Below are 57,284 nucleotides of genomic sequence, written 5' to 3'. Positions count from 1 at the left end.
TTGTAAAGTACGAATTATTTTCATTTAAAAGTCGAAAATCTTTTTTTTCTAATATTCTTCTAAGTACGAGATCAAGACAATTCACATTAAACACTCAAAATGTTGAGAGAATGATTTTATACAACACATAAAAATATGATTTTTATTTACTTACGATATACGCATATACACGTCTCTGTACAGCTTTTATTTACTGTTTTTATTTTTTCATTTTTTAAATGCCTTGTTCCCTTTACAGTTATAGATTTATTAATTTTTTTTTAAATTTTATTTACAACTCATTTGCTACTTTTTACGTATATAAAATAGAACACGTTTTTTTAATTTACAATATTTTTTTTCGCTGGAAACAGAGATTCTTTATTAATTGGATCACATACATACATTGATAATTATATTATTAAAATCAATAAAAATAAATTTATTAAAACAAATAAAATTATATACTTTCAATTAATCATAATAAATTAACATAATTATGTTAAAATAAAAAAAAAATTGCGTAATAATTAAAAAAAACAATATTTTGAAGATTAATTCATTGATAGACTATAACTAAAAATAATAGTAAAAATATATTATGATTAATTATAATAAATTAATCGTTTAATAAAAATTTATACTAATCTTTCAATTTTTTAAAATTCCTATTAGCGTAAAACTTACATTCTATATATTTATGCAAATATTTTTTAATTTTTCATTTTTATCTTAAATTTAATGTAACAAAAATAAACTAAAAATTACATTATTCTTTTTACGGAAAATATAAATATTAGAGTTTCATTTAATTTATCATCACTCTTTTTTTTTTGTACGTGGGAAGACGAAATTGATCTTTAAAAATTAATAAAAATAACTGAATATAGAAAAGAAAAGATTGAATTAAAAAAGTATTAAATAATTATGTACAAAAGATTATATTATATAATTTTTTTTTCACTATAATCTTATATAATGCAAATGAGTTGTAAATTTTTTTTCTCAAGAATATTCTTATATCTATACGAATAAAATATTCGATCTTAATATGATCATTTAGCTATTTTACTAATTATTTCTTTAAAAGATCAATTACATCAGTATGTACACATAATTCTTTCGTCTATAAAAAAAGATTTCGATGATTGCTTCTTTTCCGCAAATCACATTATATTTTGATAATTCTATTTTTTTTAATCTTTTAATCTAGAAAGCATTGTTTTTAAAGATCATTTGCATATATATTTTTTATTTAAAAAAGACGAGCCACATTAAAGAAAAAGAAATTTAAAATAGACTTTTAGTAGCTGAGAATTTGAATTTTGATTATTTTATCTAAATTGGATCTTAATATTATCGTCGAAATGAGTTTCATTTAAAAAAGAATTAGAAATTTCAATTAAAATCTATTTTTATAAAAGAAAAAAGTTCCAAATATATCATTTTTTTTTTTTTTTTTTTTGAAAATTTGTGTGACTTGTTTGTTTTTAGAAGAGAAGAAAATGTAGACGAAATTTGCAAGGCAATTTCTGATTAATTTATAACGTTCCTGTTAAGCAGTATTTCTATATATTTAAAAAAATAAAATACAAGTCTCAGAGTTCTTCTTACCCAAATATAGCCATAGTTAAACCAGTTTCTTTTTTGGTAAAAACATTTCTTTTTAAAAGCTCCTTTGGGCTTCGGTACGTATCTAAAAATTTATTTGAAAATAAATTTTTTAGGACGATCACGTACTCGTCGATGGTTGACTGTGAATATTCACATTAATTTGTGGTATCAGTGGCGATGGTATCGGTTTCAATGGAACAGGTTCAGGAATTTGTACAGCGACTGGTGGTGGTGCAGGAGAATGTTTTTTACTTCTTTCCTGCTGCCAAGGTTTTGCATGATCCTTACTCAATCTTTCGCTCAAAGCTTTTAAAGCTATTTGTCTAAAATTAGAAATAAAACAATTCTTATCGTGAATTAGAATTCCTTACACACTAGAGATAAATATTGATAGAGTAAATAATTTTTAGAATTTTTCTAATATTACCTTCGTCTTTCACTGTCCTGCGGATCAATTCCAGGTAAATTTATAACCAAACCTGGAGGCGCATTCGACATGTCAAACCTACGAACAACTTTTCTACACAAACCAATACGAACAAAAAAACTGTGTATCGTATTGCTGACGACAGCAATCGGAGGTTGTAGAACATTTGGGAAAAAACTAGAAATATAAAGAAGTTTATTTAAAAAGTATAGAAAGATAATCGTATTCTAGGTAGAACTAGAGAAATGAAAGTAGATTACAAAGGTAAAAGAAATTACCTAGCGAATGTAAAATTATCTGTCATATCGCCCCGAGTCCCATTATTATGTCTCTGATAAAATCTCAAGTACGTCCAAGAAATGAATAGTCCACTAAGAAACATTGTCGGATGTGTTCCTTCCAATAGACCCAAGACCCACATCAATAGAGACACTATATAGACCATTAGAGGAATATTTCTGTTCATTATTTTTCCAATTGGTGTCTTTATTATAATATGATCAGGCATTATTTGTTTTACAGCAACACTGACTCCTGTAAGAAAAAAATACTTTCTTATTCAACCATTTCCAATTATGTGGTAGATTAAATTAGTTTCAAGATTGTAAAAAGTAAATATCATAAATCACTCATAATATAATCTAAATTACCTCCGATATAACCAGTAAGACCATGAATGTGAATATCAAAAAGTAAATCCGTATTACTTGTTAACATGTACAAAAATAAGTAAAACAAAGTAGAAAGTACAGCTACTCCAAAATTAACGACAGCAAAAAATGTCATCATTTCCATAGCACCCCATAAAGGTTCTATTAATTTACCACACAAGCCCACTGTAACAATATCAACACAAACTTCCCAAAAATGTATTTCAAGAAAACAAAATGTAAATGCTGTCCATATCCAAAATGCAGGAGGCAGCAAATAACCTGGAGTGACACTTAATGCCTTCACAGCTTCTTGTGAATATGATAAACAATAGGAAAACAAAACTACAATGCATATAAATTTGACACTAGTACTGGTATTTCCTAAAAGTGCTGCAAATTGTTGTCTTAAATAAGGAATATTCCTTCCCAAGCCCTTGGTTGTTGCCATCGTCCAGGTGTTATTTAACCTCTTTCAACAAAAACACTTTTTCCTGCTTTCGTGTTCTTCTCTCTTTACAAATAAGATATGGAGTGTTACACTTTTAGTCACGTGGCAGATATAAAATCAAAAACATCTTTTAAATAGCATCCTCAGATGCATATATCACATTGAAAATTGAATACGAATAAATAAGCTCACAAATAATCAACTGTATAAAAGAAATTCCCATGGAAATCGTGGATATTCCAAATAAATACAATGACATTCCTAGGAATGAAATATTTCCTTGAAATTTTTGTCATTAAATAATTCCCGTAATGATGGGTAATATTTCCAAACTTACAGGGGGGAAAATTCAAAGTTTTTTTATATGAATTTGATATAAATATGAATAATTTTAATAGTTCATAAGAGAAAGATTAAAATTTAACTAAAATATAAAAAATATTAATTATTTTCATTATTTATCAAATTTTTTTAATTTGAAGAAATATTTCAAATCACGTCTGCGCAGAATGCCAAAAACAAAAGGCGCGAAATATTCAAAAATATCAAAAATTTAAAAATTCCCGGTGTTATTTGATTGGTGGACAAAAGTACGACATATACGCATGCGCGACGAACAGTAGTGACATCTATGGCGCCTTTTCCGGTTTATGATGATGAAAATTTTATAATTTGTTTACAGTGTATAAATAATGTAATTAATTATTATTAATAATCTTTAACAATCTTCAAAATAGTATTTATTAAAGTAAGCATTCTCTATTACTTTACACTTCTGTTAAATTATACCAAAGTAAATTTACTGCAAAATGGCAAAATATTTTCTAACAATATTTTTCTTTTTAGGATTTCAACAATACAATGACATTAAATATTCGGATTCTGATGGTCAAAAATATGCTGTAATTATTGTTTCAATTCAAAAAAAACTGCGATTAGTAAGTACTTTTTACATTTTTAATGACATAGTGTCAGTATAATCCCAATTAGTAGAAAATATTTTTCGTTGTTATTCGCCTAATATTTTCCTGATTATTAGTAATATTTGATATTTATTTAACATTTATGCTATAAAGAATTTTACATAAATTTAAAAAAAAATTGAAATATTTAACTAATTAGTACGTTGAAATTTATAAAATTCTTTTCCTTTTATATACAAAAAATTAAAAATTGGAAACATTTAATAAAAAGTAATTAAGAAACGGGAAACGAGTGACAAAACCGTTGAGTAGATTCAAATTAAATCTTTATTTTCGTAATCATATTAATGATATTAATAGGTGAACGGAGAAACAATTATAATCACGTCGTATTAAAATATAAATGCGATATTTTTTTTTTACCTCACAGAGTCGCCTCTCCTCAGTAAGCAAATTAAAAATTATTACAAGAAAGCGTACTTTTTTCTAATCTATACAAACATGCTTCGATTTAAAATTAAATAAACAAAATTTGCAAAATTTTATCCTGCGACAGAATTATATTTGATAGTAAAATTCTGAGAAACTGGTTTCAAATTCAATCACAAATAATCATTTCAAGATGTCCTTGTAAAAGTTATCTTGTTAATCAAGTAAATTACTTTTCTTTAGAATAATAAGGGCTTGTAAAAGCACCGTTTCGTATAATTAATATTCATACGAATCAAAAATTAAGACGGAAAGTCTAATAATTAAACAAATTTCTTTTTTTCACATAAACGACCAACATTACACGCGTTTAAAAAACTAAAACGCGATTTAATTAATGCATGAGAAATACATTGGAAAAAAATTGATATTTTTCATTGAAAAGAAATGTCAAAAATGAAAATTATTTAGAAACATTTTTAACAATTAGAAATTGGAAAATATTTGCCAAAAAAAATATAAACGACAACGCGATTAAATTCTAGATACTAGAAATAGCAATTTAAAAAGAGGAATTAAATAAGACATTTAAACGTTGACTAAGAATCGATCCAAATACAATATTTCTATAAAAATAATTTAAAAAAAAACACATCAACATTTCTGGTCATGCAGAGTTAAATTGCTAAATTCTTTCTTCAAAAAATTAATTCATTACTTTTAAATTGATTGTAATTTAAAATTGTCATGAAAGCTTTGAAAAGCCTTGTGTCTAATTTCAATTAGTCTTTTCTTTCGGAAGCACTTTTAATCGAACAATCTTTCAACTATTTTCAAATATAAAGATCTTATCATTAAATTGATATTTTCTTTCTTTCTTTTTTTGTAAAATCACTTTTTAAATGTGCTAAATTTGAAATGAATACTTAAAAAGGTACATTTAAAATGTGAGAGAGATTTGAATGATAAATTTATCAAATTGGGCAATTTCACTCTGAGTACCGTATTATCCAAATCAAGATTTTGCTTATGATCGAGAACTAACGATATCACAATATAAAGGCACCAATGGGTACCAATGGGAATAACAGATTTTTTTTTGCGCGCATAACTTTCTTTTCATCATTTTTAGAATATATGATACTTAGAAAATTGTGCTATGGCTTCGATTGACTTTTTTACCTATCACACGTGATGACAATCTTGTTGGCGTTGGTCTCAATTGGTAACCACAGAAATTTTTACTAATTGCACCATTCATTTCAACATCGTTTGGTGCATTCTTTCCACCCTCGTCCTTATGTTTTTCCGCATCAGTCTCTCGACGTAATTGAACTTTAGTTTTTGCTGACAGTAATTTATTCTGAATGAGACATGATGCCGAGGGCCTCACTTCCGCATTAGGATGAATCATTAACTGGAAATAATAATTCATGTATTTAATTGTAAATTAGAACAGGGTTGCTACAAAAAATATAATTTTGTTTTTCCCAGATTTCCAGATAAAATTTTTGACTTTTAATATTTTTTGAGATAGTTCTTTGAGAATTTTCAAATTCATTTGGTTACTATTCGATAGGATAATATGAAAAATTCAGATTTTCAAAGATTTTACTTTGAAACCTTTTCAAAATTGAATTATTATCTAAAACTTTAACTAAAATTCATTTTTAAATTGATTTTTATTCAGGGTTGCCACAAAAATTTTATTTTATTTTTCCCTGACTTTTCCCTGATTTCCAGAGAGAATTTTGACATTTTCCCTGACCCTAAAGAATATTCTGATTATTATTTTTTCTTGGGAACTAAGATTTTCAAAAATATCAAATTTAAACCTTTTTGAAATAACTTATAAGAATATTAATATAAAACATGAAGAAGTCAATCACTCTGAGTGATAAAATTATTATTTTACATAAAAATATTATTACTCTAACTTCTTCGAAATTATTTTCATCATTTAAATTCAATTAACATTTTCTAGAATTTTTAACTACAATTTTTCTTTAAATTAATTATTAGTTAAAAGTACGAAAAATTTATAATTCCAAAGATTTGAATTTGAAACCTTTTCAAAAATCAATTATTTCTAAAAATTCATGCTTTAATGCTTTTAATATTAAAATTATTATCCAAAATTTTAACCGAAATTCATTTTGAAATAAATTTTTATTAGAAAATTCTACGAGAATTCAATTATTTAAATACAAAACTAAATAATTTATTGAATAGTTGAATGTCTTATAAAATTGAATTTTTATGAAGAATTTTATTAACAACTTTTCAAAATAATTAATTTCCTTTAAGGAATTTAATTAAAATTTTACAGAAATTTATTGAATTAAAGAATTTTATTACAATTTTTTAAAATAATTGGAAACTTTTGAAGAATTTTATTAAAATTTTAAAAAATAATTGAATTCATGAGAAGAATTTAATTAATAATTTATGATAATAATTGAATTCATGCCAAGAATTATATTAAAACTTTTGAAAATAATTGACTTCTTGAGAAGAATTTCGGAACCTATCTATAAAAATAACTTAATTCTTGACGAGAATTTTCCAAAAATGTTGAAAATAATTTAATTTCTGCAAAGTATTTTATTATTTTTCAAAAGAATTAAATTCCCGTGATGAATTTTGTTACATATTTATCAAAATAATTGAATTTTGGAAAAGAATTTTATTAAAATTCCTTAAAATAATTAATTTTCTGTAAACAATTTCGTTATTTATCGAGATAATTGCATTAAAACTTTTGAAATAATTGAACAGTATTTAAAAATCCATTGTGGTCAGAAATAGAAAAAAAATTTTCCAGTACTTTTAATAAAAATTCCTGACTTTTCCCAGATTTCCCTGACCAATTCTACTTTCCCTGACTTTTCCCTGAATTCCCTGATCTCCCTGACCTGTGGCAACCCTGTTATTAGAAAATTCTACAAGAATTCAATTATTTATATAGAAAAAAAAATAAATTTATTCAATAATTGAATGCTTCTAGAAATTGAATTTATTATTTATTTATTTATTTATTATTATTTATAAAAATAATTGAATCTCTGAAAAGAATATTAATATGTATGAAAATAATATTGTATGAAGGTGATGGATTTTGTAAAAAAATTTTAAATAATTGAATTCCAATGAAATTTTTATTATTTATGAAAATAATTGAATGTTTACGTAGGATTTTATCGAAAATTTTTTTTTAATTATGAATTTATTTGGGAAATTTTATTAAAATAGTAGATATTGAAAATTATTAAATTATTAAATTTTAATAACATTTTTAAAAATAATTATTGAATTTTGACGAAAAATTTTGCTATTTATAAAGATAATTTAAATATGGACGAGAATGCTTTTAAAATTTTTGAAAATAATTGAATTAGGGGCTGTCCATAAATTACGTAAGACATTTTTTTGGAAAATTTGACCCCCCCCCCTCCCCCCCCGTAAGATTTTTTACATACATTAGCGCCATTTTTTCTATTGTTCGTAAGATCTTGCTGACCCCCCCTCCCCCCTAAATGTCTTACGTAATTTATGGACGGCCCCTTAGGTAGTGCGAAGAATTTTATTACTTTTGAAAATAATTAAATTTCTGCTAAGAACTTTGTTACTTCTGAAAATAATTGAATATCTGCGAAGAATTTTGATATTTATCAAGATAATTGAATTCTTTCCAAGAATTATGTTAAAATAATAGAATATAAAATAATAATACAAAATATATATTAAAAAATTCTACTAATTTTAACAGAATTGAAACTAAATTTTTTAAAAAATATTAATTTTAAAGAATTATTAATTAAAAGTATGAAAAATTCAGATTTTCCAAAGATTTCAATTTAAAACCTTTCAAAAATTCATATATTTCTAAAAATTGTTATTATTTGATTTTATTTGAAATTGAATCATTACCTTTAGTAAATCATTGAGATCTTTACTGTAACGAGGTAGTTCTTTTAGTTCTCCATTACGAATTTTGTGCCACTCGGGACCATTTTTCGGCAAAGCACCACCACCGGCCGCTTCATAGACTGTTAAACCAAGAGCAAAAATATCCGCCTTTGTTAAATGAGTAAAATCTTCGTGAAGAATTTCCGTTGGTAAATAACGGCAATCACCCTCTTCAACCTGAGGATTATTTATTGACGTCACATGACCAAAATCACCGATCTTGTAGGTAATTTCCTCCTCAACGGTTTCCTCCTCGTCAAAACCATCATCTGCCGAATCATCATTCATAGCACCCAATTTTTTCTCCCTCGAAATAAATATATTTCCTGGTTTAATGTCCATATGAACGAGATGCATACTATGAATATATCGAAGTCCCTTCGCTACATGTAATAATAATTGTCGTATTTCCAATTCAGAGAAAAATCTCTTCTCCTTCTCTTGTTTTATTATCTCATCAGCGAGACTTCCACCATTACAGTATTCATTTTGAATTATCATATGATTATCCTCCGCCCAGGCAGAATAATATCGAACGACATTCTCATGCTTTCCAAGAACTGCATGTGCGTAAACTTCATTTAGCGCATTTTTTTCGTTAATGTTGCCCGCGACAGGTTTTAAACTCTTTTTCACTGCATACGTACAGCCGTCCAATCGATTAATACATTTGTAAACTGATCCAAATTCACCTGAACCAATTATTCCAAGTTCCAAAAATTCTTGTCGATATCGAGGAATATTCGAGTCTTGAAGTGCTACACGCTTTGTCGGTTGTTCCATTTCACTTTCCGAATCCTCAGAATCAAGTTCGAATTTTGGGACTTCTATGTCTGATGTTCTGGGAAAAATACAAATTTTATTAGTAAATAAAAATATCCCAATAATATCTAAAAATATTTGGATGGTGACTACTTACTCGAGAAGATTTCGTTTAGACCTCGTCCTCTTTTTGGCATTTAACAGCATTCCATTTGGTGTAAATGGATTTACATTAGCTGCCGGTTTATCGGTTTTCACTGGAAAACCAACGGGTTTTGGTCGTGGTTTATCGATGGAAAAAAGTCTCGAACATTTATACGGTACTGGTGTGTGAAATACACTTTTTTCTATTAGAGTCCTAGGAGTTGCTGGTGAATCAAAAAGTCTCAGTGCTCGAACTCTTTTGTATGGAGGGCTACAAGCCATTGACATTTTCTTTGGTGATCCACTTTCCCGAAGTGGAATTCTTATTTCACTAGAGGCTAGAAAATGTAAGCAAATTTTTAATTAGTTGAATTAAATTAGAAATTCAATTGATTTAAATCAATTCCTTTGATTTAAGTTTCAAAAATTTAAAACAATTATTTAACAATTTTACATGAAATATTTAATTTTCTGTTTGAAACTTTTCATGCATGCAAGTTTATTTTTATATTCTTCAATGAGAAATTTACTTCTTTATTTTTTTTATCTTAAAAAAAATAAATACTTGCATCGAGTTCAGAATTGATATTTATCATTTAATCTGACACTGCAAAAAATTAAGTTGCACAAAAAAGAAATGTTCCACATTCTTCAACGATAATAATAAAAATTTATAAAATTGTTGACAACGCACCACCGGATAAATCACTTTTTAAATTTAATTTCAATTCTTCAGATAATTTCGATGCATGCAGGTTATTTTTCATTGCAATTAAATATAAAAAAGACCTCCAATTAAAAAATTGAATATTTAGAATTTATGTTTATAGAAATTATATAAAATACGGCTATTTTCCACAATATAAAACCGAAAAATTCTGCTACAAAAATAAGGAAATAATTTAACATATTGTGTTATTTGGCAAACCACGAATATCAAATATACACAAAAATATTATTTAAAAAACAAAAATAATTGCAATTATTTTTTTTATTATTGGTAATAAATAAAATAAAACATTTAATACAGAGCAACGATACAAATAAAATAATTTTCTTTTAAGTGGATAATAGATAACCTAATTGGTTAATTAATAATAAATTATTTAATTTAAAAATATTGTGACAATTACTCCAAGTAATCTAAAAAACAATTTAATATGTTTGAAAAAAAGAAGATTAAGTTCCTAAAATATATTTTTTGAAAATAGACAGAAATAAATAATCTCTGAAACAGAATTCTTGATGATTCTTTGTTACAAAGGTTATTGAATGGAAAGAAAGGAAATTCTAACCTGTCATTGATGTGGTGGCAGGAAAATGATTATTCCTCGAAAAGGATTGAATTGTTTCGTAATCACTGCAATCCATTAGATTATTAATAGCCGATTTCGATGGGTTTGACAATGGTGATATATAAAAATCATCGATAGAAGAATCAGAAATATCATCACCGCATCCCGAACTATTAATGTTGTGATCGTCCTCGTCACATGCTTCAAAATTTAATTTTTGAGCGACTCTCATTGTTTCGAAATTTTCCGCATAAGTTAGCGTTAGAAACGCACAACTTCTGTTCACTAAAGTTTCCTCTAAAATAAATTTGTCACCGATAAACACTATCTAAATGAAAAACGTTAATTAAACACACAATTTGTATTGTATTCAACCGAATAGTGTGGCCTCCATTAAAAAACTGTTTTTTTTAATTTCGCGCATGTGCAGAAATAAATTTCTAAACTTTAAATGAAATTGTGTACCAAGCTTTAAGGTAAGAATTATTTCTGGAAATGGCCACTGATGATTAGCGCTATGCTCGAAGAGTGCCATTTACTTAAAAATCTAATTATTTATAAACTAAACAATTCTAATCGTAATATTTAATTAACAGATACATAATTCTTTAACATCTTTCTTTGAAAATGTCTTAGTAATATTTTAGATTGATTTAATTATAAACATACATGTATACAAGTAATAAAACAATAATAAACAACAATCCTAATAGTAAAAATAAATCGAAAAGGTAAAATAAACAAAATTTATTGTCAAATAAAGTTAATAAATTTTTTTATACAAAATAATTTTTGTTAACTTGTGTAAAATTTACTTTTTATATGTCTTATTTTGAATTGGATGGTTATTCCCGCTTATTTGAACTGACCAATAGAAATGCAATCTGTAGTCGGTAAAGAAGTTTTGCTATAGGTGGCTTTTAACTGTCATGGCGTCGTTGGAAGCAGAAAGAGTGGCTCCGTTAGGAAAACTGGGAAAACTTAATCTAATAATACCGTTGAAATCGTAAAGCTAATTATAAGTATTTTATGGTAATTAAGTTTTATTAAGCATGAATAATTATTATTTCATGAAAGTTTGGTTAGTATTGATAAGAAATAGTAATTATTTTGGAGAAAAATTGCATGTCAAACACAGGATGGCATATTTCTTCAAAATTATATTTACTGCAATCATGCGTATAAAGTAATGTTAACTACCAAAATTGTTGAGTAATTGTTCTTAGTTTGGCATAAATAGTTGATATTTTGCAAAATAACTATGAAAATTAAAAAAAATTTTTTGATAAAATTTGCAACAAGCAGACCTAACCTCAAATTTTTGCACAAGAGCCATCTGACAATAATAATGAAAATTTTTCCGACTTTATACGTCAGTTAGCTTTGTTTACTTATTGTCATTAAAACAATCATTAAAAGTTTGTTAATGTAACACCCAGATAAATATTTTTGTGTTTAAATATTTGTAGAAAAGAATAAATATCAAGTTAAAGTGTGTATTTAATATCAATAGCAAAATTACAGTTAATAGATATTATCTATAAATTGTAAGGAAACTTTTGTTGCAATATTAGCAGTGAACAAAGGTATTAACAGTAACATTGGAATTATTTTTCAGTACATTTTTGGAGATCATGGCATTCTGTGAGATGATGGAGGAAAATAATAGTCTTGAGGGAGGAACAGTTTTAATTACAATTGGCGAGTTCAAAAATATTTATTGGGACAAACAGGAAAATACCGAAAATCAACCTGGGAAAATAATACGACTGTGTGCAATGATGATTCAGATTTGTAAGTCGCAAAATAATTAAAATTTTTATTTAAAAAAAAATAAAATTTTGAAGTGAAATTGAATAACAAAAAAATATATTATTTTACTTGTTTTTAAGTAAATTATTGTAATTGATAATAATTTGGTCCTTTTTTAGCTCCTTCTCTTGAAAAATTTTTGACTCTACACTCCGACATAAAGTGAAACTATTCAATGAATAAACCTGATGATATCTTCACTTTCATTGCTTGTCTCTTTGAATCACAGGGGAATCACTACAATGAAGGTATATTGCACAAGGTAAATTTATCAATTATTTTAGTAATTATTTTTTAACAAAATATTCATTATAATGCATTTTAATTATCATACAGCAACTTTCTTTTGTTCCTTTTTACTTTTAGTAACAAAAGTTAGTGTATTAATTCAATTAATTAATTTTTACACTATTAATTGATATATTTACAAAATTGGGTATTGCAATGTTTATTTATTTTTTCCATATTTTATGCCAAAGTAAAATAATAATTTAAATTTAAATTATCAAAATAAAATAATTGACTTAGTATTATTTACTAATCTTCGTAAATTTTATAGTAGAAAATTTATTTTCAATTTGGATTTTAATAGTAAAATAATAAAAGAGGATAAGAATTTTCAGCAAAATTAAAAATTACTAATTATCAGATGTTTTTTAAGTATGTAAAATTTTTACAATTTATTAATCATTATAATCATCTTTATTTTCTACTTAGGTAAATATTAAATCTCCATTTTTTTAATTTAGAATTTTAAAAACAATGTTTTACAATATGCTTTAATATTGCTTAAAAGTAGAAATATTTACAATACAAATTGATATTTACTAAATATTAATTAAATATTAACAAATAATATTTATCTAATGATAGTTTAAGTAATTAATTAATAGTTCATTAATATGCTATTGTAACAACGTAAGCTATTAATTTTTTAATTTATCTTTATTTTAGTTTGAAATTTAAATGGTATTTGCATTTTATAATTTTATAAAATATTTATTTTTATTATTATTAAATAATTGATATTAATAATTAATTAATTAAATAATAGGTATATATATATTTATTTTTTATTCTGTATTTTCCTTATTATTTTTAAATAATTAACATTTATAATTATTAATTAATTAATTAATAATTATTATTTTATTAAATATTTTTTTTATTATTTATTTTTATTATTAAATAATTAACATTAATAATTATTAACTAAATAATAATTTTTTTATTAAATATTTATTTTTTATTATTTAGTTTCATTATTATTTATTTATTTAATTATTTTAAAATAAAAAGTATTTTGAATTCAAAGAATATTCCCGCTTATTTGAACTGACCAATAGCAATGCAATCTGTAGTCGGTAAAGAAGTTCTGCTACTATGTAGGTGGGCGTGGCACTTTACTGTCATGGCGTCGCTGGAAGCAGAAAGAGTAGCTCCGTTTGTAACACTTCTAATCTAATAATACTGATTAAATCGTAAAGCTAATTCTAAATATTCATGGTAATTAAGATGTATTATGCATAAATGAATAATATTTTAATAAGAGTTCGATGAGAAATGATAATAAATAATAGTTAAATGGGAAAATTGTGACAATCGTTTTCTGAATGGCATCTTTCTTGAATTTTCGTATTTACAAGAATCGCGTATATAGTGAGTATTATTACCACCATCCATTCATAATTATCATTACTTTTCCTCCAGTAACTAATTTTTTTGAGAAATAACAATTGTAATTACAAAAATATTTTGTAAAATGTAAAATACACAATCGTACCTAACCTGAAAGTTCTGATATATGCCATGGCACCGACCGCGGTCGGTAAGTAGGATTGGCGTTAGTAGTTTCAAATGATCCCTATAGGCAGCGCTTTACTTTGGCGCCGCTGTCAGTAGTTCGTTATATTGCTAATGTTTACGCATTTCTTTACTAAAATTGGTGAATATTTCAATATTATAAATAGTGTTTTGAGTACCTAATCTTTACTTACACTCAGAATTATCGTATTTGAGAAAAGTTTAATATTTCGGTTGTAATAATGATGAAATATACGATATATCTATATTGGGATTGTGTGTTTTGTTGAAGAAAGCATAATTTTGTTAAAATTGATAAAGTTTCAAGAGTTTTTTCCAAATTTTATGCCATATATTTATTGTTCAGTGAGTGTTTACACAGTATAATAATAATTTTTTAAAAATTTTTTAAAAGTGTTTTACATAACCAAAAAATACTGATTATTTTCAACAATGTTTTTTAAAATGACGACAGCAAAGTATCTTTGTTTCCTACAAAAATATGAGATTTTATTGATCTCATTAGTTTATTTATAATTTAATAATCAAATAATTAGAGAATTCAACCTTTTTTTAACACTTCTTTCTTTCATCAGATTGGTATGATTGTACGACTTTAACTTTCTTTTTAAATCCCTTTTTCTGTCACTATTGATGATTTTAATTTTTCTTTCGCCCTTTTCAGATTTCTTATCCATCACCAAATTAATGATTATTTTTTTTACTATTCTTCTATCACTAGGATGGTAGAGACTTCATTTTAATCACTCTCGTATTTTTTAAATCATTTTTCATTTAAAATTGACTCTAGTTTTTCGTTTTCTAATTAAACTTTTTTTTCAGGTCAAACTCATCACCAGGAAAATTTCATCGCCTGACGAGCATCAAATGGAAATCTTTAACTGGAGAATTCTGGGAATACATCACAATCTATTCTCTGGAAAAGGTGTAAATGTTTATTTACATAGTTTTGTTAAACTGGAGAATGATGGAAATCCATCACAATCTATTCTAAAGAAAAGCTGTAAGTTTTTATTTACATATTTCTGATAAAATTCCATTTTAGTATTTTAGTTCGATAATATTTTAGTTCATAAATCTTTGAGTTGCGAAATACGACTGCAATATTATATAGTCTTTAAAAATTTACAAATTACATTGCTTTTTAAATTGTCCCCCAATACTTGTCACTTTGTGGCAACCCAACCCTTTGCCCAAAACACGTTGACCACGTTTTTACTTCTTCATTGGCTATAAAATTTCGCGGACAATTTCAAATACGTAGAGTATTGAAAAATGAAAGTACGAATAATTTTCTGAAATTATATTGAATTTATTACTATATTTATTTTACTTACGTTTTATTATTATATTTATTATTATTTATTTATTTATTTATTTATTTATTATATTATATTAGAATTATAATCTAAAATAATAAAAATTAAGTTTTACTTTTCTATTTTCAAGTGATAATTAAAATGAAGGAAATAAATAATTAAGACACATTTTTAAATATAAAAAATTGTTGTATTTGGAAAACAGATGAAATAATTAGATAATCAATTTTTATATTACTTTAGAGATTTGTTATTAAATATATATTGAAAAATTTACTAGCTAGTATAATACTGTTTCTCCACTTCTAACTTTTTCACCGCCTCTTCGAGTGAATACAAATGCTCATCATTTATTGTTGGAGCAATAAGTCGCATCGCAGCTGCTAATTTGTACAAATATTCTATATTTGGTCCACTTGGACCACAGCATTCTAATATATGATTTGCAATTGTATTTAAATCTTCTGTCCCCGTAAATAGGGGACTATCTTCTCTGCTTATGTAAACTGTAACATGGAAAGGCAATTCATCTGTCTCCGATAAAGTAACAGTCGATGAATTTTTTGTTATTAATATATTTGTCGTAATATTGCTATTTAATAAATCCCCATCCATTGTCGATACTGTTTTACATGGATTAAATAAAACAGTCCTTCTCTCGTATCCACTTTCACGTGAATTCAAATGTTTACCAACATGCTCGATATTGTCTTTCGAAATTTTGTAAGCTACACCCCACACTTCGTCTTCCGGATCTCTTGATGCCATTAGTGTCACCACTCGACCAGGCTAAAATTAGGTATTGTTTTTATTAGTCTATATATAATATATATAGAAAAAAATGTATTTCTTAAGCAATTAATTTAGATCAATTTTTAATTTTCTTTTATTTTTCCAAATTATCGATTAGTATGAAAGAAAACAGATTTATCAACTGAAATAATTTTGCTATTCTCGTAAAAAATTTGTTTTTGTTTGAATTATAATTATTTTTGCAGTATGTTAATTTATAAATTGTTTACGAACCTTATTCGGCACTCCTCTGTGATCGACACTCTTTTGATAAAATCTACGAACATATCCTTTTATGTATCCGACAATTTTCTTTTCATAAGGAAAATCAGCCTTCCATATTAAGGATCCATAGCCAAAAACCCACATTCTTGAATCTGAAAATTGAATTATTCTTTATTCTATTGTTTGAGGAATTATTTTTTTTGTCTTAATTCTTTGACGACTATTTTAAAAATGACAGGAAAGGTCATAAAGTTCAAATATATACTAAAGAGATAATGAAAATTATTGAACAATCAACATGAATAATAGTTACATTTGTATAATTTAATGTCATAAATTTGTAATGTAAATTAGTTTGTTTTTTCAAATTAGACGTAATAACACAATAAAATGGAAATTTATGAATCTCCTATTAAAATCTACTTTAGAAAAAATGCAATTTTGTATTTAAAGGAAAAAAGGTGAAAACTTGAAAAAAATTTCAGAAAAAAAATAAATAATAAATATAATAAATAAATAAATAAATAAATGTAATAAATAAATAATAAATATAATAAATCAATAAAATACTTAATATTAATGTAAATTAAACACAGTTGATGGAGGAATGAACTGAAGTAAACAAAATTATTCAGAAGCGAATGAAAGGAACAAAAGCGTATAAATAAATGTGGAATGAATCAAAAGATAAAAATATAAAGTTTGAAATTGAAATAAATTTTCACGTACCTCTTTTGTTAATTTGCTAAAATAAAGTTATTCCGGAACTTTTCTGACGTTGTGTCAACGAAAGCTTCAAAGAATCTGACAGTCTGATGCAACCGTAAATTTATTAACAGCTTCGATGCTTGTTGATTTTCACTCCACATTAATAGGAAACAAAAAGGAAATTCCCGCACATGCTTCATTCTAATGATTTAAAATGTTTAAATGACACCAAATACCGGTGGAAAATATTTATAAATTTATCGTATTTATAAAAACGAATACCTATTTTATTAATCACAAATTATAAATAGTCTAAAATTACAAGCACCATAATAATTTAAGGAACATGAGTAAATAATAATTAGTCAAAATTTAATAACTAAAAAAATTTCAATTAGACAAATTTTTTATTTTTATAATAATTTCTATTTTTCGTAAAACACAATGTTTTTTGCAATATTTAGAAATATGGGAATTAAAAATTTTTTTTCATATTTTAAATTTTTTCCAAAATTTTAAATTACTTGATAAATTTTACAAATTGTTAAAATTTACATTTTTCAGATTTTATTTCCAAAAGAACAAGGGATTTTGTTGATACTTAAAGGTTATATAAATTGAAAGTAGTAAATTTTGGGAAGTTGGAAGAATGAGTGAAACAAAAAAATAATAGAATATGGTAAAAGTAAGAAAGTATGTAAATATTGTTAAACATAGGTATAGCAAATGCACAATAGCGTAAAAATAATTTTTAGAAATATTTCTTTGAAAATTCTCACAATTTTTAACGATATAACCCTTTTCACCAATTGCTTTTCGTTTAGTGTAAATATCAAATAAATGAATCAAACATAGTCTTAAAAAATTCTTTAACAATTTTTCGATAGTTTTTGCACACTTGATGATGTGTCATTGTCAGCTATAACTATTGACTGCCATGTCATTACATCATCTCAGGACATCTCGAATGTCATTTGTTTTGGTAGTTTTGTTATGTTGAAAAATTACATTTCTAATGTTGGTAGCTGAAATTTTAGACAGAGACGTAGGAATAATTTTGTTAATTGATAGAATATTGTATGTTCCAAATGCTTTTTTAAAAGTATTTTAATAAATTAATTAAATTTAATTAAAGTTCGTAAATTAGCATTTTTTATATAAATTAAAATTTATACCAAAAATTCAGTTTTCGTAGAATTTCTTTTTGGACTAAAATTTTATCCGATTGGTTGTAGTTTCCCGCCAGATTTTAACTCCGCTTCCTGCAGTTTATTTTTTAATTAAAAATTTTTTAAAAATAAAAATTATGAGAATTATTTACAAAATGTGGGAATTTATTAGAAAATAGTAAATCCGAGTAATATTGTGAATAATTTTTCTAATTTTTATTCGTAGAAATATGTAGAAATTTGCTAACCATAAGGTGGTGCTATCTAGGTTCGTGAGACGATTTTATGAACTATTTTCTTTAAATTCAACTCTGTTGGTAAGGGAATATTTAAAATAATAAAATTCTTAATAATAATTTCAAAATTATTTTTAAAAAACAGATCTTACGTTTTATAAAAATTTTTTTTCTCTTTCATTTTTAAAATTGAAAACAACATTTATCATCAGAATTGAATTTTTGGAAACATTTTTAACGAGAATGTCACTGTTTAAAAAAAATGTTTTTTAAATTGTTGAGAAGTGACAAAAATCATTAAATAATTATTTAGCAAATAAAATAGAGAATAAAGAATAACAATTTTTATTATTAAATGACTAATTTTCGTTTTGTTCATACAGATTTTTATATATAAAACTCTGGTAATATTTTTTTAATTATAAAAATTAAGATTTATAATTATAAAGAATTAAATTAAATTATAGAAATAATTTTATCAATAAAAAATTTTTTAAATATACTATACGTTTACATAAAAAATTGTAGTTTATAAATGTCTAGTCTGATGAAAAATAATATTTTTTTCATTTATAAAAAAATTAAGGTTCATAATTATAAAGAATTTAAATTAAAATGTTTGAAATAATTTCATCAATATTTTTAGCAAAAATTTCTAATTTAGTTTCATCTCATAGAATTAAGAGAGTAAAGTATAATTTTGTGTGGGCCTGAATCCCCCAGTCGAATTTCCAGCAATATAAAACCGGTTCAAATTGAACCGGTTCTTTAGTATGAATAGCGTGCCATGATCGGCAAACGAAGCATCAGACTAGGCATTAATAAACTACAATTTTTCATATAAACGTATAGTATATTTAAGATTTTTTTTCATTTTAGTTGAAGAATTGTAATATTTTCTTACTAAAAAAATTTTAAGCCTTAAAATTAAAAAAAAAAGAACAATTATAGTCTCATTTTTTTTAATTCTGTAAATTGAATTTAAAATAAGAAAGAACTCTTTCTCTTTAAATTGGAATTTGTAAAAATGTTTTCTAATTTGAATTAGTGACTGATTTTTGCTTCTGAATTAGTAAATTTTACTAATTGATTAGTAGAAATTGCTATTTATTTGTAAAATTTATTAATTCAAAAGCAAACAGTCAGTCACTTAAATTCAATTTAGAAATATTTTCACTAATTTAAATTCGGAGAGTTTGGTAGTTTTTTTATAAATAAATTGAAACGATTATAATTAAGTTAGTAATTAACTGGTAATAAATAGGATTAATAAATTTTTATTTCCGTTTTATTGTAGTCTTTAAATATGATTTAGTTTAAAATGAGTATTTGGTTGCAAACAGTTACTAATTCAAATATTAATACTTAAATATAAAAAATTAAATTTAATAAATTATTTATTACAAACGTTTTGTTAAAAAAAATATACGAAAAAAAGTTTTACCTGAAACAGCTAAAAACTTTACTAGAATCGCCAAATTTTTAGTTATTTCTGTTAAAACTTTGGCTATTCGAGAATTTGTTTGCTGTTCCAAGTAAAGCTTTTATTTTGTGAGCTCAAATTAATGAGTTACTTAATAATTAGAAATGATTATAAAATATTAACTCAGGTGAAGGTAAAAAATTAAAATATTTCCATTTTTTAACTTTTTTTTTTTCTTTTGCTTAGGGACTTTTGGGAAATCTGCTTACAGATACCTTGGATTCCGCACTCCAAGGTTATGTGGGGTTGGTGTGATAAAACAAAGGGAAATAAAAAATGAAAAATAAATATATAAAATAGTAAATTTAATAAACTGGCGACCTACTGCCAGCCCGACCCACTAAAACCCGTAACCCTTCTTCTGGAGCCCTTTACCCTCCCTCGGAACTGTCGTAAGACTTTAGCCTTCGAGGGAGACTTTAGCCTTCGAGGGTCCATTTTTTAACTTTACGTTTTAAGTTAATATTTTATAATAATATAACTATTTTTAAGAAAAACAATAAAATTATTATAATAATAATAATTACCACGGGGAATATATTACAAATAAATAAATAAAATAATAGAAGTAATAATAAAATTGTTTTATTTTGAGTCAGGAGATACGTGGGTAATTTTTAATGTATTTCATGTAAAATATTTTTTTCTTTTCCAGGTGTTCAATTCATGAAGAATGGATGATTGCTGCGGTGTAACTCTTGGAGGAGATCGGAGAATTTTATAGTTATATCTAAAAATAACTAATTATGACTAACAAAAGTTAATTATTATTTTTTATAAAATTTATAACTTACACTATAATATAGTCAAGTTTTGAATTTAAAATTAGATTTTTATTTATCATTTTTTTAATTTAAATAATCCAATGAAAAATTTAATTAGATTAATAACTAATTAATTTACGAATTGGTTTATTAATAAAGAATATAGAACGTTTAGCATTTTAGTTTTTTTTACTTAATAATATAATTTCTTTTTTTTAGTCTTAGGCATAACTCATCTACGACATGGAAGTTTCGTTGGTTAAAAAGAGGGATGTGCTGTCATCGTATTTTTTCCGCAACACGAAAATCCGTTATTGGTAAGACTTTTCTAAACAATTAATTTTATACAAATTTAAAAATTTCATTAAGATTAGCATTTTTCTTTTACTTTACAACTACTTTTTTATTTTTAGGTACCTGATCTTTGACAAAGAAAATGTCCCTGAAATTAGCGTCGACTCTCGGCGACGAAAACAATTATTTGAGTCTTTTAGAGATGATTACTAATTTCATCTCTTCTATTCACCTAGGGAGTTAAAAACTTTTCTAGAATACCTTTTTAATACATAAATTTTGAAAAAATTGTCTTATTCTTTTCGGTTTCGTGAAAAAAGATCTTTTCGACGCTCAGCGTCGACGCTAAATTTAGAGAACTCAAACAAGTTTCGCCGGTTTGAAGGAGGGATACGCTGTAATCGTATTTCTTTCGCAACGTAAAAATCCACTATAAGTAAGTCTTTTTAAACAATTTTCTACTTTAAAAATTCAATTCAATATTGTTTTTATTTTTAATTTTTTTAACTGCATATATATTGAATTAAATTAAATTAAAATAAATTTATATATAAGTAAATTTATAACTGTTGTTTGGTTAATTAAGTAATTAAATAATTAATTAATTTAATATTATATTTATAAATATTTATATAATTTTAATCAATATAATTTATATTTATATTTATATAAATGTGTAGAATTAATACAAAACTGTTTTTTCCAGCATTTGTTAAAAGTAGTAAGTGACAGTAATAGTAGCAAATAATGATAAAATAATGTTTTCAAAAAGTAATAAATTTTACGCACTATTATCAAATTGTGAATTTGGAAAGGGGCTTACCGCAAAAGTCATTTTCACATAACAATTGATTGTGAAAATGACTATTGCGGTTTTTAGAGTCGAGCCCTTTTCGGAATTCATGACTCAATTCGATTAACGAATTTTCCCTCTTTCAGTGGATGAAGACCTGAAGAATATGGAGAAGAAAAGTGGTCCCTGCACACTGCCGTTCTTTTTTTTTCTTTTTTTTTTAAGGAAATTTTACACGGAGAGTTTGTTATTTAATATTCAAATTTGATATTTTTATTTAATATTTTTCTTACTATTTAATTTAATTTTTTTCAAGTAATATCCTAGTAAATTACAGTATTGTAGTATAAATGATTTCTAGTAATTGATACAATTTGTTTAGCAAGTCAAAATTGACGATTGAATCTAGTAGATTCTCTAAAGTAGAATCTACTAGGTTTTTAGGTCTCTCTCGTTTTTTGTAATAATTTCCGAACGGTTCCGTGTGGCCCTCGATCTGACGCAGAAGTGCAAGGAAGAGTCAGGGATCTTCGAGGGTGGCCCAAGAAGGGATGATGTAGTGGAGGATCCCATCATCACAACGTGGGAATCATCAGATCAATTAATTGATCTCATCAAATAATGAGTCAATTGTTAGTTGATTATTTCATAAATTTTATTGCATTTCCATCCTTCCTTGTTTACCAGTTTTTGCACTTTAATTTACTTTAATTTAAAACAACAAATTTTTGTCATGAATGAAAAATCAATTTTGAAAATATTTAAAATTGTGAAATTTGTTTTTATTCGTTAGTTTTTTTTCTTTAATAATGAAACTTAATTTATTTGCAATTATATTTTTTTTTTGGAAAACAAGGAAGGAACCCCAACAACATAGTGACACCATTGATAAAATGAATTATTTTCCATTATAGATTTTATATTACTATTCGAATATTATTATACGAATATTATTATATTACTATACGAAAATTAATTTTTTTTATCAATGTTATTTTTTTCTATTGTGTATTTGTTTTCAATTTGTCTCAAGATGGAAGTAATTATCTTTTGAAAATAATTAAAACAAAATTTTTTCTCTTTTTAAGAATTAAAACAAATTTTTTGAAATTAAGTGATAATAATTAATAATAATAATAATAATAATAATAATAATAATTAAAACATCTTTTCAAAATTATGTTTCAAAATTTTACAAAATTAAAAATTCTTAACAATAAATTCCAATTTTTTGCTAACTTAAATTTTTAAACTAGAATATAAATTTAAAAAATAAATTCTGGACAATATTTTTAAATTTTTCGCTAATTTTGAGACAGATTGAAAGTTATGTATTATTGTTTATTTTATATTTCGTTTGTTTTGAGTGTGAAATTGAGAGTCAGGATAATATAAACAACGCTGTGCTTATGAAGATACGCAGCTTTGGTTGTGCCTTCCGTGACCTTAATTTTGAGCTCGGGTGTCGGATGCGTCCCGGGACGTAGGGGCCTAAAGGCCCACGTAGGAGATTCCACGTGCTCTAAATCTGCATGTGGTTTCTTCTTATCCCTAGGAGTAGGATTTTTTGCACCTGGGCGGAATGTCTGGAAAACGTAGAGTGCTGAGTGTGATTAAAATTAGGTTTGCACTTAAATAGTTCGTTGCGTGATAAAATCGGAAAGGCAGGCTTAGTTATCTTTTTGATTGAATGGAGAATAATTTTTTTTTTTCGCCTTAAATATAGATTTAGGTAGGGAAATCGGTTTTTTTTGGAATGTAAGCAATCGGGATTGAAAACGCATCACCTAATTGTGGATTAATGTCACTGGAGGTGATATCACAGCCAGTGGAGTATCACTGAAAGTACTCCTTTTAACCCCTGGAGTACAACCGAAAGTACTCATTTAATCCCTGAAGTACCACTGAATGTACTCTTTTAAACCCCTAGAGTACCAATGAAAGTATTCTTTTAATCCCTGAAGTAAAAATGGAAGTACTCTTTACAACCCCTGGAGTACAAACTGAATGTACTCTTTTGTCACTGGAGTACAACTATGAGAGTACTCTTCAGTCACTGGAGTACCACCGAAAATATATTATTTTTCTTGCAATTTCTATATTTTTCTGTCACTATGTTGTTCAATTTTGTATTTTATTGTTTTTGTATTTGTGAATTGAAACCGCGTGTCGAAGAGGAATCTAGAAATTAAATGTCAATTTTGAAAAGCAACTAAAAAATAAATAACTTTAGTCCTAGTTCTTTTGAACTATAAATAAATATATTCAATCTTTTCCAAAATTTCTATACTTTTGAAATAAAATCCGCAAAAGCAAATCTCTGAAAATTATTTTTAATGTATTTACATAATTTACACAATTTTTGTTGGCTAATTTTAAAGATTATTTCTATTTTCTTAATAATAATAGAAATTAAAGAGTAATGGTTTTAGTGTTAACATAATAAAATAGAAAATAATGGAAAATAAAAGAATAATAAAAATTTATTCCTTTCAAATTTAATAAAAAAGGAATAAGATTCGTCTTCTACGCGCGGCTTCGTAATTATTGTTTTTTTATACTTGTTGACCAATATTATTTTTGCAACAAAGTCGTGATGGTAAGCGACGATTGCATCAATTTTTGGTTCTTGATTTTGTACTTGTTTCAGCAGGAAAAAAGTAATCTTATATTTAGAGGAGAAATTTCAAATATTCCCTTAATTTTCCCTCTCTAAACAAAAGTATATTCAACTTCAATGGAAAATATTTTTATTCCTTGCGTTAATTAATTACAAAAGAATTGTTTTGAGATTTTGATTGGCAAAAATATTTAATTCAAGGGGAAAAAGTAAATAATAAACAAAAATATGTAATAAAATTAAATTGTTTTCTTAATGAAATTTATTAGAGAAGTAGGAAATAAATGCTTACAAAAAGAAATTACAATAAAGAGAGTTTGATAAAGGGCAATTTTGTTAATCTTGGATTTAATCTTGATAGAATAAAAAATGTATAGGTATATGTGATTTTTTTCTGTTGATAGGATAATTAGAAAGAGGTGTATATATATAAACATAGTTGGTAGATTTGAAAGAAATGCTTAAACACATCCTCTCTAGGTTTCTTATTGACGTGCTCTTTACTTTAGGCTCCTTGCTAGAGTAAAGTTTTCCCAAGTAAACCAATGGAAACATTTCACCCTTGTTGGCATGTATATGCATATGTATATAGTTAGTAAATATCTGAGAGACTCCTTTATTGTGGGAACTATTGTCGTCACGCATCATGCCCGTGCCTAAAAAGTGACTCTTTCCTTGATACTGTCTTTAAATGAGAGAACAATGAACCACGATACCGTGTAGAAACACCTAGAAATTCTGTGTGGGTTTTTCAAGAAAATGATATAATTTGATGGAATTCGTTTTTATTCAAATGAAAAAGTATTATATGTGTGCAGTACTTTGTCTTCTAAAGCATGTAATTAAAACATTATGTATCACATAAATGTTTATAATATTATGTATGTATTCTTAATGAAACATTATTTCGCTATTAATATCTAGGTTTTTAATAATTAGAAACAGACTAACCTTTGTTTAGTACTTTGAATTTTAATTTAATAAGCATTGTTTCTTAAAACATTTTTTTTCAGAAATTAATACTGAATAGGAATTAATAAATCTTGAATTTAATTTGAGACTGACTTTTGGCTGTGAATGATTTTTTAAAAATAGTTATAGTTGAAATTCACAAACGAATTAGTGAATATTTTGTTCCTGAGTAAAATTTTAGTTTAGTTAAAATTTAATTAATTCAGAAGAAAATGTCTGTTACTAATTCAAATTAGTTGGGAATTTTTCGTAATTCAGATTTATAATGTTTATAATCATAAATTTTCTTCGTTCTTTATTCAATTTTTTTTCTTGATTTTTTACTTATATAAAAATTTCGCAATCAGATTTAATCTATAGGAAATCTTAAAATTTGACCCTTCTTTGAAATTGTCATTCTTTTTTTTTTTTATAAAATAACGATAATTGGAATTATATGAAATAAATTATTACTTAACTACACTGAAAAAATCTTCACCTGAAACAGATGTCAATTTGTTACACTATATTATCGAAATTTTTAGTTGTTTCAATTAAGAGTTTCTTTATTCTAGACAGACTTATTGCTGTTGCAGGTAAATTTTTTTTCTGTGTTTATATATATATTTAAAAAATTGTATATAAATTAAATTAAATTAATTATTTAATTATTTTTAACTATTTTTTTTAACATATTTCATTCTTGTTAACATTTTCAAAATTTGTTTACTTACGAGAAATTTGTAAATTATTTTTCAAACAAAATTTGTTCTTGTAAACATTTTTGAAATTTATTTACTAGAAATTTTTTAACTGTCTTTTTTCGTAAACAAACTTTATTCTTTGAAATAATTTTGAAATTAATTTACAATTTGCGAAAATGAATTGTTAAAATTTATTTAATCTGAAATATTTTTAAACTTATTGAAAACTACATAGGGGAGACTGGGGCGAAAAGTTAAACTACCAAAACCGTTAAAATTCATTATCTTTCGAACGAAAATAGTTAGAGCATTGCAATTTTAATTATAGAAGGGTGTTATCACCCTAAATAAATGTCCGGAGTTGTGTGCAATTCTGTTTATTTTTGTGGTGTCAATATTAAAAGTTTTTTTTCAACCTACTTTTCAAAAATTTTTTCGAAAAAGAAAATATCAACTTTTAAGTATATTTTTTGCAGTTTTTCTCACCGCGATTTTTTTACTTCATTATTTGGGTCCCCTGAAGAGATACCTAAAGGTATTTGCTAAATATCTTTAGTCAGATTTTTTATATTTGTTGTTAAAGCCAAAAACGCACCCTGGGGCGAAAAGTTAAATGTATTTTTATATGTTGTTAAAAAATTTTTTTTTATTTTTCGTTTTTTTGGGTTTATTTGTTTAAACATTATTTATTTGACATTTGGCAAGTACTCTGTCAAAAAATAAGCCGGTTCACGTGAAATAAACCAAAAAAATTTTTTTTTTTTTAAACTTCAATTTTTTAACTTTACAACTATTCTAATGCTTTGTCAAATAAACAAAGATCTTTTATTTACTAAATTACTTGTTTACGTATACTTTAACTTATCTACTATTTATCACCTATCAGAAAATAGTTTTAGTAGGCTAAAAATAGAATTTAACTTTTCGCCCCAGCATGGGGCGAAAAGTTAAAAAAAACAAAATTTTCAAAAAAGGACAAAACATATATTTTTTGCTAAAATATCAGGAACTTTTTTATTGAAAGTTGTAGAGGACAAGTTGCCTTACAATATTGATATACAAATATATGCATCTAAGCGGCTTATATTGCCAAAAAAAAATCATTTATGCAAAATTTAACTTTTCGCCCCAGTCTCCCCTATTTTAAAGTAAATTTGGGATTTTGTTAGAAATAAGAAACAACTTTGGATTATTTAGAATAAATATTTATTAGTACGATCTTTATTAAATAAAATATTAATGATAATTTTTATTGCAACTCACAAGATATTTATTTTTAAACAAATAACAATTGAGTGTAAAATATTATATAATTTATAATTATAGTTGGAAGATTAGAGGATTTTAGGATCAGGCATATTTTATATAAATACATTTAAAACTAAAATGTAAGGGAAATTTTTATTACATAATATCGATTTTTTTTTCGTTAAAAATATTATGTAGCTATATAAAAGTCGCATTATTGGAATCTCTATAACAGAGTTTCTATACACATTTTCTCTTGTAAAATTCCACGAGTATTATTTATTTATTATACACATAGTTCATATAGCTTTTGCAGCTTTGGACGTAAATTCCACGTGTAATTATAAAATAATAATTTTTATATAATATACTTTTTGTTATATACATAAAAATTCTGTTATACAACATTTTATAGTTAATGAGAAATTAAATTAAACTACTTAAATTAAAATTCGTAACATTCAAATTTTATTGTTATTATTTTTTTTAACTTTTATTTGTTTTATTATTATTTTTCTTTAACCAATTACTTGTCTATTATCAAATAAATATCTACTTGAATCAAATAATTTTTATTCAAATCAATTAAATGGCATTTTCTGCTAATACAGAATTTATTGGTTTAAATACAATTTATTTGATTTAAATAAAAATTATTTGATTCAAGTAAATATTTATTTGATATTAAACAAGTAATCGGTTATTTTAGAAAAATAATATTTTTTCAGTGTTTAATTTTAATTTCCGTTTTAATCCTTTAATTTAAATTAAAAAATATCAATTCAATAAATATTTAAAAATTGAATTAAAATTTTAAAAAATTAATAAATGTGACCCGCTTCAAAGAAAGGTACCAAGAGGCAAATCATTTTATGGTTAATATATTTGTGTTATTTTTACCTTAATTAAAAGTCTCTGTTTAATTGTGTAAATCTAAAATCAGTTTTTATTAATTATTTTAGATGTAATAAAGACTTAGAAAATAGTTGTTTATATTGAGAGCAGATCTTTGTGTATTTTTATTACAAAAATTACAAACATAAGGAAAAAATTTTTGCTTCTTGGGAACCTTTCTTCAGAGCACATCGCAAATAATTATTTGAATAAAACTTTGTTCTAGAAAAAATATAAATTATAAATTTAAATTATTATATTTAAAATATTATAATTTACTGTTGAATACATTTTTATTTATTTATTATTATTAACTAATATTATTTATTTTGATCAAATTAAAGTTTTATCAGACATTATACAATTTCAACTGAAATTCAGCCATATATTTCACTAAAAATCAGTAGAATTATTATTGATTTAATCAGTAAAATCTGTTTTATTATAAGTAATTATAATTATTATTTGTGTAGAGAATTCCACCGATTTTTAATGAAGTACATGACTAAATTTTAGTGTAAATTTAACTGAAAAAGGTTAAATATTAAATATAATGAAAAATTAGTAATCAAAAAGTGTCAAATATTTCATTGGTAAAACATCACTGATTGAAATTTAGTTTTGTTTTCTTATAATCAGAATTATTTATAGTTTTATATTACACATTCGATGGTACTGTCCGCCTCAGTTAACCTGAGACAAGATTATGAATTTATATTGTCCCTAGGGGAGAAAAGGCTTCTTCTTCCCCTCATGGGACAGAATCGATGATCATCCGTCCAAATATGTAGTATGCATGCGCATGTAAAGGTAAACATGCGACCGTGTAATTGGCTACATTGAAGATTGAAGATAAAGGGTTGATACGGCGAGGAGCTTAACTCCGGTAACCTAGCTTTATGATGTACATAAAACTCATACAGCTAGATAACCAAAGAAAATGTCCGCGCCATCATCTTCTTTTTTTAAAGCACTTCTTCCAAAAATTCTTCATTATTTTCAAAATCTCCTTTATTTCTTCTCAGTCTCTTCTTTTTTTTCTTCTTCTCAGTTCCATTTCTTGAAAGCTGCTAGATGATAGATGATGTTGTTGATAGATTATTTAAAAAAATATATACTCTTCTTAGTTCCATTTCTTGAAAGCTGATGATAGATCTTGATGATAGTGGATAGATTCTGCAAAAAGATAAAATAAATTATAATATTTGTAAAACTGAGATAAGGTGAAAAAAATAATTTAACGTTTTGTCGGTTTTCTTTTAAAAATGTTAACTACTTATAAAGACAATGAAGAAATTTTTCCTTTTTGATTTTATCCGAAACTGTGTGTAATTAATTTGCGAGATTTAAGATTCGATTGTTTAGATAACATTATAAAATGAACATGACACATTTTATTCTATAATGAAAAAAAAGTATATACGCGAACTTAGAAATGTGAAACAAGTGAAAGAGCTGACATTTTAAAGAGAAAGCTGCTCGATACGAAATGAGAATCAATTGTCCCACTCAAGGATTTATTACCAAACGTATCTTGCTCAAATCAATGTCAATTATACCCCTTGCTTTTGAAATTTATTCTGAATATTTTCCTTTACAATGACCGCTTCACGTTATACCAACGAGAATCAACTATTTTCAAATAATTAATAGTATTCCAATTATTTAAAACAATCTCCTTTTCCAATTAAGGATTTAATGCAAAATGTTGAAGTTTTTATAGAGATCTAATTTAATTTTATAACTTAATTATTTTCACATTTACGTATTTTGTTACTAGTAACTTATTCTCATTTATTATTATTTATTGTTTTATTTTTCTAGTATTTTTATTTCTATAGGAATTTTTAAAAATTTGATTTGAAGTTAAATTAATTTTTCGTGCGAGTTAAATTTAATTTTCTTAATTCTTCGTATTTGAGTATTTTGCTCAATATTTATATTGTGAAAGGGAAACAGTTATTTTTGTTATGATAGGAATAACCTTTATCGTTATTGTAATAGAAGAAGAAAATATTGAATAATTTTGAAAAATTTAGAAGTAAATTAAAATTGAGTTTGAAAATTTATATAATCTATTTATACTATTTGTAAAGAGGGACAAAATTCTTTTTAAATGTTCGAAAGAGAATGAGATTGATTTTTATTTCATTTGGTGTATAATTATATATACTATGGGGTTGATTGTGTGGCATTTGTCAGTTTATTGTATCAAATATATATATACCAGTCTTGAAATGTCACTTTCGCAATAGAGATCAATTTAGAGAAAGTTATAATCTTGTCATATCGTACGCGTGCCTGAAATCGCTTTTATGAATTCGCTCTCACCAAGTTCAATTTACTTCCTGTTTCTTAATAAGGTTAAAAAATAGAATTTGGATTTTAGTTTGTAAATAGTAAAATTTACTTTATATTTTTTTCCGCATAAAATTAATCTTAATTTTTTTTTATACTTCCAGACATAAGTTGTGATTAGTTTCAGATTTTTGTTAGTTTTATTTAATTAATTAGAGAAATATTACTAAAAATTAGTAAATCTTTTTTACTATTGTAAATTAGTGTCTCAATTTGAATTATGTAGTGAACTACATATTTAAAATTTAGAGAGTAACGTAACTTCAATTATTGTTAGTTAACTCTTTCATAATTTCGATCATAGCCTTTTTCGATCTACAATAATTTAATTATTGGAAGCTTCAGTCAATGATAATTGTACATAGGTAATTTCAATCGCTAATAGCTTCAATTAGTCCTGATGATGGTTGGGAAAAAAGCTCTTCCTGCTACTTTCAATACATATAATGACTCAAATTTTTCGTAATATGTAACTTCAGTTATTTTGTAAAACTAAAATTTATAAATTGAATAATAATTAATGCCACTATCAGATCTAAAATTGCTGTTAAAATTGTATAATTTCCGTTTAATAAGTTAAAAAGCAAAGGAAGAAAATTATCAATTATGTTATGGACTATTTTTAAAATTTCCAACAACAAAATTTGATGATAATTTTTGATAGTCTAAAGTTAGAATTATTTCTTCAATTGCATCCTCGTCGTCTTTCGTCTGCATATGCGCAATCTAATTCAACATGTGTCAGCAATGATACATGACCTAATCGTATAGACTTTGTTGTTGCATGTGAACTTGTTATTTTTCTATTCCACGTTTTAAACTTTCTCTCACGGTTCGATATTCAAGTGCGATATCCGCATTGAAAGGGAAAACTGAATATAAAACATATTTTCTCATTTAATATGTAAGAATACGGTTACGTGTAGTGTATATGGTGATGCACACAAGTAATATGCATCACACTTGAATACATATTACGAAATTCTTCTATATCTTTTTAATTTTAGATCTAACAGTAAGATTTTGTCAATTTGATTTACTTGAAACAAAAAGAAAATTGTCCCTTTTTGAATAATTTAAAAATTTCGGGAAACTAAACAATACTTCAACGATTTTTGACAATAAGAAACATGGTTTGCACATTTTTAAATTACATAATCATTTGAATTCTGAAAAACTACTTTATGTTGAATTATTTCTAAATAGAGAAGTTAAATAATTCTGAACTTGCAGGACAAAAAATATCTTCTTCCAAAGCAAAAAATATTTTTTGCATTTTTTATATATAAAAATAGATATATAAAGCAGATAGTATTAAAATTAATGTCTTTAGATAAAATTTTATACTCGTGAATATTAATTAACAGTTTAATAGTAGTTATTATAGTTTGAAAAATCGTATTTTATGCAAAATAAAATAAGGAATAAAAAAGAAGAAAACTAAAGAATAAAGATTCAAGTTTGTCTCATGTTTAAAATATGTATTAACGGTCAATGACTATAAAGATGCTGTATAATTTTAACTCTCAACCGGTGTGGTGGGTTCCAGTTTAACCTCGAGTCTCGGGTAAATAATTGCTAACTTATTTTCATTATACAGTCAAAGACAACGGTACAAAGAAGACGTGTTAAACCTTATAAACAAGCTCATTCTTGCCGATGTTCTCACTACTTCAGTCACCCACTCAACAAAAGAGGAAAAAAAAATTTTTGTGAAGTTAAAATAATTCTCGATTTAAATCCAAATCAACTGATAATAATAATATTAAAAGTAATAAAAATTAGTATATTATTATTAATCATAATGATATAATAATAAAATAATAGTTAGGACCCTGAAGTTGGCGTCGACGCTGACCTAAAATGATAGTTTTCGACGCTAACATCAGGGTTCTTAATAATTGATTATAATAATAATTATTAATTATTATTTAATTTATGTTTTTATTTCATTATTATAATTATTATATTTTACTGTCTTATTTGTGACGCTCTATGGTGGAAGATCCCTAACTTCTAAAAAATTTTAGGTTAAGTTTATGATCGCTCTACCTTCATTAGTGGAGCTTTTTTTAATTTTATAACATAAAAAATAATTTTTAATGAATATTTTGGATGTAATAAGAATTTAAATATCATTTGTTTGCACTGAGAGTTAATCCTTTTTATGTATTATCGCTTCAAAATTAACAACCTAACCTAGAATTTTTCGGCTTTTACCGCTTTTACCGTTGAGCGTCACATTTTTTTTATGTTATATTTTTAATGTTAATAATTCAAATAAAAATAATAATTTTTATAACAGAAAGATAAATATATATCAATATTATACAACATCTTTTTAGTCATTAACAAATACTTTAAATTTTTAAACATCAGACAAACTTGAATCTTTATTTTTTATAATAATAATAATTATTGTTATTAATATTATTATTATATTATAATAATTATTATACAATAATAATAATAATGAAAACAGTAATTATTATAAATAGAATAAAATAACTTGTTCAATGAGAAATTTAATTTGAGTAAAAAACTTTGTAATTTTGCAAATGAGACATAAAAGAAGAATAAAAAAAAGAATTTAAAAAGAAAGTACCCCGAAAAATTGAGGTCTAATGAAGTTCAGTGAATATCCTTGACCGAACTGGTGACCAGTGTTATAGGTATACGCGCATGTATATAATATGTGGGGCGAGAATAAAATCGGTATGTAAAAGATTTAGGTTGATGGACATGATTGTGCGCAAAAAATTTCACAACCACAACATAATAATGGTAAACGCACACGTGTCAGAGATAAATGAGATTTGTGTTTATTTAAGACCTGCACAAATGGAATACCAGTCACATTTATTATATGTTTCTTAACTTTTCTTCGACTTGTACTTTATAAGGAATTATAAGAACTTTATAAAGACCATCGAGAGAATAATAATAATAAAAGAAAAAAAAGGAATTCTTTTCCCACCGACATGCCTGAATTTTATCAACATTACAATCAAGAGTGAATAATTTTAATGGAACGCAATAATTTAAAATCATTTGGTTTCCATCTTAATTAAACAAAAAAAAAGTAAAATATAATTTAATTGTATAAAATATCTAATTCTTTATATAAAAGTTTAGATTTTGTATAAAATATGAAAATATTTAATTAAATTAAAGGTTTATAATTAATTGCAGTAGATAAATATTACGAGAAAGTAAAATGAAAGTGAAGAAATAAATTTCTTAATAATAATTAATTAAATGTTAAATGAGAATAAATTGGGAATATTTTAGACACGTACGCACTAATTGAACATAACCTAATTAAAAATAGTAACAAATTTGAATTAGTCTCATGCCCTGATCAATTGTAATTTTGTTTGGCCTAATTATACACACGCCAATTCAATTGTTTCGTTCGGATAAGTGTTCGCAATTGGTCAATCTATTCTTTACCAAATAATCACGCCGATTATTTTCTATTTGGGAATGAAAACGTCCTGTGTTTTGTAATTACGCATAGTAAATAGTGAACCTTATTTGTCGATGAGAAACAAAATATATTTTGTAACCTGCTCTAATCGTTTAATGAATCAGAAATTAGTTTTCAAATTGACACAATTAGAATTTGAAAAAAAGAAGGGAAAAAAAGTCTTTTTGAATATAATAATGTGTAGAGAATTTTTCTTTTAAAAATAAATTATCGTATATGAATAACAGATGTTTTCCGATGATATTCACGTTATGAAAATTTAATTAGCACAAATGATCACGTCAGGGTCTTTGGACGATAAGAGACATGTCGTTCGTGTCAATTATCATCTATTCGCCGATATTTTTCTATTTTTTTTTTTTTTTTTTTTTTTTTTGAAATGTTTCGTAATAAGTCACCGATTATTCGGATTACTGAAGGTGGTCTTTACAAAGTAAATTCATATATATAATGCTTATCGAAACAGTAAATGAAACTGATAACAAGTGTGACTTACTCTAGTCAAAAAGGAGTGTTTCATCAAAATAAAGATGTTACAATGTACACTCTGTAAATTTTGACTTTGACCTTCAGAATAAATTTTATCTGTCCTCAAAAAAAAGGTCTTTTGTATTCACGAGGAGAAGTAAATTTACAGGTATACTCTGGAGGATTAAAGAGTATTCTCACATAGATAAAATAACACGTTTAAAATTATTTAAATTAAAGTTTAAATTATTCAAAAATAAATATTAGGTGGAAATTAAATATTAACCGAAAATTAAATATTTAGTAAAATAATAATTTGATTGAAGATAAATTTAAAAACCGGTTTTTGTTTGAGTCAAAAAATAAAGTAAGACATTTACAGCAAAATTGCAAAAAAAGATTGAAATGAAGTAATTTTCCAGTTGAAGAATGCGATTTTGATTTAATTAAGGAAACCCCTTTGAATCTTATTCTTTTTCTATATATATATAAGAGCGTTGAGAAAAATTAAATGAAGTTTCGATTAAAAAGCAAATGCAAGGTAATTACAGGATGTGACATACAATCGAGAATAATCAAATTTGTATCCCTACTTTTCGTTTAGGTTCGTTGAATTGGCGTAGGAAGTTCACCTTGTGGTGAATATATGAAGGTTTTCATAGATTTATCTCACGCTGTGGCTCGCAGTCTAGCGTGAAACATTTTAAATGTGCCTTGTCGGCATGATACAAAGATTTTTCAAGATGGAGGTTTCCTTTACTGCATTGTCAGTTTTTATCGATAAATATGTAACGCACAGATATGGCCTTAAATAAATTCCGATAAAATTCAGCTGTCCACGTGTCTTTCCCTCCCTACCCACTACAGAAAATAGAAAATTAAAATAAAAAATTTAGGTCAATTTACTACGTGTGTAGAAAAATTTTGTTCTTTTCCAAAAAGTTAATATTTTTTATTATCGGTTCTTTAATTTTTCAAAAAGAAATAGGTGGATTTTTCTTCATGAAAAGTAGTTTGAAAGTTGTGGCAGATTTTCTATTGGTTATATCTCCTGTGGCTCTTCCCCCCACCCTTTTTTCTTTGCCGCAGGGACAAAATGTATTAAAAAGCATTTTCTTTTTTTTTCTTCCATTTTTTTCGACGATTATTTTTTTATTAAATGTGTAGAAAATTAAAAAGAGCATTATTGTTTATAACGTTAAAATGTGAAGCATCTGGAAAAAGGATAGAAAAAAAAATAAATGAATTCTGTGATTCAGGTTGTGCGGCATGTCATTACGCAACGTTAATAACAAATACGGTTGCCTGAATCTCGATTATTTTTTCACGGTACAAGTATTTTGACATTTCGTTTATTATTGACACAATTTGCTAACGCACATAATGAGTTTGTTATGAGAACGCGTACAGTTTTACATAAGCGATATTATTTTATAAAATAAAAAAATTATTACTTAAAGGTTATAAATTTTGTTCTATAAACGGGAATTAATTCGAAAAAAAAGTTGTTTAATTAGGATAAACTTTTTGTAAAAATGTAGCAGTTTTTCATAATTTTTTTCGTTACTGAATTTTTGAAATTTAATTTCTTAATTTCTGTTTTATTAATTAATAACTATTTTTAATAATAATTCTTTAAATATACTTCTTTAATTAGTAATATTGAAGTGTGAATTTCGAAAAAGGGGCTAAACCGTAAGAATCATTTTCACATAACAGTAGCTAGTGAAAATGACTCTTACGGTTTTTAGAGTTGAGTCCTTTTGGAAATTCAGAATTTTACTTTTTTTTATAGATTTTTTTGATAAATTGCAATAAAGAAAAAATGTTCTTAAGGCAGGGGGGAAATTTTGTTTTTGGGAGTAAATGAACAATTAGAAAAATAAGAGTATGGGGTTAGAGTGATTTCCGGATATTAGAGCAGGAGAAGCTAACCTGTTGCTATGGGGAGTAAATTCTTGTTTCAACTCTTGGAAATTCGCACGCGAAACTTTAACGAGTCGAACGTGTATATACGGTAAATGAGACGGCGATGGTGCGGCTCTTGGTCGAGAGCCAGAACCAGAACCAGGATTTCCCGGCAGTTCTATATATTGCATGTGTTTGTGCTTTCTTGCATTGATGAAAGAAGAAAGAGGAAAGACATAAGTCGGAGGCCGTCGTGGGTTGATTCACCTGACGGATATCATTATCATTTTTCTCGCTTTATCTCTCAACTATGCAAGAAGGCAATACGAGAAACATTACAAGTCGTTCTCATAATAAACTCTTTTTGTCCAGATAGCTTCCTTTTTATATTACTTATAAAAAAAAGATTTTAATTATATTCCCAAAGACTTCTCTTCGCGCAAAATGCCCAAAAAACAATCCTCATTGGAAATTCTTCTCTGGAATTGAGTTATGAATAAATTATGAATTTAACAATAAATTAATTTGGTTTTGATTAATAAATTTTTTTTTAATTTGATAAATTTTTACATTTTGAAATTAAATATATTTTTGTTCTTTTAAATTTAATGCAGTTTGTTAATTTAATTTAATATTTTGTTTCTTTTAATTTAATAATTTTTTTCTTTGTTTTACTAGATTTATTATTTTGATTTCTTTAATTTAATTAATTTTTTTTTATTTAATGAATTAAAAATAAATTATTACATGCTATACAGATTTATTTCTTTTTAAATTTCTACTCCAATTTTTACAAAATGTAGAAAAAGAAAATTTTTATTTATAACAAAATTTAAAGTTAAAAATTTCCAATTTTCAAATTCGTAGGAAAAGAGCAAATATTTTAAAATTCGTAATTCAATTTCAAAAATTAGATCTTATGATAGATTTTATAAACTGAAAATCCTCTTGTATTTAAACTTGCTCTTCAAAAAGCCTTGAATTTACATGGTAATTATAATATATTTATTCAGTGAATATACAAGTTGAAAAATAAATAAATCGAATTTACTTTATATTGAAATAAATAAATGAAATGTACCTAATATATAATAAAAATATTACATGATAATTATTTATTTCAATTTTGTCGAAATTTAAGAAACTTGCTGAGTTAATAAAATTAACAATTAAAAATTAAATACATACCCTTGCATATTCAATTTTTTCAACAAGCCTTTAATTAAAAAAAAATAAAACCTTTTTTTGTCGTAAAATTCCAAATAACTTCTGAAAAAACAAAATTGCTTTACAAAATATTAAGGTAAAACATTGTAAAAATTTAATAAAATTTTGTAAAAAAAATTTACAATTGAAAAGAAAAAAAATGCCCCTTGCGACAAATAATTAAAAAAAATTTTTTTCGCAAAAAGAAAAAAAATAGAAATATAAAATTCCATAATGGAAACTTACGAAACGAGAAATAAGTCGTATGAATAAGACGATCAACGACTGCTGATGACTCACTTAAGATTTTCATCGCGTAGTGACGATATTTGCTGAATACTGAATATAATTTTTTTCTTGAATAAATTGTCTACGCAGAAACTTAGGAGAAAAAAAATTAAGAGAAAAAAATTATGGAAATTAATAGAATTTCTCTTAAGAAAATTAAAAAATAAATTAATAAATAAAAAAATTAATTGAAAAAAAAATGAAATTATTTAAAGAAAAGAAATTAAAATTTAAGACACATACCTGAACGAAATTGAAAAATGAGATGAAAATTTCGTGTATTTTCACTTTGTCGAAGGATTATTTCGAAGTGGGAATAATACACTTACACCTGGCGCGGTCCGAGATGAGATCACTACCGCACTCACTGAGAAACTGGCCCCGCTCCCCACATCAGGGGTCGCACACACCTTTCTCGTAAGCCCCCCTCCCCTCTCACTTCCCCCTTTTGTCCCACCATTTTCGAAATTCTACTTTCTGATTGGTCAGTTTAAATCGTCGATTCGAAATGAACGAATCTACCGCACTTATAGGTATGAGAGTCTCGATTAAAATGATGTAGCTTTTGCTTCAAATTTCCATCTCACCTCCTTAAATAGTCATTTTTTTCTGTTGTAATCCCCCATATAAGAGATTTCCTTGCGGCAAAAAAAAACGAAATAAAAATTGATGTAAAATTAAATTTTGACGATTTGAAATATGTAATTTTTGAGAGGATAGATGTTTTATAGATTCAGCGACACTGTTTAGAAGTTATGCAAAAAGTTTATTGGAGACAGTGTTGAGAATTTTATGGTAGTTTTATGTTATGGGAAAGGAGAGATTACTGTGGTATTATGTAATAGATACTTGTCTATTAGGCGGCTTGTTCTTTCTTTCTTTTTAAACTTGACCTTTGAACCGCGGAGTTTTTTTTACGATAAAAAATTACTTTGGATGTAAAAATAGCAGGGAAAAAATTATATACAGAAAAAATATTTGTTTAGATCAAATATTTTATTTTACTTGAGATAAATTATTTCTTTGATTTAAAATAAATAATTTCTTGGTGGATCAAAAATTATTTTATTGATTCGGGCTGAATTATTTTTCTTGGATCAAGAAATATTTCATTGATTCAGTATAAATAGTTTCTTCAATCAAAAATTATTTCTTTAATTCAGGCCTAATCATTTTTCTTGGATCAAAAATTATTATTTCTTTGATCAGGATAAATAGTTTCCTGAATTAAAAATTATTTCTTTATTGATTCAGAAAAATTGTTTCTTGAATCAAAAATTATTTCTTTGATTGAAGATAAATAATTTCTTGGATTAAAAATACAATCTTTGCTAGATAATTACCTATGTTCTTGAGAAAAACATTATTTATTATAATTAGTATTTTCATATAATTAACACTCTTTGGAGTCATGCAAATTTTTTTTAATTCTATGCTGAAAATAATTAATTAATTAAAATAAATGTTTGACTATTATCATGTAAATATTTATTTTGAATAGAATAATTTTTATTTAAATCAAATAAATTGCATGGGAAATAATAATTTTTGTATTTAAGGTCGAAATATCATTTAATTGACTCAATTATATAAATTATTTGATTCGAATAAATATTTATTTAATATAAATATGTATTCAATAATAGTTAAATATTTATTTAATAATGAATGTGACTGTTTTAAATTAAATAATACAATTTTTACACTGTAAGATATTTTTGAAAATAAAAAAAGATAGCCAAATTAAAATTAATTCCTATTTTTATTAATTTTTTAAATTAAAACTTGAATCTCAAAATTAAGTTCTTTTAATGTTAATATTAACATTACATAAAAATAATTAAAAAATACTTTTTTTAAATGCGATTTATTTTTTGCAAATGTTTCTTGGAATAAGTTAATTAATAAATTGATAATTCTAATAAAATTTAATAAGACAATAATTTTAAAGAAGTATTTTTGTAATTTTATATAATTAATTTCTGTAAAATTGGAAAAATTGTTTTCAAAATATTTTTTTAAGTCAAGAAGAAATATTATATCTCTTAACTCTTATCACAGACTTGCGTAATCTGATTTATTAATAATAATAGCTCAACTAAATTTAGGTTACAATTTAATTTATTTGTTAATCTTTCTGGAATTTTTTGAATGGGTTACCTTTGCTCAAATGTTTAAATAAATTATAAAAATGAATGTATTTTTCCAATATGATTTCCGAACGCATTTTTTAGAATTAAAATTTACACAATTGTTTAAATATAAAAATTAAATATTATAAAAGTATTTTCTTTGCATCAAAGAATATTACACCCAGAAAAAAAAATATTTGACACGGAGCATACTTAACTTTTTGTTTGATTTAAACAAAAATTTTCTCTGGATGTACAATCTCATCACATGAGAAAGTATTATTTTCCTAACCACAAATATTAAAACAAACACAAATTGTTGTTAACAATTAAAAAATGTTTTTTTAAAATACACCAAAAATTGTTGTTTAATGAAAGATTCATTTTCTATGTTAATTTTCTATGTCAAGTATAAGAATAATCAATCAAAAAGAAAAATGATTCTTTAAATTGATGAATCACATCCTTGATTATCTTTTAAATTTTCTTTGACTTAGAAAAATCTTTTTTGATCGATTATGAATGTTATAGTATTCTCTTAATTACAAATACAAGAAAAATTTTTCCATTTTAAGGAAACTGTATTCTTTTCTTTTATCATATCTTGTGTATATGATATAGAAAAATTTTAACTGATGGTTTCATTAACAAAAAAATGTTTCAAATTCATTTATTTAGAATTGCTTTTAGTCTAGTTGTAAAAATAATTCAACTCTTATGTTCGGGAAGTCATAAAAAATCATTAACAGGGAATTTCATTAGTTTCAGTTTAACGGCTTTTGAACTTGGTTGAAACAGTTTCTGTATAATGGCAATTTGTAATTCTCTGTAAAAGTTATACAATAGTAGAAAAAAATGTTCTCCAAATTTTTTTTTGTCTCAAAAATAAGTATTTGTTAGGGAATATTTAAAAATTGGTTTTCATTTCGAATCGATAGAAATTTAAAGGTATGTAATAAGTTTAGTTAATCTGATCCTCTTCAATTTGTGCATTGAATTACTACATTTAATTTAGAAATAAAAAAAGAAATCTAAAGAAAGGGAAAAATTAATGTCTTTAAAAAATAGGAATGGCGATTAACAATCAGAAAAAAAATTATGTTTGAATTAAATACTCTTATTATATTGTATAAACCTTATTTTTAAGCTATTTTACAAATCCAATGAAAAATTTTATTTAAAATTTTAAACCAAATTTAATTTATTTCAGTCAAGTAAAATTACATTTGCCTCAGAGCCTAATAAATTATTTATTCGTTTTCAATAAATATTTTGTTTTAAACTTTTATTTGATCCAAATAAATTTGAAGCAAATAAAATGTTCAGTAGGCTCCTATAGTTAAATATATATTTTTTCTGAGTGAAGAAACGTTTATTTGATTTAAATAAACATTTGGTTCAGTTTAGTAAATTTGGTCATTTGAAGCAAATTTTTAGTTGAACTAAACAAATGTTTACTTGACATTGGAATGCAAAATGCATTGCCATACAGTTAATTTTGGTTTATCCAGAAAAGAGGTATTTTCAATTCAAAGCCAACCAAACTTTTTATTAGGTTTAAATAAATTTTGTTTGGTTGAAATAAAATTTGTTTAGTTCAAATAATTTTGTTTGATTCAAATTCAATTTATTTGATTCAAAAAGAATTTTATTTCGTTTAAATAAGTTTTGTTTGATTCATATTCAATTTATTTGGTTCGAAAAGAATTTAATTTGGTTCAAATAAAATTTCATTTGTTTGGTTGAAATAAAATTTCATTTGGTTGAAATAAATTTTGTTTAGTTCAAAAAAATTTTGTTTGGTTGAAATATAAAATTTCATTTGGTTCAAATAAATTTTGTTCGTTTCAAATGCAATTTATTTGGTTCGAAAAGAATTTTATTTGGTTCAAGTAAAATTTCATTTGGTTGAAATAAAATTTGTTCAGTTGAAAAAAATTTTGTTTGGTTGAAATATAAAATTTCATTTGCTTCAAATAAAAATTTTATTTGGTTCAATTTGGTTTAAATAAAATTTTTCTCCGTGTATTGGTTCAAAAAAAATTTGCTTGCTTCAAACAAATTTTTTCGAGTGAATTTAAAAATATTTCTTCTTAAAATTATTTTTAAAGTGATTATTTTGAGAAAACGTTTTCAAGATATTTAATTATATCATAAAAGGCCGTTAAAAAAAATGTAATAATCTCAAAAGCAGCTTGAAAGCATCAATAATTGTAATCTGGACCATAGAGATTTTTGCGATAAAAAAAAATTCTTGCCAGCGCAAATCTCGAAAATCTCCGAGAAACTTTGGGCTGTTAGATTCGGTTGAAAGTTTCTTTTATAATAAATGTCCGAAAGTCGCCCATCACTACATAACAAGAGATCGTCTCGTTTCTTTCGGTTCTCTCTTCTCTCCCTTCTTTCACGTTCCTCTTCTTCTTCTTTCTTCTTCATCTCCTTCTTCTTCTTTCTGTCTAACTTTTATCCCGCCTGCTGAGTTTCATCTCACTCTCTCCATACAGCATCCGCCTTTATACGTTCCTCTCTTTCTTTCTCTGCATATATCTCTCTTTCCCCCTTGTTCATTCCATCTCTCTTTCTCTCAACCTCTACCAGTCCTCCGAGTAGGGATTACCTGTGGAGGTTGAACTGATGCTGTGCGGACCGCCAGGTATATAGAGAGACACAAAAAGAAAAAAAGAACACATTCCAACGACTATAGTCGGCCATAACGATTCCCATACGTTGAACGCAACGAACAACCAATGACCCAAACCCCCTCTGTCTTTCTCTCTCCTTTCAGGGCCGGCCTTGAGAGATAGGCTCAAGGGGTCCATATAATGATTTGGAAAAACGTTACGTGGTCTCTCGTGATCATGGTCGATGTGAAAAGAGACTAAAGTAAAAGAAAAAAGGGTGGAGGGAATGATTTTGATTTTTTTTTCCCTCCATTTTATATATGAATATCCCTTCTGGTTATAAAATCGAGAAAGAAAATTTATATTTTCTTTTCAAGGAGAGGATTAATCTCATATTGATGGGATGATGGTGGGGGGCAGATCTCTTCTCCTTCTCTTTTACTCAGTCGTCTCTATGTCCCATCTAACCCTTTTTTTATATTCTTCCTTTCATTTGTCTCTCCCACTTTTTGCCTCCTGCGTCTCTCTTGTGTGTTTCGCGAGTCTCCTATTACTATTTTATGAGACCCAACGTACTTCTTTCGTTTGGGTCCGATACCTCCTTAAAACTTTGTATATACTGGGTGATCTCTTTCAACCAGGATTTGTAAAACGTTATAAAAGTCAAAAATTCCTTTTTATTTTTTTAGTTTTTCTTTTTTTGTTATTATATGTATCTTTTATTGGACTTTTTTCAATATGTTCCTGCCGTTAATAATTTCGAGTTCTTTGTATATTGTATTTTTTTTCAATTGTTTGAGAAATTCTTGGGAGAAAATGAGAAAAAATGTTGTTTGGATTCTTGGATATTTACTGTAGGGGAAAAATATATCAAGTTTATTTTAGTACTTAGAAAGTAAAATTTTATGTGTAGAATTTTTGCGCATTTCTGCTTTGTGACTTTTACTATTTCCGGTTTTAATTTTACTACGTGTCTGAAGTAATTTTTACTACTTAAAAATTGAAAAATTTTCTAAGAGGCAGAAAATGTTAAAATTTACTCCGAAAAAAAATTAAAATTTGTAGACACAGAAAAAAAGATTTGTTTAAAATAAAGAAATTATTTTTCTAAAATCATTCTTTAAATTAAAGATAAAATTTGTTTGAATTGAAAAAAATTTTTTTTGCTTTAACAAAAAAATAATTTTTAAATGTTTTGAATCAAAGAAATTCTTTCTTTAATTGATATCTTTAATCTAAAGAGAGAATTCTTTAAAACAAAGAAAAAGCTAACAAAATTTAAAGAAATTATTTGTTTGACGTTTTTATTTTGAATTAAAAAAATATTTCTTTAAATCAAAGAAACATTTCATTCTGTGCATCTTTCTATCAACTTTCTTTCAAAATCCTCCCAAGTTCGCGTGGTTATGCGGCATATGCGTGTTTCGTTCGTGCCCTCGAGGTCTACGGTTCAATTCCCCGCTGGTACAAGATTTTTTAATCTTAATTCTAAGTTTTCTGTGTAGAATAATAATAATAGTAATTATAACACAAGCCTGCAAAAAAATAAAAATTTCCGTTGGCATTTTTTAAAATAGTTGTATTTACGGACAATGTGAGTCAATTTTTATGCTGGACAATTGTTAAAAAAATCATTTTTGATGACTAATTTAGTTTGTCTCTAGCACGTCGGATTTACCCGGTAGAAATTTTCAAAAACTGCGAAGAACATGATTTTTGGGAATTTACCCCCACTTTTCTCAAAATCCTGACGTGGTGGGAGTTTTCGTTGACAGATTCAGAGCACCAATTACTGCGGGAAATGACTTCTCGATCTCAGAAAATGGAAATTTATTTTTTTAATCCAAAGGAAAGATTTTTTAAACCAAAGAAATATTTCTTTTAGTAAACAAAAAGAAGTAATGAAACAATTTCCTTAAGTCAAAGAAATTTTTCTTTGACCCTATGTATAACAAAAAAATGTCTTTGAATCAAAGAAACCTTTTTCTGAGTGTAGACCAGAATGCGCAGAAATTTGAACTGTAAAGTTCAAATGCTCTTAAAGCAGTTACAGTTTAATAATTGTTTTTTCTGAATTCAATCCATTCTTGAGCCAATAAATCTTATAATTAATTTTGTGAACTGTAATTAATCCAATATTGAGCTTAAAATTAAAAATATATTTGTCGTTTCATGTATAGTAAAAATTTTAGTTAGTAAAAATTTATAGTAATATATTACTGTTAACAATTATGAATTTTAAAATTACTATTTCATTTAATAGTCTAAAATTTGCCACTTAAGTTTGTTTTAAACTTACTAAGCATTAATAGAAATTAAATTAAAATAAATTTTACTAAATAAATTAATAAAAAAGAAGTTGGTAAAGATCTTTACTAACGTTATAATTTAAAATAACAATTTTTTAAATTAGCATTTCATTTAGTAGTTTTAAATTTTTCACTATAGTTTTAATAAGGAAATATTATTAAAAATTAAAGATTTTTCTGAATTTAATAGTTGGGGGATGACTTTTAACTATTAATGAAAAATAAATTTGAACTATATTCTTGTCAACTAATTAAATTTTTCATGTAATTATGGACATTTCGCGTAAAACTGGTGGCAGACTATGATGAATCGGTGTGTTAGGTAGGATTTAATCAAAACGTTTATTTATTTTATTTTTGTTTTGTAAATAAACGTCATAGAGTAAGAATTAACGAACCGTGAAACTAAATCGATTAACACTGTTGTTCTATGCGAATCACTTTCTTCTTTCATTTTTTTTTCGGAAACTGTTTGAGGAACTAATTTGATTATTTTGCTTTTTAAACACCAATTTCTTTCGTTCAAAACATTCTTTTTTTCTTTTATTTTTCAAGTCATTTTAACTATGATTAATTACAATTTAACAACTATTATTATATAAACTTCTTAAAAAATAAAAAAAATATATAATTAGTATATAAAATCTAATTCAAATTAGTAACAGTGATGGGCATAAAATTTTTGCTGTTTAACCATTTTTGTGTTTTTGTTGTGTCATCCTAAAGAATCAAAAATAAAATTTTGGAATTTTTTTTATTTAAAGTAATTAAAATATAATTTAATATTATAAATGAAAGAATGGAAATATAAATTGTATACATGAGAGAATAAACATAAAGGGTTGAAAATATAGGAAATTTCTATTGAATCAATTAAAATCTTATAGTGGATAAACATTTTTTTAAATAAAAGAAACGTTTAAAAATTATGTAACATTATTATAATAATTACGACTGAAGGAAAAATGTTTGATCCAAGCAAATGTTTATTTGTTAAAAGTAAATATTTATTTGATACAAGTTAAGGTTTTTTTATAAGTGTAAACATTTATTAGACATAAGTAAATATTTATTTGTCACAAGTAAATGTTTTTTTATAAGAGTAAATATTTATTTGATACAAGTAAATGTTTATTTGACAATTAATTGTCAAGCTTAATGTATTATTAGAATGAAGGAAAATCTTTTCAAGTGGAAAGGGAATTTATTACTTGAAGAAGGAAACTAGGGATTTTTGTATAATTACGTAACATTTTTAAAAACACAAATATAATATTCTGCACTTTAAAATTTTATATATTAATATTTTCCTCTTTAAAATTCTCTAACACAGTTATATCAATAGATTTTTTTATGTTTTCAGGAAACTAAAAAAGCGTTACGGAATAATACTGAGGGGGGGTTGGATAATAAATTGTTATGTTCTGTTATATATGGGGAGAGGACAAATGGGAAAAATTAAAAAAGTATTGAAAAAATGTTACGTAATTTCTCAACGTAGATAATAATAATAATAATAACCAAATTTTAAACCTTAATGCATTTGACCTGTAATGTTACTGTTTCTTGCAATTTTTAAATATTATTTTTATAAATTATTATCGAGAATTATATTGCAACTACTCTTGATATTATATTATTATTATTATTATTATTATTATTATTATTATTATTATTATTATTATTATTATTATTATTTTGATCTTTATTACAAAAAAAAATGTTTTTTCCACATGCGATTTTATTGATGATTTTGTTTCGGACTTGAAAGGAGCAATATCTGTCAGATTTCATATTACGAAACTCGTAAAATAAATTCCACTTTATCAATTGGTGGTATAATAAAATTATTGCAGAACAGATACTTGCCCAAGGTATAGGTATATATATGTATGTGTATACCCGTGGAAAATTAATTGTTTAAATTAAATGGCAAAAGTGCCTCGAGAAATTTTAAATTGCTTTCGTATCAAAAGTCAAGACATTGTAAATTGGAGGTCGATTTTAAAAATATATTAAAAGTCAGGTGTGCACAAGGAAAACCAGAGAAGCGTCGGAGCAAGGACGACATACATCCGCCGGAAGTCGAAGGGCATCAGCTCGTAACGTTGTCGGTACATCAGATAAAATTAGATACTATTGCATATTCGTTTATGTATTTATAGAGTAAAAGAATTGTTTTGAGGTAAAAACAAAAGAATGTATGTAGTTTCGTTGTTAAGGAAGGTGTTGGAATTTTATTTCTTTTGAGCCGAATATATTTTTGATTAGTTGTGGAGTAGAATTTTGGTTTTTGAGTAAAAATTACTCGAATTTTGGGTACAATTTCTTTTGATGTTAGTATCACTTCATTTACTGTAGCTCTAGGGGAAGCAATGCTCTAATTTTTGGAGTAAATATTACTCTACATTTCAGTAAAATTTACTTTGAATCCATAATAAAATTTGGTGTATAACTTTGAAGAAATTATTACCGCAACGTTAGAGAAAGAATTACACCAAATTTTGGGGTAAATATTACTCTACTTTTTGGTAAAACTTGGTTCTATAGTAAAATTTACTCTGCAACTTTAGAGAAAATAATGCTTCAATTTTGAAGTCAAAATTACTGTTAACAGTGTTAACTTTTCCATAAAATTTACTTTGGTTCTAGAATAAAATTTATTGTAACTTTGAGAAAGAATTACTCCAATTTGGATTTAGAAGTACTACTTGGAGTTATAATTTCTTTGGTTGTAGTGTGGAAATTACTTTACAGTTGGGTAAAATTTACTTTAGTAAAATATACTCCAGACATTTTAAGTAAAAGGCACTTTACGTTTTGGTAAAGTAATTGTACCAAAAAGTATCCTTTTTTGTAATAGTTATTCTACTTTTTGGTAATAGTTACTATGCTGTTTAGTAGAACTTTCTTTACCTTCTGAATAGTTAAAATTTTTTCGGTTTCTCAGTAGAAGTTACTTTGCTGTTGGATATAATTTACTTTGAATGCAGTTATAGGGTGGAATAAATTATGATTTTGGAGCAAGTATACTTGAATTTTTTGGTTAAAAATAAATCTTGTTTTCGAATTTTGGAGGTAAATTATATTATAGAATGTATAATTTAACCTGTAGTTAAGTATACATATATCACTGGTTATTATATACTACACTCCAGAGGAATAAATACAATTTTTAAAATGTTGGAATTTTTATAAAGTAAAATCTTCCTTTAAAAATTTTTGTTGAAGTTTCTTCTATCTTTTGCGTATATACATTCCATATTATTGGAATGATTATTGAAATGCTGTTATGGCACGTACATGCTAAGACTCTTGACTTTAGAAAAATGTGATTTCTTTTCTTTCTTTTTTTTAATAATAATTTTTGCTGCAAAAAAATAAAAGAAATGAATGTATCTCGCGTTGAGATCCGTTCACATGAGTCAGGTATTCGGGTTCTGCTTTATTCTGACCTTCAAGATCCGGGACCTCAGGCCGTAGGGTCTGATACGCATGCAAAATCTCATTCACGCAATTCCGTGCAATATCACGTACTCAAACACGTTTCAGCTTTGTAATAATATTCGCGACGCATAAGCGTATGAATGACCTATGTTTAAATTTTAAGTATACAGAAAATGTGAGATTTATGGGAAAAATATATGGTAATACATTACAAATTGATGAGTGCCACAATAAAAAAAAGAAGGTTTAATTCACATGGAATAATAGAGTTTATAATATAATTTCTTTAAGTTGAAAATATAATTACCGTCAATTTTTCTTTTTCATATTTCTGTTAAAATTGACGTAGAAATAAATTTAAAAATAGATATTTTATGGATTTTTATGGAATTCTTTTTGGGATATATTAATAAAAATTGAAAATTAAACAAAAAATAGAAAAAATGGTGAAAGTTCTATATGAATAGTGTTCTAATGTTAAAGTGCCGACAATTAGCGGTGCAAACATAAAGTAAAGAAAAGAAAGACTTGGTTGTAAAATGATTTTCGTGCTGAGAATTTGAGAGAAAAGGAGAAAGAGAGAGAGAGAGAGATGTAGAGAGTGAGAGAGAAAGAAAGAAAAGTGGCGGTTACTGCATCTCGAAGGATTTTCGGAAAACCGTTACTGAGCCTATAGAAATCGGTTCGCACCTGCCCGTCCCTGCAAAAAGGAAACCTTCCAAACCCCCCCTAAGCCTCAGGTCGAAATCTAAAATATGTTTATGGATGTTTCGCCCTTCAAGAGCTTGGCACAGGTTTTGGTTGGTCCCCATGTTATAAAACTAAATCTAGTCTTGTGTTTTCTTATGGGGTGCCTACTACCTCGCTGCCTCCGACCATTGACCATGTAGACATTTATACACATATACACACACACCTAAGTCTCATACCCTCCTGGATTCATTGTCACAAATACCTTCCACAGGTCTCTGTTAAGAAAGATTTTCAAACAGGCACGCAATAACCTACTTTTAAGCTCAAATCGATGGGTCCTTTTCTTTCTTACCTCTACATTCATCAGGAAAATATTTTTTCCTCTACGTTTCAGAGTCAGAATTGTTTATTTTTAAATTTAGGAGTTACTTTCGTAATGTTCAGGTTTATTTTTGGTTGTGGTCTTGTTTTGTTTGTTCGTTATTTAGAGAGAAAAAATAAGACAAGTTGGTAAATTATAGTCTCAGAAGTTTGTAGATGTTCTGAATTTTTCCTAAGAGTTGCGCATCATTTGTGTCTTACTCAAGTCATTCTTGTTTCACTTAAATCATTTTTGGTTTTTTGATCATTTCTGCATATTTCTTGATTTAATGATCCCATAAAAATTATTAATAAGAATCTTTATTTGATAATATTTTCTTCTAGCTGAATTAGTATTGTTAGAATTTGGGGTCGGCTGAACGTAAACGAAGTTGTACCAAATTTACAAATAGTCGAACAAACAATCAACCGAAATATTTCGGCGCTAGTTTTAAATCAGACCAATCAGGAATTCCAACTATAATTTTTAATTGATCAAGTTTAAAATTAGCACCAAAATATTTCTGTCGATTGTTTGTTTGGCTATTTGCAAACACGTTCAATAAAAAATTCGGTCTTTTTGTTTACTTATCAATAAAAAATTGGGATTAACAAAAAATCTAATTTTTATTGAGTTAATAATTTTTATGGGATAAATGCGCCTCTTTTTCTAAATCAAACCAAGATTGATAATTCTTTTTCGGTTTTTGTTTAGTTTTGTTGTGAGTAGAATTTTTCTGTAGGGGAAAATATAAAGGGAGGAGAAAAGAGAATCTGATATTTAAGATGAAAAGATATTGCTGTTGCGTGTATTGAAATCTCCAGTAGACAATAAGATGAATCTCGAGAAATACTGACGAGATCCAAGGATACTGGACAATTTCTTTTATTTCTGTTAGAGTTTTATAAACTAAATATAACAATATCAATACTTTAAATTCAGCAGTTTAAATTGTTAATAAATAACGAAAATTTTGAAATAGCAAAATTTTGTGCTGCTGTATCTGCATCTAAAATTCACTACAAAGTCGAATTTTTTAATAATAAATTTTTTTTTTTGGATAAGAAAAAGTTAAAATATTTCATGATTGTGCAAAGATCTTGACGTGTCATGTGTCGGTCAACTTTAGTAATAGAGAGGTTAAAGACCTTCACTGTCCTTGAAGAAAATCTCAAATGAAGTGATCGTCGTTTGATGATTTTTCAATGTAAAGAGAATGAAAAAGAGAAAGAGAGCTTCTGATCTTCTCAGGGCGAATGACATCGAATAAAATTGATGACGTCACTATCCTGTTGGTTTGCGAGTACTAGCGCCTACGCTTTTACTGAGAGAGTACCGACTCTTCGAGTTCTTTCGAGAATAACCAGTATACTCTCGCATTTATTACTGTAGATGTAACCATATACATATATACAGAGTGAAAATACATATATGGAAGGCAAAGACTGGTTCAACGATATATAGAGTTAGCGAGCCAACAAGGATTATAATGTGTCTGACCGTAGAGAAAATGCCATTACCAACCAACATTGGCGAGAGTTTAGCCATGTTACCGGTTATGCAGATGTAGGAGGCTGTGGCTGTGGACCATTTGCGAACCTCATTGCTTCAACTCTTTGCCTGTGCAGACACCAAGAACCAATAAGAATATATATCTATATATAACCGAAACCGTCAAGCTGTTGCTTTACTTCACAATATTTTATTTCCTCTATATATATACACTCGCATCCTCAAAACTAGATTCTCTAGTTTTAGCCTAGTTAACTGGGATGGAGAAGCGATGAGACGAGGAGAAAAAAACTTGGATGAGAAAAAAATTTCCATTCTAGAGAGCGTCTCTTTTATGGTTGATGAGTGGAACTTGGTCGTTATGACTACACAATGTGAAACTTTACCGAATCGATTATTTTCCGAGACTGATTCTCTTTTAGATGAGAATTATAGAACGTAATGGCCTTCTTTAATTCTCTTTTGACGAATTAACAAAAAGCGATAATGACCTTTTCTAAAGGAAGAGATTTTTTTGGTTCTTTTTTTTTGATTTTTTTTTCTTGATTCATTAAATTATAATCTGGAGGGGAAAAAAAGAATTGATGTAGGGTTATTATCTTGTGTATGGTAAATTTAAAATTGGTGTATAGAAGTAATAGGTAACGGGGTGATTGAAAATGTTCTAGATAATTATGAATAGAATTTGAGGAAGAAAGGATTTATATTTGAAGTGTATTGTCGATTAAAAACAGTGAAATTAGTGATAAATTCTTTTTATTTGCAGCCCAAAAAAAAGATGCGTATGATTCAGAGCCTCCTAAACTTTTTTGTTTAAAATAAATTTTATTTGTGTCGAATAATATTTTTATTTAGTAAAAAATTTTGTATACTCTGAGTCAAATATTTCTTTTTTCTGTGTATAATGATAATTATTAATATTCTAATAGTAATTATTAATATATTGATAGTAATTGTTAATTTTCTAGCAGGACTCTTAGTAATTATTAACCCCTTGGCTGTCAACGAGATTTCCACTGTTTGGGCCAAAAGTGTGTTGAAAAAATTTTTAATGGATTTTTATGAAACTTGGTACCCTAAGGTTTCTGGGGTCGCTGATTACGAATCTGACATCAGTTTTTCGAAATTCAAAATGGCGAATCCAACATGGCGAAATTTTTTTAAAATTCGTCGAATTTATTGCTTGAAACTTGTTACTCGGGGGTTTTAAGGGTCGCTGATTACGAATCTAACATTAGTTTTCCAAAATTCAAAATGGCGGATCCAATATGTCGGACAACGAAATAAAAAATTGATCAGATTGGCTTGAAACTGAATACTTGGGGATTTTCAGGGTCGCTGATTACGAATCTAAAATCAGTTCTTCAAAATTCAAAATATCTGGTTCAATATGGCGGAAAATTTTTTAAAATTTATTGAATTTGTTTAAAACTGGTTAATCTGACATCAGTATGATAATTTTTGGTAAAATCAAATTTCGATAAATACCCTGAAAAAATAATGACAGATTCGTAATCAGCGATCCTAAAAACCCCCGAGTATTCAGTTTCAAGCCATTATAATTAATTTTACTTTCTCATAGAGGAAGTATTGTAATACCAAAATTTTTCGAGTCCGATTTTTTGACATATCTTTATGTTATTTGAAAAAAAAAAAAATTTTGCGCCATCTTGGATCCGCCATTTTGAATTTCGAAAAACTGATGTCAGGATTTATATCAGCATTTTTTTCAGGATTTTTATCATCATTTTTATCAGGATAAAGAGAAAATGATAAAAAAAATTAAATTATTTTATTTATCGTGCATATTATTGTTTATATTCTATTATTTATATTTATATTCTATTCTATATTTATATATTTCTCTAATTAATTATGAAGATTAATAAAAAACTTGAGGGAAAAAGAATGGAGAAATTTAATTTTATTTTTTTGTATTTTCTTCTTCATTCTTTTCTAGGCTTCTTTCTGTAATTGTCTTTATATTTTTCTACATTTTTTAGCTTTTTTTAGCTATTGTTTCAGCATTTTCTTTTGGATTTCTATCTAACTTTTATCTAACTTTTATCAGGATTTTATTCAGGATTTTTTTCAGTATTTTATTCAGGATTTTTTTCAGTATTTTCTTCATGATTTTTTTCAGGATTTTTTTCAGGATTTTTTTCCGGATTTTTTTTAGGATTTTTATCAGGATTTTTTTCATGATTTTTTACAGGATTTTTTTCATGATTTTTTTCAGGATTTTTATCAGGATTTTTTTCATGATTTTTTTCATGATTTTTTTCAGGATTTTTTTAGGATTTTTATCAGGATTTTTTTCATGATTTTTTTCATGATTTTTTTCATGATTTTTTTCACGATTTTTTTCATGATTTTTTTCAGGATTTTTATCAGGATTTTTTTCATGATTTTTTTCACGATTTTTTTCACGATTTTTTTTAAGATTTTTTTTAGGATTTTTATCAGGATTTTTTTCACGATTTTTTTCATGATTTTTTTCATGATTTTTTTCATGATTTTTTACATGATTTTTTTCAGGATTTTTTTAGGATTTTTATCAGGATTTTTTTCATGATTTTTTTCATGATTTTTTTCATGATTTTTTTCATGATTTTTTTCACGATTTTTTTCATGATTTTTTTCAGGATTTTTATCAGGATTTTTTTCATGATTTTTTTCACGATTTTTTTCACGATTTTTTTTAAGATTTTTTTTAGGATTTTTATCAGGATTTTTTTCACGATTTTTTTCATGATTTTTTTCATGATTTTTTTCACGATTTTTTTCATGATTTTTTTCAGGATTTTTATCAGGATTTTTTTCATGATTTTTTTCACGATTTTTTTCACGATTTTTTTCAGGATTTTTTTCAGGATTTTTATCACGATTTTTTTCACGATTGTTTTCAGGATTTTTTTCATGATTTTTTGCAGGATTTTTATCAGGATTTTTTTTAGGATTTTTTTCAGGATTATTATCAGGATTTTTTTCAGGATTTTTTTCATGATTTTTTTTAGGATTTTTCACTGTATTATTTACTACATTTTTCAGTATTTTTTTTTTCTGTAATTTATTCTGCATTTTCTCTGTTTTCTTTTTATTTCATAGTTAGCAATATTTCCCTAATTTTTAATAAATAATAATAAAAAATTCATGGAAAGAGGATGCAGAATTTTAATAGAAAAGTAAAGAGAAAATGATAAAAGAAATTAAATTATTTTATTTATTGTGCATTCTTTCTGTAATTGTCTTTATATTTTTCTACATTTTTTAGCTTTTTTTAGCTATTGTTTCAGCATTTTCTTTTGGATTTCTATCTAATTTTTATCAGGATTTTAATCATGATTTTTTAAAATATTTTTTTCATGATTTTTTTCAGGATTTTTTTCCGGATTTTTTTCAGGATTTTTATCAGGATTTTTTTCATGATTTTTTTCATGATTTTTTTCATGATTTTTTTCAGGATTTTTATCAGGATTTTTTTCATGATTTTTTTCATGATTTTTTTCAGGATTTTTTTAGGATTTTTTTCAGGATTTTTTTCATGATTTTTTTCATGATTTTTTTCAGGATTTTTTTCTCGATTTTTTTCAGGATTTTTTTCATGATTTTTTTTATGATTTTTTTCAGGATTTTTTTCACGATTTTTTTCAGGATTTTTTTCACGATTTTTTTCAGGATTATTATCAGGATTTTTTTCAGGATTTTTTTCACGATTTTTTTCAGGATTTTTTTCAGGATTTTTATCATGATTTTTTTCAGGATTTTTATCAGGATTTTTTTTAGGATTTTTTTCAGGATTATTATCAGGATTTTTTTCAGGATTTTTTTCATGATTTTTTTTTAGGATTTTTCACTGTATTATTTACTACATTTTTCAGTATCTTTTTCTGTAATTTATTCTGCATTTTCTCTGTTTTCTTTTTATTTAATAGTTAGCAATATTTCCCTAATTGTTAATAAATAATAATAAAAAATTCATGGAAAGAGGATGCAGAATTTTAATAGAAAAGTAAAGAGAAAATGATAAAAGAAATTAAATTATTTTATTTATCGTGCATATTATTGTTTATATATATTTTTATTTATATTATATTTATATATTTCTCTAATTAAGTATGAAGATTAATAAAAAACTTGAGGGAAAAAGAATGGAGAAATTTAATTGAAAAATAAAGGAAAAAATCGTAAAAAATTAAATTTGGTTTGTTTTTTTGTATTTTCTTCTTCATTCTTTTCTAGGCTTCTTTCTGTAATTGTCTTTATATTTTTCTACATTTTTTAGCTTTTTTTAGCTATTGTTTCAGCATTTTCTTTTGGATTTCTATCTAATTTTTATCTAATTTTTATCAGGATTTTAATCAGGATTTTTTAAAATATTTTTTTCATGATTTTTTTCAGGATTTTTTTCCGGATTTTTTTTAGGATTTTTATCAGGATTGTTTTCATGATTTTTTTCATGATTTTTTTCAGGATTTTTATCAGGATTTTTATCAGGATTTTTTTCACGATTTTTATCAGGGTTTTTTTCACGATTTTTTTCAGGATTTTTATCACGATTTTTTTCACGATTTTTTTCATGATTTTTTGCAGGATTTTTTTCAGGATTTTTATCAGGATTTTTTTCATGATTTTTGTCATGATTTTTTTCATGATTTTTTTCACAATTTTTTTCATGATTTTTTTCAGGATTTTTATCAGGATTTTTTTCATGATTTTTTTCACGATTTTTTTCACGATTTTTTTAAAGATTTTTTTTAGGATTTTTATCAGGATTTTTTTCACGATTTTTTTCATGATTTTTTTCATGATTTTTTTCATGATTTTTTTCACGATTTTTTTCATGATTTTTTTTAGGATTTTTATCAGGATTTTTTTCATGATTTTTTTCACGATTTTTTTCAGGATTTTTTTCAGGATTTTTTTCAGGATTTTTATCACGATTTTTTTCACGATTGTTTTCAGGATTTTTTTCATGATTTTTTGCAGGATTTTTATCAGGATTTTTTTCATGATTTTTTTCAGGATTTTTATCATGATTTTTTTTAGGATTTTTCACTGTATTATTTACTACATTTTTCAGTACCGTTTTCTGTAATTTTTTCTGCATTTTTTCTGTTTTCTTTTTATTTAATAGTCAGCAATATTTCCCTAATTGTTAATAAATAATAATAAAAAATTCATGGAAAGAGGATGCAGAATTTTAATAGAATAGTAAAGAGAAAATGATAAAAGAAATTAAATTATTTTATTTATTGTGCATATTATTGTTTATTTTTTTCTAAATTATTTCTGCATTCTTTCCATTTAATAATCAGCAATATTTCTCTAATTAATTATGAAGATTAATAAAAAACTTGAGGGAAAAAGAATGGACAAATTTAATTGAAAAATAAAGGAAAAAATTGTAAAAAATTAAATTTGGTTTGTTTTTTTGTATTTTCTTCTTCATTCTTTTCTAGGCTTCTTTCTGTAATTGTCTTTATATTTTTCTACATTTTTAAGCTTTTTTTAGCTATTGTTTCAGCATTTTCTTTTGGATTTCTATCTAATTTTTATCTAATTTTTATCAGGATTTTATTCAGGATTTTTTTCAGTATTTTTTTCAGGATTTTTTTCAGGATTTTTTTCCGGATTTTTTTTAGGATTTTTATCAGGATTTTTTTCATGATTTTTTACAGGATTTTTTTCATGATTTTTTTCAGGATTTTTATCATGATTTTTTTCAGGATTTTTTTCTCGATTTTTTTCAGGATTTTTATACGGATTTTTATCAGGATTTTTTTCAGGATTTTTTTCAGGATTTTTTTCATGATTTTTTTCAGGATTTTTATCACGATTTTTTTCAGGATTTTTTTCATGATTTTTTGCAGGATTTTTATCAGGATTTTTATCAGGATTTTTTTCAGGATTTTTTTCAGGATTTTTATCAGGATTTTTTTCATGATTTTTTTCATGATTTTTTTCATGATTTTTTTCAGGATTTTTTTCATGATTTTTTTCACGATTTTT

The 57,284-nt window shown here is 25.5% G+C and overlaps 3 protein-coding genes and 1 long non-coding RNA gene across 5 annotated transcripts; 1 reads left to right on the top strand and 3 right to left on the bottom strand.

Annotated features, from left to right (window-relative positions):
* Positions 1 to 1,532: 1,532 nt before the first annotated feature.
* On the bottom strand, positions 1,533 to 3,394 carry LOC122507617 (transmembrane protein 115). Its single transcript, XM_043620427.1, has 4 exons — positions 2,671 to 3,394; positions 2,299 to 2,554; positions 2,021 to 2,197; positions 1,533 to 1,916 (listed from the first exon to the last, which is right to left on the bottom strand). The coding sequence occupies exons 1-4, from the start codon at positions 3,119 to 3,121 to the stop codon at positions 1,712 to 1,714; spliced, it is 1,089 nt and encodes a 362-aa protein (XP_043476362.1). The 5' UTR covers positions 3,122 to 3,394; the 3' UTR covers positions 1,533 to 1,711.
* A 959-nt stretch (positions 3,395 to 4,353) lies between these two features.
* LOC122507989 (wee1-like protein kinase) lies at positions 4,354 to 11,044 on the bottom strand. Its single transcript, XM_043621042.1, has 4 exons — positions 10,644 to 11,044; positions 9,362 to 9,686; positions 8,404 to 9,283; positions 4,354 to 5,890 (listed from the first exon to the last, which is right to left on the bottom strand). Exons 1-4 carry the CDS (start codon positions 10,873 to 10,875, stop codon positions 5,618 to 5,620), a joined length of 1,710 nt encoding a protein of 569 aa, XP_043476977.1. The 5' UTR covers positions 10,876 to 11,044; the 3' UTR covers positions 4,354 to 5,617.
* Positions 11,045 to 15,766: 4,722 nt separating this feature from the next.
* On the bottom strand, positions 15,767 to 18,285 carry LOC122508272 (putative glutathione-specific gamma-glutamylcyclotransferase 2). Of its 2 annotated transcripts, none has more exons than XM_043621552.1 (4): positions 18,103 to 18,285; positions 17,345 to 17,605; positions 16,625 to 16,767; positions 15,767 to 16,387 (listed from the first exon to the last, which is right to left on the bottom strand). In XM_043621552.1, the coding sequence occupies exons 3-4, from the start codon at positions 16,757 to 16,759 to the stop codon at positions 15,875 to 15,877; spliced, it is 648 nt and encodes a 215-aa protein (XP_043477487.1). In that variant the 5' UTR covers positions 16,760 to 16,767; positions 17,345 to 17,605; positions 18,103 to 18,285; the 3' UTR covers positions 15,767 to 15,874. The 2 variants fall into 2 exon arrangements, with proteins under 2 accessions (XP_043477487.1, XP_043477478.1); XM_043621543.1 differs by having other exon boundaries at positions 17,345 to 17,524.
* Positions 18,286 to 21,147: 2,862 nt separating this feature from the next.
* LOC122508284 lies at positions 21,148 to 22,742 on the top strand. The gene is made up of 3 exons (XR_006302207.1): positions 21,148 to 21,292; positions 21,389 to 21,705; positions 22,209 to 22,742. It is a non-coding gene; the product is annotated as an uncharacterized LOC122508284 (long non-coding RNA).
* Positions 22,743 to 57,284: the final 34,542 nt, after the last annotated feature.

The sequence above is a fragment of the Leptopilina heterotoma genome, unplaced genomic scaffold (genome assembly GCF_015476425.1).
Source record: "Leptopilina heterotoma isolate Lh14 unplaced genomic scaffold, ASM1547642v1 Lhet_114, whole genome shotgun sequence".
Taxonomy (NCBI): Eukaryota; Metazoa; Arthropoda; class Insecta; order Hymenoptera; family Figitidae; genus Leptopilina; species Leptopilina heterotoma.
This window is presented reverse-complemented; position numbering and strand designations above follow the sequence as displayed.

Bases quoted from the DNA above. Each gene is read 5' to 3' on its own strand.
- LOC122508272 (XM_043621552.1), bottom strand. From the start codon at position 16,759: ATGTGGGTTTTTGGCTATGGATCCTTAATATGGAAGGCTGATTTTCCT. The intron at 16,388-16,624 runs GTTCGTAAACAA...ACCTAATTTTAG, and splicing joins ACAGAGGAGTGCCGAATAAG to CCTGGTCGAGTGGTGACACT.
- LOC122507617 (XM_043620427.1), bottom strand. From the start codon at position 3,121: ATGGCAACAACCAAGGGCTTGGGAAGGAATATTCCTTATTTAAGACAA. The intron at 2,555-2,670 runs GTAATTTAGATT...TTTTTCTTACAG, and splicing joins TCTTACTGGTTATATCGGAG to GAGTCAGTGTTGCTGTAAAA. The intron at 1,917-2,020 runs GTAATATTAGAA...TTCTAATTTTAG, and splicing joins CAGGACAGTGAAAGACGAAG to ACAAATAGCTTTAAAAGCTT.
- LOC122507989 (XM_043621042.1), bottom strand. From the start codon at position 10,875: ATGAGAGTCGCTCAAAAATTAAATTTTGAAGCATGTGACGAGGACGAT. The intron at 9,687-10,643 runs GTTAGAATTTCC...TACATTTTCTAG, and splicing joins TGCCACCACATCAATGACAG to CCTCTAGTGAAATAAGAATT. The intron at 9,284-9,361 runs GTAAGTAGTCAC...TATTTTTCCCAG, and splicing joins TCTAAACGAAATCTTCTCGA to AACATCAGACATAGAAGTCC.